Source organism: Physella acuta, unplaced genomic scaffold (genome assembly GCF_028476545.2).
Source record: "Physella acuta isolate Inbredline_101_S28 unplaced genomic scaffold, ASM2847654v3 ptg001210l, whole genome shotgun sequence".
In the NCBI taxonomy this organism is placed as follows: domain Eukaryota; kingdom Metazoa; phylum Mollusca; class Gastropoda; family Physidae; genus Physella; species Physella acuta.
In genome coordinates, this window is record NW_026732727.1 from 145,401 (window position 1) to 217,489 (window position 72,089).

Below are 72,089 nucleotides of genomic sequence, written 5' to 3' on the forward strand. Positions count from 1 at the left end.
CACCAATTGTCCATGTATATTTAGAAATGACAAATGCTACAAAAACTTCCTGGGACGATGATCAAGTAACTAGACTCTTTTATTATGTATTCATTTCATCTTGAAGTTCAAGTCATTCAATAAATTAGCCAGCCATGTGTGGACGAGTTATGTTAACTTTTTTTCAGGGGAGATCATTCGTTTTTGTTCATGACCTTAATCCTTATTTAGAAAAATAGAACTATCTAAATAAAAAATAAGCACCCTTGAAAACTCTGCTAATCAAATGTTCTAATATTTGAGTATAATATTAATCATATTTTTTTCTATTATTTTGTCTAATATTTTCTCTTTGCTATTAAATAGATTCTGGGTTTTGGGTTAAGTTTATGTTTTACTAGCCGTCCCGGCCAGGCTGTGCCCTGGCCAGGTAAAAAGAAAACAACCTGTAAGTAAAGAGGAAGGTGACTACTGTATGCATCGAGGTTAATTGTAGAATTTTTTCAAGAAGTCACATTGACAAAATCTTATGAAAAAACATTTATTTACGTTCAACAATCAGTAAATAATTTGCATTCAGTTTGCAAAAGGAAAGATTTGTATACAATTAATTTACATGAAAAGCATTTACAATTTACTTAAATTTTTAAATATTAATATATAAGATATTTATTATCAATTTTTTTAATCAATAAAATGTTAATCCAGAGATTTTATGACAAAAATTGATGTAATTAAATTAATATTTAACTACAATAAAACAGCTAATATTATAACCTATATATATATATATATATATATATATATATATATATATATATATATATATATATATATATATATATTAGTACATTTAAAAATTCATTTTACAATATATTTATTAATAAAAAATGTAAATGCTGGCCAAATTAACCATATTATGTATTACCTTAGTTATAGTTAACTTTGATTTTCAAAAATGCGTAGCTATGAATGCGTCCTAGTTTAATCAACGCTAATAAGATTAATAGTGAGTGTTTTTCCGAATTTGAATAATTTCTACGTTAGATCTAATGTGTTTTTTTTTTAGGCTATTTTACACAGTCTTTATTTATTACAGATGATACGCCGCAAGTCTCTTTTTATTTTTAAAGTCCAACATATTTTCGATTTAAATACTTTTATTTTTCTACAAAGATTACATTTTATAACCATAGAAAAAATACAGATCTGTTTGATTGTTTAAAATAGGTACAAAGCATTTGTGTTTAATTATAAGACACGTAGCATTATGTATAAGTAGCAATTTAAATAATTTTTGTAGTAACATAACCATACGCATTACAACCAGATCGCTTTTGGTCCATTTGATGTGATAACTCAAATATAAAGTGCTTTTTTAATTAAAGCATCACAATACAAAATAATAGTAAAATATATAAGGAATATACATAAATAGTTATGATTTTAGTTAAGCGCTAGAGGTAAGTTACTTATCGTTTAATAACATTGCCATAGATAATACTTACTATCCCGTAACGATACATTCCCGTAACCCAATCCTCACACATTGTGGGAACATGGTGAGGGGTGGAAGCAGGCGTTGTAACTGAAATAGCAATGTAAACAGAAAGTGATATTTCAACGCCAAGGGTAGACAAAGGTACAGAATATAGTCCAAGTAAAGACAGAACAGCCAGAACCCAACGGAATCCGAACCTACCATTCCACACGGCACCAAATCGCCTCGCCCTCCATGCATCAAGTCAGACGTGTAACCGATTCAGCCAATCAGCTTTACAAAAATAAAGTTGTTGCTAGTGCTCGGCCATGAAAGTTACAACGCCTAAATGGTATATCTTCTTGTAGTTTGATGCAGGTGTATATAAAAGAGCTTTCTGGTGCGACCGACAAAAACAGTTTCCCCTTAGTGCGGGAAAAAAGACAGGCAAAATCGAATGCGCTAAAAAAAAGACCAAAATAAATAACCTGCGGGAATTCCCGTTCCTGAATAAAAATGTCTTTTGTTACTTCAATTGTCTTTGATTAAAAATAATAATAAGAAAACAGTAAGTTCAGTGTATAAAATAAACAAAGGGCAGTTTTAAAATACCTACCACATTTCACTTGATTAATCCACGCTAATTAAGTAATTTTTTTTCCCAACACCAAAACAAAATAATAAAAGGTACATTTTTTCCTCTCGATGGAATGTTTTTTTTTTTTAAATAAAGGGAAGTAATTGTGTTTTCCTAATTTATCAAGTGACGTAAGGAGTGCTAAAGAACTAAATGTAAATAATTAGAGTTTTTGTGAAAGGTGATACATTTTAAAAAAATGTTTGATGGACATGCCAACAAGTATCAAGTTAAGTTTGGAAAAATGAAAATTGTTTTACAACACCAACAATATTAATTTTTTAAATCCTGAATTTAGACTATGAGCACTCTAGACTTTGGAATCCGCTGTCCGTCCGCCCACCAATGAATTGAACTTTATATATTACACGAGCTGACCTGCGCCGTACGCATACGCCGCTGTTTAGTTGTTTTATTTTCTACTTTTCAGTAATTCATAATTCACTACCAATGCTGCGACTGAAAGTATTTTGCTTTAAACACTATCAGTAGCTGGTAAAGACGATTATCCTCACCTTCCCTCACTACCCCCACCCCTCCCGCGAACTCCATGAAAGCAGCCGTCGGTCTCCTTTAGTAGAGAATTAAGGGGTGGGGGGGGGGATGTTAAAGGGGCTGCAGTCAGGTACCCGATTTTTAGGGGTCACCAAATTTACTGCTTAATTGTTGATTTTCTATATGAAAATGTAAGTTTCAATGTTTGAATTATAAGCTTTTTTTCTTTTCAAAATATCTAATTCGTGTCTTTTAGAGTTGAGTGACTTGGTAGGTTTTAAAGGACATATTTACTTTATCAGACGACAGCAATAATTATGCAAAAGGTGAATTACACAAATTAAAATTATCCACATTAAGTGTAACAAAAAATATTTTGTGTACTTTTATGTAAAGTAAAAAAAAAGATGATTGTTTTCTTTGAGGAAAGAAAAATAATATTTTGTTATTTAAATAACATTTACCATTGTAAATATTGTAAACAGTCTAAAATTACAGTTAAGTAGGTATTTAAAACTCTCTACTCGGTAATTTGATTCTCAAAATATAGATTAGAACTGCCCCTTAGCCATAGCTCTGTAATGTTACGTCTGTTTGGTTGACCACAATTATTTTTTTGTATGAGTTATCTCCATGAAACCTGAAACTTTGTAGGACCTTATCTGATGTTAAATCTTACAACACTTAAAAAGTATTAAAAAAATAAAAAATTCATAAAAATGTTGCTTAAAAGTAGAGAAATGAGAGACAACTACGAATGTATGACGAGTCTTTGAGTAATGCAAGATGACTTTAAAGTACTATAATGGTGGGTATTTTAAAAGCCTTTGATGAATTGGAAAAGCGTTAAAAAAATAAATATAAATAAATAAGACTTTTGGTGTGATTTTATATTACTTTCAGTTGTATGTGTGTATGTGTTTGTATGTGTGTGTGTGAGTGTGTAAGTGTGTGTCTCAAAGAAGGTGAAGAATGTTATCACTAGTAAAACTTAAAACTTAGGGATAACAACATAGTCTCACGTATATAAATAAATAAACATGGATGAATCCAACAAGCACGTAAAAAATATAAAAATTCTTCTAATATAATATATGAAGTACAAATGGTTTTACTACAAATAGTGTAACTAACACTTGGTGTCAGGCCCATCATCGACCCACTCAACGATGGTCGCAAAGTTAGTTAAAGATATAATGAGCTAGCTGACCACATAAAGAACAGATTGCGCGTTTCGCCCCCACCCCCCAGTTAATTAGGGCGGCCATATACGAGCCCGGCTCTGTTAATTACTTGTATTGATTTTAATAACAGCTAAAGTTAAACACAAAAAGTTAACACAAAAGGGTGTCACGATGTCACGTGTCCGTCTCCCTCTCCCCACCCCCGTTTGGGGAAACGCTCCCTCATGTTTTTTATCTCTTCAATAATATTTCACAAAGTTTTAAAATATAAAATTTAAATTGATAAAAATAAACCGGGAGTGATCTCCCCTAAACTTTCTCGAATATTCTTATATAAAAAGAACAGGGGCTGGGAACTCGGGATATAGACATGAATTTTAATCCATTTTAAATACTTAAACTTTTTAAATTAGAATAAAATCTCGTAGAAACAAGAATTGCACACCAAGTGAACGTCAAATGAAATGTGCATACTAGTGCGCAATATTATTAGTATTTTATAAATTTACATGCGTTTTTTTTTTGAGAAATTGAAAATAGCGTAAATTACTTAAAATTTGACAGAAGGTAGAGAATTAGATCTTTTACTTACATGTGAAATTTCATTTATCTATCTGAAATAGTACTCATGTAATAGGCTTTTGAAAAATTCAAAGTAAAAAAGTACCACTTCCGGTTATCGGAAATCGCTCAAAAGTTGATATGGATCTACGATTTTGATAAAATACTTATATATGAAATTTCATTAACCTAGCTGTAATGGTACTCAAGTTATCGTGTTTACACACACAAACACACACACATAAACACACACACACAGACATACGGACAAGATTGCAAAATTATGTTTTTCCGACTCAGGGAGGTGTAAAACGTCGACATTTGCAAAAATCTCGAATTTGTTTTGCACGATTACAAGACTTTCTCTATACTTCGTATATACGAGAAAGTAAAAATTCGATAATATTTCACAGTTTTAAAATATAAAATTTAAATTGATAAAAAAAAACGTGATAATATTTCACAAAATTTTAAAATACAAAATTTAAAACGCTGTTGTTAAAGTTTTGTTATAATAAAAAAAATTTAAAAAAAAAATATATACATATTTTTAAAACAAACAACTAAATAAACCAGAGAAAAAATAATAAACAAAATAATAAAAAACAAGCGAAAAATAAACCTTCACCCTAACCCTCCACCTCACCCTCACCCTTACCCTCACCCTCCTAACCCACCTCCACCTTCACCTCGCCCTCCCCCACCTGGCGTATTTTATTATATGTCATTACTAACCCTCCCACACCTCCAGCTGGGTGAATGATAATCAAATGTGACATAATATACTTAATTATATTACATTAGGCTAGCTTACTTTGTCAGATCTGAAAAATGCATAGTTCACTGATTACAGATACTAAAATAATATAGTGACATAGCTATTACTGTATTCGTATTGTGCCTTCCATTTGATCTATACAAGCAGCACTTTCACTTTAACATAGCTCTCAAGGTATAGCCCTGGTTACCAAATCGTACCCTACCGGGGCGTTGACGGACGCGCCTGTTTCAGTTTAGTGATCGCCTATAATGCCCAATTGTATCGATGGTGTATTTTACTGTTCAGAACAAACGTGCTAGCCTGGTTAGGGGGGTAGGCTCCAGAAAAAAAACGGGGAAAAAACTTTTTAATTAATAAGCCTTTTTTTTTAAATTTATGTGTGTATGTATAATTTAGGGTACTTAAGGGAACATATTTGCATGTATCAGGGACTCTTCTGAAAATAAGGTTGCCATGGAAACGGCGGCCATCTTGGAAAAAACTACCTTTTGTGGAATTCTAAAATTAATCGCCCATATAATCATTGATCCTTCTTGTACTAACACCAATAGAGTCAGCTGGAAAGTTTTTGTAACAGAAATCACTCTAGAAATATTTTTTTTTCAAATTTGCAAAAATATTTTATGGTGAAATTCCATTGAATTTAACATTAATTTCAATGGAATTTCGTAAAACCAAATTTTGAAAATTAAAAAAATATATTTCCAGAGTGATTTCTGTAACAAAAACTAGCCAGCTTTAAATTGTTGGTTTGAGAAATCTACATCTTTCATCAGCTTTTAAAAAACTCTTATGGGAACGAACGTATAGATATTTGAAAAGGTGTTAGTTTTCACACCTTTTCGTGTATTTTATGACAACCAGTACTGCTATAGGCGGCTATATATTATTTTTAAATATAGTTTATAAATAAATAAATGTGTTAAATAAAAAAAAATATCGGTGGTGGCCAGTGGGTCCATTGACTCCGATTTCAGCCTGCTTTTCTTTTTGGATTTGCTTCCATAGCCTTTGTCCAAACAAGAACAAATTACAATCTTTTTTAAATTGTAAATAGTTATCTACATACTAGAAGAAAATCACATATGTTTCATATAGCTTAACGCACCGCTATTTAAATACATTAAAAATAATTCATTAAATCTATCGAACCATTGGGCAGATAAAGTAGAGTTTTTTATTTTTCTTGACCTCGGCATATAAAGGGATACTGTGGTCAAGACTATGCCCAGCCACTTTTAATTTCCCCTTTCGTAAGTTAAATATTCATCAGAGCTGGTTGGACTCAGAGACGTTCGACTGACTTCAAACCGGTTTCGAACTCGGAACTTTCCATTTAGCGGTCACAATCTAGTACTTTCACTAAAATGTACTCAGCGACCCACAAATATAGACAGATCTATTCAGGTAAACTTAAAGAAATGCTTGTGACACCAAAAAACCTATGCCGAAATTAGCAGTGCACGCAAACTCAAGCAAATCGTTCACCACCCTAAAGAGAAATATTCAGTAGTTCATCTATACCACTAATTGAGATCTTTCTTGTGTAGGATAGTGTTAGGAATAACTTGAGCCCGTTCAATCACCATATTATGAAAAAAACAACAACTAAAAAACAACACAAAACTATTTTTTATTCAAAAATGTAATAAATGTTCTGTGTAATTAATGGTTATACTGACCTGCTACAGAAGAAAGTTTGATAAACATTTAGTTGAGATAACTATGTAGAATCATGTTCAATCACGTCGGTCTACATTTAAAACAAAAAAAAAAATACAATGCACACACTGATAATTTACTTAACCATTAACCACCTAATTACATAGTCACTCTATTATAGGAGAAGCTTCTGGAAAGTTAACTACTTACATCGAGATGACTACAAGTTAAAAAAAAAACTATATTATACATAATGTCTTTTAGTTTATAATTATTTCATGCAGTAGCTACTCACGTTCCATACTTGCATACAAATGGCTTTTGTTAATTAAGGCAATTACAAAAGGAAGCCTAATGACAATGGGCGGAAACATTTTTTTCTACTGATTTGTATTAGGCCTATGGTTTTAAAGAATGAAAAAGTAAATGGATATCAAACCTTCGTTAATGTATTTATGAACAGATTTTTTTTGATATTTCGAAAGTAATAATTAAGTTATAAATAAATTTAAAAAAAATCATTTTTTTTATTATTTTAAAACCCAGCCTAATTTTAAAACAGATTTTAAGTTCATACACGCATCATATTTCTGTGGACAAATACACACACCATTTTTATACAAGATATCATTTGAAATACTTGCCTTTAAAACATTAGATTAATTTGTTTAGGTTCTCAGTTTTTATAGTTAGGACATAGATATAAATATTCCTTTAAAATTTAAAATAAATATCATTATAAACCATCAAAATAAAGATCAAAATATAAGAATTCGGTGTGCTTTGGACTGCAACAAGAATAAAGTAAACATGAATATCTCGGCGGTTGGAGTTAACAAATTTGATATCGCAAGCGATGAGGCAATAGAAATAGTTGACGATGTGATCAACTGTGTGTTGTTAAATTGTGTGGCCATTTTGGGTATCATTGGCAACGTTTTGAATGTGGTTGTGCTGGCCACTCAAGGAATGAAAGATACCACCAATGTGATTTTAATGTCGTTATCCTGCGTGGATTTGGTCTACGTCGTGCTGATCCCCATAAGAAGAGGCCGCTGCATTGTCTCTTGGCTCAAACTTACGACGCCATTTTGAATGTCTATCTGGTCGTCCCTGTGCGTCTTGAGAGTTTCGTCTCTTCTGGTCACGTGGTGTTGATCTCCATCGAGAGGATGATAGCTGTGTATTTCCCATTTCAAGTCGGCCATTTTTTACAGTTAAAATAACTACAGGCTATCTCGCTGCTATTTATATCTTTTGGACATTATTAATCGGACCATTTTTTAACATGTTTGCTTTAGTTTGGGTTAAGGATTCAAACAATAACTCACTCGCACTCCCTGTATTCTCAGAACCGTTTTATGAATATAAGGAGATATTTACTTTTATTAATGTTTACATTGTCGCTAACTTGCGTGGTTCCGTGTCTCTAGCTATCATTATTTTAGCGTCCATGGCAACGGGAATCAAACTCCACATAACGTCTAGAAAAAGACTTGAATTGACCTCTTCACGTGCTAAACCAAAACTAGACCTGAAGGCCGCTAAAATGCTGCTGATGGTCTGTGTTGTATACCTGGTGCTGACCATTCCCACCGCGATCCCAACGACCATGTACTTCCTGGACGAGACGTTCGTTGTTTACCAAGGGCAGATAACTAACGTTTACTTCGCCTCGGAGATTCTCGTCGACTTCCTGTACGTCGTGAACTCATCCGTGAATTTTTTAATCTACGTCACAATGTCCAGAAAGTTCTCGAAAACCTACGCTAAGCTAACCAAACAGCGATTAACACAGTTCCATTTTAAATACAGAATGGGATTTCAAACGAGAGAAAAAGAATTTTATGCTAACTAAAAATAATGCATTCAAATTTGTTGGATTAGCTTCAGCGATATCATCTGGATTCATTTTAAAATTTTAAAGACGTGCCCCATTCTGGTAATTATCTTAACCCTTTGAGACACAAGGGACATATGTGTCCCAAATTTTCAAATTATCACCAAACAAAATTGAAATAACATAGAGTTGTTGAAATATACGTGACGTTTTACTACTAAATGCGTGCACATAGATTTGAAATTATGCGTGCAATCCTTGTGGTCCTGAAAGGGTTAAAGGAAGTAGAGTCTGTTACTTTACAAAATGTGTAGGGCCTACATCAAACAAAGAAAATATAACTGTTAAATGTTAATCGTAATGCTACTAATAAAACGTAACTTCAAGTTTGGCTTTCCTATGACAAATTTCATGTTTGCTTGACTTGTGTGTGCTACGTGTATTGAAAACAAACTGTTAATTACATCTTACGCTTTGTATAGATAGGTATTGATCATACCAACACATTCTTTACGTCTGGTGCTAATCAGTACTGAGTGGACAGTGACGTCATGAATCGATCAGTACTGGGTAGATGGTGACGTCAGAGACCCATCCACCAGTGCTTGGTGGACAGTGACGTCTTAGCCAGGTACACTGTCAGCACTATCCTTAAAGCAATTGACTCCCCCCTCCCCACCTTCCCTCAAGCGTTACGTTACGTTACGTTTGCCTGTCGTCCCTACTGGGACATAGGCCGCTGACAAGAGCTTTCCAGACGTCTCTGTCCAGGGCTAGTCTCTCCAACTGTCCCCAGGTGTATCCAATCTTCTTGGTGTCTTCTTCCAGGTCTTTCTTGGTCTGCCTCTCCTCCTCCTTCCTTGTGGATTCCAGGTAAGGGCCTGTCTTGTTATGCTGGATACAGGCTTCCTGAGTGTGTGGCCAATCCATTTCCATTTTATCTGGAGGATCTCTACTTCAACTTCCCTCAAGCGTGCGTCAATTAAAAGAAGCATTCTTTACAGTCACACACATAATAGAAAAATAGCACGAAAAGTGTTTTATAGATCAAAGTGTTAGCCAGGCTTTTACTACGTTTTTTTTTTTTAAATCTGTTCAATCTTCGTAAACTGTCAAAGTAAAAATAAAATTAGTATTATCTTTAGAGTCAAATTGTTTAGCAAAATTTTCTCTAAACTGCTTGTACATAGCTGTTCCACCCTTGTCGATACACAGCATGGATCTTCAGCCTAATAAGTAGCATACATTTAAACAAAACTTTACTGTAGCTAGCAGCGTCACAAAGTTTAAAGATCAGCAATTTTACAATACAACACGGAGACAAAATTAGGACGATAAGGGAATGCATATACAGGACGTAGCCCTTAAAACTATCGATGAAATCGATCATTGATTATATCTTCTGCCGAGGCACTAATTAACATTCTAGGCTTCGTATCACTGAAAGGGTTTCTTTCAAACATTTTTTTCCGATGGCGGAGGGACTTGAAACTTCCGGGGCGGGTAAGAATTTTTTTTTTCCGGGGTGGGAAAGACAATGGTTAAAGCACATACATTCTACACACATTAAATATTGTTTCTGTTTTTTTTTTCTTACGGGAGATGCGACGAAGGGGAGTTGCGAAAGACGAATTGGTGGTTTGGGGGGGGGGGGAGTTGCGATGGACGAACTCGGTTGTTGGAGGGGGAGGGGGGGGGTCAACACTGCTTCTCGAAAGATGCCTGAAAGAAACACCGATCACAAAAACGCACTGTTTTTTTTTCATTGATCAGTCACCGACGTCGGATGGATTCGCGACTCCACGTTCCTGGTCTTGAAGAATGAAAAGACCCAGGCGCCGACCCTGATCACGTCAAAGAACACGAGCAGGAACACGACCACAGACAAGACGATGATACCGAGACCTCCGAACGCCCTAGAAGACGGACGATTGTCTTCCATGGATATTTTTGTTATTTTGTATGCCGTCACGTTGCGTTTGTCGACCAACAGACCTTTTTTGATACCTTCAACAAGGACGTTGATATCAATGAGCACAGAGGAAGTTGTCGTGGTGTTGGGTGGTTGCGGCGTCGTGGTTACGGTGTCTGTGGTGACGTCATAGGAAGAGGGTGTTGGCGCAGCGGAAGTTGTTGTCTTAGAGGATGTTGTGACGTGGCTGTTGTTCGGGTTGATGTTTGTTGTAGTGAGAGCGTCTTTGGTTGTTGTAGCGGCGTTGGCTGTTGTGCTGCGTGTACTGATGGTGGTGGTTGTGGTGACGTCACACGTTGTAGAGTCAGTAAGATAAGACTGGAGAACCTGGTCCCAGTACACGCTTGGGTCGTACAGCTGATTAGGTAAAAAGTGACAGGATGGCTACATTTTAATACTTTACATGTAATTTAATGCACATCTAATTTTTAGGCGATATCCAATAATTTTTTAAAATAAAATTAGTACTAAATTTCATTTAAAGTATAATAATTGAATACTATCTAAAAATGATATATTGCGTTTTTGCCGCATTTTTACCTGATATCCATCGTAAAACGCCACAAAACAACAACAACACCAGACTCCCCCCACAAACGCCCATCCCCCTCACAAAAATGACATCACATTTTAGCCAGGACAACATTTCTTACACAAATAATTATTGAACTGTTTCTCTTCACTAAATGGGAATAGTCAAGCCAGGTAGGTTTTATCGATCGAATGTGGGGGGTCGTCCATAAATGACGTCACACTCGTAGGGGGGGTGGGGGTAACATAATTTTGTGAAGGTGTGTGATGAGGGGGAAGGGGGTTTCAGATGGTGTGACGTCACACTTTTGCATTATAAAAAAGCAATGTTAAAAAACGAATTTGATTAAAAAACTATGCTGACAGAGTTCAGACAAGGTTTTGGAAAAAAATAGTAATTTAACTGCTATTTTTAGGGGGGGAGGGGTTGTAGACTGAGGTGTGACGTCATTTTAGGAAGGAGTCTGGCTTTCTGTGAGGATGTGTGACGGAGGGGAGGGGGAAGGTAAAAATTGTCAAAAAAGCGTGACGTTATTTATGGATAACCCCTGTATTGCTAATCAATATTTAACACTGAAAGTTAAAGCAAGTCCGGATCTATATTTGAGCCATCGAATAATCAATTGCCGATATAATTTACAAAACAAAATCTTATGAAAATGTGACGTCTAGGCCTACATTGGTAATTCTTTGAAGTAGAAGTTTAGTATGGTGGTAAATATACAATGTTGGTTACATTTTTTTTTGCGAGGGTGGGGTGTTTGATAATATATGAGGGGGAGGGGTTATATGTGGGGGTGTGATATTTAAGGGCGGGGTGGCGTTGTGGGAGAGGTAATTTCAGCTTAATGTTCTTCAGTGTTTCTTCCAGACTCCGGGGTGGGGGGGGGGAGGGGGTGGCACTTTATATTTTTGGGAGGGGGTGGGCGGACTAAATTTTCTGGCGAGGCGGACACTGTCGCAAACTTACATCTGTAGGTTTGGGTTTATCCGTGACCCCTAGTGGATGACATAGGGAAGAATTCTGATTGGTTGCAAACAGATAGGCGCCAAATCTGGCCAGTTTGTTGTGGATCTGTATGTGGTAAAAGCCGGTGATGTTCGGGATTTGGAATACACAGCCCGCCATACTTGTTCCTGCGGGAAAAGTAGGGCGTTTAAAAATAGATTAGCCTAAAACGAAAATTGTAACTACAGCACAAGTTAAGTATTGACGGAAGTGCACCCGAAAAAGTAAGGAAACATAATGTAAAGAGTAAAATGTTTTAATTGTGCCGCTTTGTTATTCTAAAGGAGGTCTATTGTCGTTTGCTTCATCTACTAGTTATATGTACAAAATCAACATTTCAAATGTTCAAAGTATACGCTTCTTTCTGCTAATTCCACTTGTTCTTTGACTCTACCTGGATTTTGTCCAAAGTTCACAAGTATCCTAAACTTATCCGTGATATTTTGACAATCATTCTTAGCTTACTTCTGATATTTTTACCATCATTTTAAACTTACCTGTGATATTCTGACAAGTATATTTAACTTACCCATGATATTTTGAAAATCATAAAACTTACCTGTGATATTCTGACAATCATCCTAAACTTACCCGTGATATTCTGACAATCATCCTAAACTTACCTGTGATATTCTGACAATCATCCTAAACTTACCTGTGATATTCTGACAATCATCCTAAACTTACCTGTGATATTCTGACAATCATCCTAAACTTACCTGTGATATTCTGACAATCATCCTAAACTTACCTGTGATATTCTGACTATCATCCTAAACTTACCTGTGATATTCTGACAATCATCCTAAACTTACCTGTGATATTCTGACAATCATCCTAAACTTACCTGTGATATTCTGACTATCATCGATATTCTGACAATCATCCTAAACTTACCTGTGATATTCTGACAATCATCCTAAACTTACCTGTGATATTCTGACAATCATCCTAAACTTACCCATGATATTCTGACAATCATCCTAAACTTACCTGAGATATTTTGACAATCATCCTTAACATACCTGTGATATTCTGACTATCATCGATATTCTGACAATCATCCTAAACTTACCCGTGATATTCTGACACTGCAGTTTATCCGTACGGTTCGAGTTGATCTCGAGATCCTGAACAAACTGGACCTCAACGACCAGCATGAGATAGACCTGGTACCTGGTCAGTTCGGGGCTGACCTCGGTCTGGTACTGGTATTCCCACAGGTTGCTGGGCAGGATGGTTGTCAGACAGGTGCTGTAGTGGTTGGCGTCCTCTGGGAGGGTTGGTGTTACGGGTCAGTAGTAGGTTAGATTAGAATAGGTTAGAATGGTCTAGAACGTAGGGGAGTGTGCGTATGTGAGTTCAGTTTACCACGGGTGTGTTTATGTATTGTATCCCAAGGTCGAGTGCGGGTGTAAAAGCTGGAGTGAACGATTGTGAAGGGGGTTGTTAGTAGTGGCTAGGGTCGAGGGCTTGTGGTGTAATGGTTGGTAAAGATGAGAAGTTAAATAAAGCATTGAACAGTGCCTTGAATAGTTTTTGGAGTTAAATGAATGTTCGGTCGTAACATTTGGAACGCGTTACAAATACAGAGAAACCTATTTAATTTTATAAACTTCGATAGATTGAGGTGAAAGATGGTTAACCATTAACAATTACGTTAATCTAGAAGCGGGGATTAACTTTTTAGTTTGGCACAAATGCTATGATTAATGACATAAAATACATACAAAACTTTTTGGTGTGAATATTTATTTACAAATACAAGAACAATTTAAAATTAATTAATTATCCTAACGAGTGCATGCACCGTTACACGTGCGACTCACCTTGTTGTTCCACGTGACTTTTGTACAGGTGAAAACTTGCATTTCCTCTCACGTAATAAAATTTGTCTCTGGGCAAGGTCAAGGTTGGACGCTGCCCGGCATAAAGATAGATTTTCGAATAGCTTAATTCGTCGGATAAATAAACCTAGAACAAATGTATTTTCAAATTATAATCCCTTAACAAGATGCTTTGTTGGATAGATAAACCTTAAACAAATTTATTTTCAAATTATAATCCATAAACAAGATGCTTTGTTCAGAAAACATACGGTAACCCTTGTTTTTGCGTCAAGGGTGATGAGCTTGAATGTGTCAGTACTCGTTTTGGAAGCAGAGTATGACGGGAAGGTGATGTATTCCAAGGACGCTAACTCTGTCGGGAGACTTTGGTCTAGAGTTACGTCAGAAGTGAAACATGGTGTATTCTGGGATATTAAAAAAGTGGATGAAAGTGAAGTCATAATTTGTCAGGAAAATATCCCCTACCTTTCTAGACGCAAAACTTACCACAAAATCATATGTTATTATAGATCCGCAGCTTACCATAGACCAACAACCTACCTCACCCACAACATACTAATACCCACAACTTACCATAGACCCTCAACTTACCATAGACCCACAACTTACAATAGACCCTCAACTTACAATACACCCACAACTTACCATAGACCCACAACTTACCCTAGACCCACAACTTACCATAGACCCTCAACTTACCATAGACCCACAACTTACCTTAGACCCACAACTTACCATAGACCCACAACTTACCATAGACCCACAACTTACCATAGACCCTCAACTTACCATAGACCCACAACTTACAATAGACCAACAACTTACAATAGACCCTCAACTTACAATAGACCCACAACTTACAATAGACCCACAACTTACAATAGACCCACAACTTACAATAGACCCTCAACTTACCATAGACCCACAACCTACTATAGACCCACAACTTACCATAGACCCACAACTTACCATAGACCCACAACTTACCATAGACCCACAACTTACCATCCTCCCACTGACAAACATAGACAAAGGTTCAGTTGAGTTGACCGAAAGAAAATCAGGAAAATGTTTGATGGTCATTGACGAATTCCTTGCGAGCAGAATATCCACTGAACTATTAGGTTTGCTGTTAAAATAAATTCCGTATGAAAAAAAAAAATTATCCACATCTTTTGCCACAGTAAAAATATGTAAAACAACCATCCACATTGCAATTGACGTTTCAATGAATTAAATCGTTTAAAATTAGAAATGGCCTAATTTGTTGTCGATTAATTAACCTCTCGGCCGCTAACCCTGAAGTCTTGAGTTCGGTTTCCGGGATTGCGACAGTAGGAACACCCGGCTTTGATGGCTATCTACTTCACCTTATGAAAAGTAACGGCAGCTTAATCATAACAGATAACCAGCATTTTCTTCAGGCATTTCTCCTTCTACCCCGCCCCACACAAAGCAAGTCTACCCCCCCCCAACAACATACAATTTATATAGAAAACTACAGAAAACGTACTTCTACCTGTGTCTCTCCTCCCCCCCCCCCCCCCCCCGCTGAAATTTTCACAAGTGTCATTCCCGTTCCGGATAAAAAAGCCTTGAAGAAACACTGCGTATCCCTAGAGATTTCGAAGTCACAGAAACGTGTGAACTCTACTTCACCTGTGGTACTGAATGTCAGGTCTGAAATGCAAACGTGACTACAAGCTGGTATACAATCTTATATTCAATTAAGTTTGTATACAATCTTACATTCAATCCAGCTGTAATACAATCTTACATTCAATCAAGCTGGTATACAATCTTACATTCAATCAAGTGGGAATACAATCTTAAATTCAATCAAGCTGGTATACAATCTTATTTTCAATCAAGTGGGAATACAATCTTACATTCAATCAAGCTGGAATAAATCTTACATTCAATCAAATTGGTATATAATCTTGCAATCAATCAAGTTGGTATACAATCTTACAATCAATCAAGCTGGTATACAATCTTACATCCAATCAAGCTGGAATACAATCTTTTTATCAAAGTGACTGCAAGCTAGAATACAATCTTACATTCAATCTACAAATCAAGTTTTCAGTTTACCTGTTCGAATTTTTGGACCACACGACTGACAACACTCGACTGACAACACTCGACTGACAACACTCGACTGACAACACTCGACTGACATTTGACATGGCTATAACACTGACAGATGACACTGAGGAATACAAGAGTGACATTTACTTTATATGTACAGCTTATGCCCATTTTGTTTCTCTGAAGTAGAGCTAATAAATCATAGTGTCATTCTATAGTGAGCTAATATGCCATAGTAGTATTCTGTTGTTGAGATAATATGTATGGTGTCATTCTAATGTAGAGCTAATATGTCACAGTGTCATTTAAATTGTATAGCTAAGATACAGGTACAAATCTAATGACTAATTCATACCTGCACTGACATTCATTGATACAGGTATGTAAAACTTGGAAGAGTTCCAGGTAAAAAAATGGACGGGCAACACTAGACTGGACATGGAGAGGCCGCTTTGTTGGTCAGTGATGTACAGGACCACAGTGACCGGCTGGGTCGACTCTACTTCAACTGTAGAGTCAAATTATTTCATGAGCACAAATAATTAAATACATCTCATATATATATATATATATATATATATATATATATATATATATATATATATATATATATATATATATATATATATATAAAACGTATGTTGGAATAACATATCAAATAAAATGATTATTGTATGATTAGTTTATATAGTTGGATTATCGTAGTTTCTTTTTTTTTTATTTATGATAACTGTTAAATACAGCCCGTTAGACGTATTTAAACTATACATAACATTTTATTTATCCAGAGCGGAGCAAAATTTGTAGTCTGTCTCTGTCGTTGTAATTATTCGTTTTTTTTTTCGAAAGGGGGGGGGGGGGGAGGAAACTGAATCCCCCCCCCCTCCAAAGAGATGCATGAAAGAAACTCTGGAGGTCGCAACAGAAAGGTATCTAACAGTGTAAGCTGACTGGCAGAATGTTTAATATTTCTCTAGGGCTATACTTTACATCAGGCTGGGCAGAGTGCTGACCACACCTTCCCTTCATATGCCGAGGTCAAGAAACATATGAACTCTACCTCATCTGCCCAATGGATCGCTAGATGCAAATATGAATCTTAACTTTTTTTTTACTTTACTTCCGGCTAACTTACTCTGTATCTACTTGCTCATATCTCTAACCTAACCCTCGCGAAGGCTCTAGCTCTAACCCTAACCCCACCCCTTTACCTTCCCGTAATCAAGACCATAATCAAGACTTCATCCTTACCCTAATCTAAAACCAAATTTCCCAAGCTGAATATTTAGCCATACAAAATATAAAAACATTCCCAGTGAACAAGCAAAGATAACTCTGTCACAAATCTCACCATGTCGAACCTCTTGTATCACATTGACGTAGAAGTTTTCTGCTCGGCCCGGGGGTAGCGCCCTGTTCACCACCTCACTTCCCCCCTGCGGGTGCTGGACAGTCAGCCTCAGGTACAGGGTGAAGGTGTGGTAGCGTGACGTCACTTGCACCAGAACCGTTGCCGTGGTTGTGACGTCAGTGTGGTCAAGCGCGGCCAGGTAACGCCGGTGATTGGGTTGTATCGCCGCTGGAGGATGAGACACGAACAGGTAACTCGTAGCATTAAAATGAAGTGACTACTTGGAAAAAAAGATGTTTCGGCAGAAAATACGAAACTCAATAGTTCTGCGGTTGCGCAGTGACCTTAATAGCCGCGCTAGGGTTAGGGTTAGGGTTAGGGTTAAGGTTAGGGTTAGGGTTAGGGTTAGGGTTAGGGTTAGGGATAAGGATAAGGATAAGGATGAGGATGAGGATGAGGATGAGGATGAGGATGAGGATGAGGATGAGGATGAGGATGAGGATGAGGTTGAGGATGAGGATGAGGATGAGGATGAGGATGAGGATGAGGATGAGGATGAGGATGAGGATGAGGATGAGGATGAGGATGAGGATGAGGATGAGGATGAGGATGAGGATGAGGATGAGGATGAGGATGAGGATGAGGATGAGGATGAGGATGAGGATGAGGATGAGGATGAGGATGAGGATAAGGATAAGGATAAGGATAAGGATAAGGATAAGGATAAGGATAAGGATAAGGATAAGGATAAGGATGAGGATCATATAAGCCAATTAAACAGTAGTCTAGATATTCTACTATCTTGGGGGTCCTTTAAACTTTATTTAATTTTTTTTTAAACCGTAGTGGAGGTCGAATTATTTTACCCTACAGTTATAAACATGAGATTGCGTGGCCAAAACGGTACATCGCTAGGCTGCTAACCCGTTAGTCTCGAGTTCGAATCCAGGTTCAAGTAGTAGAAAGTCTCCGAGTCCACCCAGCTCTAATAGGTACCTAACTCTTGTAAAGGAAAAGTAAAGGCGGCTGGGCAAAGTGCTTACCACAACCTCATACGCCGAGACCAAGAAACATGTGAACTCTACTTCACCTCCTCATTGTATCGCTTTGTCTAAAGAGGATTCTTTTTTCTATTACAGATATAAACACACCCTTTTTGCTGACAAACTTAAAATAAAAAAATTGGCAATGACTTTAAATATATCGAAAACAAATGGGGCTTTATCAAGTTTAAATCCAAGCAAGTATATTTGCCAATATGTACGCTTAATTACTACCGAGGTCCGCGGCCATTAAGGAGTAAAAACACATACCAGTCTCACCCTTATTACAATGACTAGCTTGTCTAAAAATTTATAGCAAAAGCTGAAATTAATAAACACTTATATCTATCACATTTCTAACAGCGGTATAGTTGTAAATAAAAGATCATATATTTAAAAAAAAAACAGTATTTGACAACCGTTATATTAACAAGCTTTGAAATCAACTTTTTTTTTTAAATTTTCGAAATTTTAAAACTTTGGTTTCTTTCAATACAAATTTAAAATAAGGGAAATAACTTACTACTCTGTTTCCAAAAGTAGTTAAGTTGAGTGAAAGTCAGTAGTTTAACCAAATTAAAATGTGAATTATTGATTATTATTCAACTTAATGTATTTATTTAAATTTATTCATGACATTGCAACAATTTATATTTTTGAAAAGGAATACATTTTTAAAAGATATTAGTTAAAAAGCAAAACAGTTTACCGTATGACAAAACATAATGTGTACAGAAACGAATTTGTTTTATCGACGATACTATTTTGCCCCGATCCTCGGTCTAAACTTTGATTTAGTACAATCAACAGTCTATCACACAATTATATTTTCAGGTTTAAACTTTAAAGTTCAAATTACATGTATTGCATTATGTATAAAGTAAACCATCCTCAATGAATTAAAGTACATGTCAGAAAGACGGATTACTATTTTAAATCTGAATCAGTTCTCATAAGCTGATGATGAAAACTAATACTAAGGGGAACAGGGCTAGGCAAACAGACGCTGTAAATTACTATAGCAATATATATATATATATATATATATATATATATATATATATATATATATATATATATATATATATATATATATATATATATATATATATATATATATACACTATATATTTATAGTATCCATGTAACTTGAGGTTGTTTATATATATATATATATATATATATATATATATATATATATATATATATATATATATATATATATATATATATGGGGTGAAGGTGCGGTGGTACTTATAAACGCAGGCACGATGACTAAATATTTAAAACCTCTGCGCTACGCGAGTATTACCGCCCTTTACTGGCGATTGTCTCTGTACCACACCCAGCTACCCCGGGTGATTAAGTGACTGCTACTACCCAGTTATCTCCCTTTAGTTACTGAGTCGCATTATCTTTACCTTAAATTTTAATGTCTATTTAAATATCTAATTGGATTTAAAGTTAGACATTATTGCGTTGTCATCGGGAAGAAATCGTCGGATTTGAAACAAAAAAAAATGTAAAAATACTTTTTTATTACTCACCAGTTTGGCACACAAAGCCGTGTTTTTCTGATGCACGAGCTGGGACAACAGAGAGCGAGAGTGAGCTGCTTGATGCCGTGTACAACACAGGTCCAGCTGTTGTACTGGTCAGTAGTTGACTCACCTCATTACCCGCCTGCCAACGAAGGTCAGCACTGATGGAACCGAGCCAGGCTAAACGATACGAAACAAGAGTTTTCATTGGCGGATTAATTTCTTTGTGGTTCGTTATATATATATATATATATATATATATATATATATATATATATATATATATATATATATATATATATGCATATGTATATTTGGTATATATATATACTAATACACACACACATATAATATATATATATATATATATATATATATATATATATATATATATATATATATATATATATATATATATATATATATGTATGTATATATATATGTTACGGTCAAAGCCCGAAGTCGGCCAATGCTAGGATTGGCCGGCCAATCCGCGCATTGGCCAATATCGCCTCCCTTAGGTCGGTCAAAGTCCGAAACTTTGCTTGATTTCGGCCTTTGGCCGGCCAATCCGCAGACTGGCCACGGTGGACCGGCCAAAGTCTGAAATAGCTCTTGGTTTCGGCCTTTGGCCGGCCAGTCCGCGGACTGGCCATGGTGGACCGGCCAAAGTCTTAATTAGAAGATCATCTGGCTAGGGACGACCGGCCAAAGTCCGAATTAGAAGATCATGAGCAGATTTTGTTTTTTTTTATGCCGTAAGGATCATGAAATTAAGTCTTTATTGATTATTAATTATAGTAAATGACAGAAACATTCAAATCTTTTATTGTACTATAGTCTCAATCAATCAATATTATCATTTGTTACAACAAGTTGAACTTTTATGGCATTTAGAATTACATAGCAGCTTGTTATTTTTACACTTGCAGCGATTTGTTGTGCACTTAGTTGTGCAATTGCAGCGAGTGTAGCCTTGGCCCCCAGTCAATGATTGTGAAGATGCGATGGTTTGTAGTGAATTTTCCTTAGTGCCAACTGACGACAATAAGAGCAGTTTTTCGTGAAGAATTGAAAACTCACTTCTAGCATACAGTTGTTTTAGAACACCATTTTCCGTTCCTAATTTTTAGAAACCTCTCGACGCTCATGACAACTGCAATCACGCATCGGGGATCACCGTGACCTCTGTCAACATCTGGAAAACGGATGCTTACATTGTCACCCACTTCACCATCTTTAAATTTTGTATTTGATGTTTTAAGCATCTTAGCACCTTGAGTTTGCAAGCCAGTATGAGCTGCTGATCTGTGTTCCATGATATCTTGTTTGTTGTGACACAATCTGCAGGTAATGTTCCCTCCGTACCCTTCTTCTGCTTCATTGGGTATTCCACAAATAGCATGGACATCGTTGCCACAGGATCCAAAAGAATGGGCTGCACTACAATGTTTTTCACAAACTATACAGAATCTGTTGGCCACATTATTGCCACGTAACAGGTCTGGGCGTTCCGCCACGGCAGTAGATGTGTTAGCTGAGGATGTCGTTGCATTTATGGCAACCTCCATTTCTTGTTCAATGTTCTCAAGATCTTCCTCAGTAACTATTTTATCGAGAGCCCATATATGGAAACTAACATGGATTTACATTTTTTTCTTTTGACAGCCATCTGCTATGTCTGTCTTATGGTCTGACGGCCCTTTTGATCCATGTCGCCTTGCATATAGAATGCTATACAAACAAGAGCTAAACAATACGTTACTCTCAATGAAACGCACCCAGAATAATGAAAATGCGATCACAACTTAGTCTAGATAGAACATTGGCCAGGACATCCCGGCCAGTGCGCGCATTGGCCGGCCAATGTACAAAATACGCTGTCAAGTTTAAGCGCTTCGGACTTTGGCCAGTACGTCCCGGCCAGTGCGCGCATTGGCCGGCCAATGTACGAAATACGATCTTAGTGCTGAGTTCTTCGGGCTTTGGCCAAGAGAGCCGGCCAATGCGCGGATTGGCCGGCCAATCCGCGCTTTGGCCGCACTTCGGGCTTTGACCGTAACATATATATATATATATATATATATATATATATATATATATATATATATATATATATATATATATATATATATATATATATATATATATGCATATGTATATTTGGTATATATATATACTAATACACTCACACATATATATATATATATATATATATATATATATATATATATATATATATATATATATATATATATATATATGCATATGTATATTTGGTATATATATATACTAATACACTCACACATATAATATATATATATATATATATATATATATATATATATATATATATATATATATATATATATATGCATATGTATATGTATATTTGGTATATATATATACTAATACACTCACACATATAATATATATATATATATATATATATATATATATATATATATATATATATTATATATATATATATATATATATATATATATATATATATATATATATATATATATATATATATATATATATATATATATATGCATACGTATATTTGGTATTTTTCCTGCCTGAATTTGATATTAGACCGTATCTCTCCCACCTTTCAGCATACTGTAGCCGATACACCTGCATCACCAATATTAGACGATCGCTATGTAACTATTGAGGTAACCAGAGCGACACACAGGGCTTACCGTCTTGGACATTGGTCAGATAATTATTGAGCTGGTCCAAGCTGATCTGTGTGGTAGGCTCGGCTAGATGAGCTTTGTTCTCGAGACAAAACTCCTTGAAGAAACAAAACAACATCTCGCTGTTAGTAGCACACCACACCGTGTCCTTAATTGTTAAATATCAACCTATCTACACCGATATTTGTTTTATATGTAGTTAATTGGAAAGATGTATTTTGCGCTAATGTTTATAAATAAACCGGGAGTAATCTCCCCTAAACTTTCTCGAATATTCTTATATAAAAAAAACAGGGGATGGAAACTCGGGATATAGACATGAATTTTAATCCATTTTAAATACACTTTTTTTGCACGATTACAAGACTTTCTCTATACTTCGTATATACGAGAAAGTAAAAAGCATTCACATTGATATAGTCAGAGGCCGATATCTGAAACAAACTTTCATCTTTTTGAGTAAGATCTATACGAACTAGTTCTCCCCCCTTTTGTTATTGAGCAAGATAGCATTTACTGAATGATCTCCCCTCTTATTTATGCTCAAGATTTGTATAGCCCAGTTCACTCTCCTTTTGTTACCATTTATAACCCTGTTTGGTGTTGAAAATAATAACAATCGAATTGAATTATAAAACGGGTCAAAAGTAATTTTAAAAGATTTAACCGACAACAGTCATTACGACTTAAGACAATGCTTGTAATAAATAATTAACATAATTAATCTGTAAGATGATAAAAATACAACAACTCACCTGTGCTTCTGCCCATGTCATGCCCAGGTCAAAATATTTATAACATAATTTGTTGTAGGAAGTTTGAGAGCCAGGTAGTACAGTCTCACAGTCGTTAAGATCTGAACAGGTATGTGTAAGGTTAGAGTTCATGTTGGTGAGGGGGGGGGGGGGGTAAATAAACTATAGTCTCACAGTCGTTAAGATCTGAAGGTTAGAGTTCAAGTTGGTGTGGGGAGGGGCGGGGGTGTAAATAAACTATAGACTCACAGTCGTTAAGATCTGAAGGTTAGAGTTCAAGTTGGTGGTGGGGGGGGGGGGGGGGGGGTAAATAAACTATAGTCTCACAGTCGTTAAGATCTGAACAGAGTAGGCGCAATGTTAGAGTTCATGTTGGTGAGGGGGGGGGGGGTAAATAAACTATAGTCTCACAGTCGTTAAGATCTGAAGGTTAGAGTTCAAGTTGGTGGTGGGGGGGGGGGGTAAATAAACTATAGTCTCACAGTCGTTAAGATCTGAAGGTTAGAGTTCAAGTTGGTGGTGGGGGGGGGGGGGGGGGTAAATAAACTATAGTCTCACAGTCGTTAAGATCTGAACAGAGTAGGCGCAATGTTAGAGTTCATGTTGGTGGGGGGTGGGGGGGGGGTAAATAAACTATAGATTCACAGTCGTTAAGATCTGAACAGAGTAGGCGCAATGTTAGAGTTCATGTTGGTGGGGGGTGGGGGGGGGGGGTAAATAAACTATAGTCTCACAGTCGTTAAGATCTGAATAGGTATGTGTAAGGTTAGAGTTCATGTTGGTGAGGGGGGGGGGGTAAATAAACTCTAGTCTCACAGTCGTTAAGATCTGAAGGTTAGAGTTCAAGTTGGTGTGGGGAGGGGCGGGGGTGTAAATAAACTATAGACTCACAGTCGTTAAGATCTGAAGGTTAGAGTTCAAGTTGGTGGTGGGGGGGGGGGGGTAAATAAACTATCGTCTCACAGTCGTTAAAATCTGAACAGAGTATATTGTGTAAGGTTAGAGTACATGTTGGTGAGTCTGGGGGGTAAATAAACTATAGACTCACAGTCGTTAAGATATGAACAGAGTATATTGTGTAAGGTTAGAGTACATGTTGGTGAGTCTGGGGGGTAAATAAACTATGGTTATATGTATTTTTAAGAATGTAAATACAGCTCTGTAATTTAATAAACCATTGGATGATTGCACATTGGAATTCATATCACAAAGCCCGTGACTTAGGTTAAGAATAGCCAGATGTTGCCCGTGTATCAGACCCCCTCTCTCAAAGAGCCAGATGTTGCCCATGTATCAGACCCCCTCTCTCCCAGATGTTGCCCGTGTATCAGACCCCCTCTCTCCCAGATGTTGCCCATGTATCAGACCCCCTCTCTCCCAGATGTTGCCCATGTATCAGACCCCCTCTCTCCCAGATGTTGCCCATGTATCAGACTCCCTCTCTCCCAGATGTTGCCCATGTATCAGACCCCCTCTCTCCCAGACGTTGCCCATGTATCAGACCCCCTCTCTCCCAGATGTTGCCCATGTATCAGACTCCCTCTCTCCCAGATGTTGCCCATGTATCAGACCCCCTCTCTCCCAGATGTTGCCCATGTATCAGACTCCCTCTCTCCCAGATGTTGCTCATGTATCAGACCCCCTCTTTCCAAACAGCTGATGGACCCAAGGGACAGGACGTTACCTGCACAGGTTAGAATCAGCAGTGTCGCAGGAGATGTCGAAAGGAAACTAGAGTTAGTAACCCTACCGCCTAAGAGGCATCACTCCTGTCGGATTTAGGAGTTGTTTTTTCTTAAATGGGTTGCTGTTCCTTTGCTAACGAGGCTCATCTACTCGAGGGTTCGAACTCGGGACTTTTGGGTTAGCAGCCTTATGCTTACCCACCAGACCAAAGCTAAATTGCTGATGACGTTTTAGAGTATGGAATTGTAAACACGAAGCGACACAACTACAACATCGACAATAACTCTAACTTAACGTCAGACACATTTCATTTAAGAGTCCATGCAGTAGGGGGAGGGGGAGAGGGAATGGGGGGGGGGGGAGTTTAAACCATCTAATAACTTACTTAAACCTCTGCCACTGTATGTAAAAATAAACATTTCGTTTAAATCCTGGGACATTATTTTAACGATTTAATGTACGTCTACTGAACAATTCAAACACCCACCTAGTTGGCACAGTGAAGGCTTGATATCGCCACATCTGTTACTGTAGAGCAGGTAGCTAACGGGGTGGAAGGACACGCACATCTCCGCCACGCTGCTGACCACTGGGTGACCATCAGCCCACCAGTTGAACCGTATGCTGGCATTGTCAGATTTCCAGTAGAACCTGTCCCCATCGCGTCTGCCGTTCAACCAAACTGGTGGTGGTGACGCAAGTCAAATAGTTTTTTTTATTTAGTTGTTGTGTATAAATATTCTACTTTTCGTTTCTCTCTCATTAAATTATATACACACATATATATACACAGAGACACACACACACACACACACGCACACATGCACATGCTCACGCACACGCACTTACACACACATGCACGCAAGCACATACACATACATATTCCCAATTGTTTACAAAACAGAATGGTTAGATGGTAAGGCCTTCGACTGCTAACCCGAAAGTCTACAGTTTGGATCCCGGGCTCGAGTCCGTAAGAACATCCCTGATTCCACCCAGCTCTGATGGGTACCTGACTCACGTTAAGAAAAGTACAGGCGGTTGGTCATAGTGCTGACCACACTCTCCCTTCATAATATGCCAAAGTCAATGACACAGATGAACTTTACTACACCATCTCCCATCGACCTTTGAGGTTCGAATGGGTTCTTTTTTCACGCCATTTGTTTTCATAGCTGTCCATTTATGTCTGCTTATATGTGGTAGGTACATACGTAAACTCACACAGATGTTAAGAAGAAAGAAAAAACCCCACTCACATGGCGTTTTGTAAGGCACTTGGGCTGTGAGGTTCAGCTCTGAGATGGTTCGTGGCTCAACCAAACTTCCACCAGCGTTTATGCAATATCTCTGGAATTTTTTAAATGTATGTATGTGGACATGTTTTATTTACTGTACATGTGCTTTCTTTTCTAGATGTGTTATAATCATGTAGGCATATTGTAAAGATACCTTTCCTTTTTATAGCATAAACCTATAAATAAACACATACATATATATGTATGTATTTACATATGTATAAATGTATCCAGACGTTTTTAGACATATACATCATATATAGGCCTACCCAGATACCTTCATACATTCCTACATACATGCATGAATCCATCCACAAATATAGCATAACTAATATATATATATATATATATATATATATATATATATATATATATATATATATATATATATATATATATATATATAAATATATTTATATATATATATATATATATATATATATATATATATATATATATATATATATATATATATATATATATATATATATATATACGTATCAGTGACTCACCTCTGCATTTATAAGACTCATGCTCTTTATAGATTTCCAATAACACGCACCATTGAGATATTTACCATAGGCACACATCATATCCCTGTCTTGGTAAAGAAATACAAGTTTAGCTGGTTATTAATTTCACTTGTTTTCCGTTAATTTTTTTTCAACCACCCAGGGAAAACTTTCTTTTCAGACAGCTCTGATTGGATTGTGCGCCGACCCGGTCAGAACAATTTTTCGTGTCAGTTTTAAGTCACTCAATGGCATTAGTTACTTTTGTTATAAGTACAGTTCTTCTTAAGACCTAGTGATCCCTTAGACTAGGGGTCTCCAAACTTTTCAGTCCGAGGGCCGCATTAACTATCAAATTTCAGTTCGGGGGCCTGTTTCTTCCAGGCATGTCTTTGATTTTCTGGGAAAAGTTCCTAAGCCATCACCAACTAACGATTTTTCCTTGGACAAAAAGATCTCCGCGGGCCGGATGCGAGGAATTCGCGGGCCGCATCCGGCCTGCAGTTTGGAGAACCTTGCCTTAGACAGATGAAGATGAGTACATATGTTTTAATGACCTGGGCTTAGGAGGGGATAATGTGGTCAGCACTATGCCCAACCGTCTTTACTTTCCTTAACATGAATTGGGTACCCATCAGAGCTGGGTAAACTCGGGGACATTCTACTGACTTAAACCTGGATTCGAACACAAGATGTCACGCCTACCAAAGGAAAAAAACCTTTGAACTAAATTTTAACAAAATGAGTAAAACAATTATCATTAATGCCCAGGAATTTTAAATAGTCGATTTTAAATACTTACCATTTACGCAAACGACTGTCAGGTTATCGAATGAACAATCGTAGACGTCAATCCTAGCCTTGCTTAAGTTCTCAAACAAACACGCCGAGGTCAGTAGTGATTGGTTCGTTTGAACCCAGAGGTTGGCCGTGATTGGTGGCTTTAAATAGTTCACCCAGATGTAGTTGCCTTCTCTTGTCTCATCACGGCCGTTGATCCAAACTAAAATGTAACACGAAAACATGGGGGTCTCACCAAATTATAACGTTAATGAAAACTGGCAGATAAACATAAAAACAGGAATGCAGATTTGCAAATGTCCTATGTGGTTTCACCTCAATCCACTTCGGTGGACATTGCTTTTTTTTTTTTTTTTTACATTTTTACCTCCCCCACTACAGTACGTCACACTTCGTCACATAAATCCAAACACTCCCCCCACTATAAAAGACGACACGCCTCAGCCTACAACTCCCCTCTAATGTGCAGTTTAGTTGTGTTTTTTTTAAGGCATTGATTGTTGTGCAAAAGATTGACTGAGATCGGCCAAAATTGAGTAAATTCATCAATTTCTATTACAATTTACAAAAAACATGTAAAAAAAACCCCGAAATGACGGCTAAATATTAAAAGTTTGACGCTATACTATCTCTCACATTCCTCCTCAACATCTCCCATACCAATGTAACGTGATTGATGGACAAGCCCTTAAGACTGTTTTAAACATATCTATTGCCTAGCTGCCGGCATTAAAAAAAACACACATACAAAATTACTAAAGGAAAATAGAAGACCAATATTTGAAGAGAAATAGTATGTTTAAATAGACTTGAATATATGTGAATTATTTTTTTAAAAAGAATTTACAAAGGGCAGTAAACGATAAAGGAAGGCCTGCGTACAAGGAGTAGAGAATAATCCCTTGGCGATTTCCTCGACGTCTTTTTTATCGTCTGCTGTTATCGTCTCGGCTAGCCTTGCACCTGGCATCCAGTTCTGGCACTGTGACTGGAATTATAGAAGACATCAGTGCGGTTTTTAAATAGGGTTATATTGTAATGACTTGTGGGTCATATTGAAATGACTTGTGGGTCATATTGTAATGACTGGTGGGTCATATTGTAATGACTCGTGGGTCATATTGTAATGACTCGTGGGTCATATTGTGGGTCATATTGTAATGACTTGTGGGTCATATTGTTAATATATATATATATATATATATATATATATATATATATATATATATATATATATATATATATATATATATATATATATATATATATATATATATATAAAACTATAAATATATGTGTGTTTGTGTGTGTTTATGAGTAATTGAAGTGTGAGAAAAGACAAACACAATAATCTCAACGCAAACAGTGTACATTTGACTTATGTTGATACCGATTAGCGTTTCTGAATGGCGTTAAAGCGCATGCACCAAGAGACTATTATAGCTGTTTTATGAAAAAAAAAGGAAGTGATCTCCCCTAAGCTTTCTCGAATATTCTTATATGAAACAACAGAGGATGGCAACTCGGGATAAAGACATGGTTTTTAATCAATTTTAAATACTTAAACTTTTTAAAATAGAATAAAATATCGTAGAAAAAAGAATTGCACACCAGGTGAACGCCAAATTAATGTGCATAATAGTGCGGAATATTACTAGTACTTTATAAATTCTCATGCGTTTTTTTGAGAAATCGAAAATAGCGTAAATTAATACTTCCGCTCAACGGAAATTACTCAAAATTTGACAGGAGGCAGAGAATTAGATCTTTCACTTACATGTGAAATTGTATTTATCTATCTGAAAAAGTACTCAAGTTATAGGCTTTTGAAAAATTCAAAATAGAAAAAGTTTCACTTCCGGTTATCGGAAATCGCTCAAAAGTTGATACGGATCTACGATTTTGATATAATACTTATATATGAAATTTCATCAACCTCGCTGTAACGGTACTCAAGTTATAGTGTTTACACACACACACACACACACACATACACACATACACACACAGACATACGGACAAGATTGTAAAACTATGTTTTTCCGACTCAGGGAGCTGTAAAACGTCGAGATTTGCAAAAATCTCAATTTTTTTTGGCACGATTGCAAGACTTTCTCTATACTTCGTATATACGAGAAAGTAAAAAACCCAATAATTTCAGTTCTTTCTTACTGTCAGGATTGTTACGTTAAAATAATAAAGAAAGGAATGTACAAGTGCTATGAATAATAAAATGTGTTTTGCGTCGTGCGTATTTTTGAAATAGTTTGAACAAAATTATCTTTGATCAGTCTGACCGAATGCCTCCGTTTGTCCTGGAAAAAAACCATCAAGGTCACATACGTGTCGGTACTCACGCCCTTAATTTTACAAGAGCCGCACCTCCACGGGGGTGGGGGGGGGGCGAGGGGCGGACTAATACTAGGGAAGACGCCGGACGTTTAACAAAAGTGTGAAAAAAACAATAAAAACGTAAGAACATAAAATACACACAAATCAATACATGTTTGTATTGTAGTATGTATTTTTTTTCAGTATTTTTTTAAATTAAAATTTGAATGATTACTGTGGCGTGTGCTACAGTTTAAAGTTAAAATCGATTGCAGTGAGTTCGATCCCAAGAAGAAGTCACACACATGAGCTTAAAATAATAACACATAATCTTAACCCAAAACCCAGAATCTATTTAATAGCAAAACGAAAATATTAAGAAAAAATAATAGAAAAAAAATATTAATATTGTACTCAGATAGTACAACATTTGATTAACAGAGTTTTCTATTTTTTATTTTTTTAGATAATTCAATTTCTAACAAAGCCTTAAGGTAATGAACACACAGAGGCGTAGCTAGGGGGGTGGGGGGAGGTACGTATGTCCCCGGGCGCCGACCCTAGGGGGTGCCAAAATGGGTTGGAAAAACAAAATAAAATCTCATTTTAACTGCAGTTTTGTATTATAAATATAAAAAAAATATAGGGGGGTGCAAATTGAAAGTTTGGGGGGGGGGGTGCAAATTGAAAGTTTGAATTTTGAGAGGGTAGGGGTGCAAATTGAAAATTGAAAGGTTGCTCCCTAGGGGGGCGCCAAATTGAAAGTTTGTCCCCGGGCGCCGGGAAGGGTCGCTACGCCTCTGTGAACACAACCGAATGATATCCCCTGAAAAAATGGTTAAAATAACTCGTCCATACATGGATGACTAAGTTATTGAGTGACGTGAACTTCAAGATGAAAGGAATGAATAGTAAATGAGTTACGTTACTTGAGCGTCGTCCCACGAGAGAGGTTTTGTGAAGTTTTTGTAGCATTTGTCGTTCTTGAGAATACCTGGGCAGTTGGTGAGGGCAGACGCTGAAAAAAGAGGCATAGTGTTATGTTAGTGGTGTGTGTGGTAGTGGGGTGTTAAAAGCGTTGTGAGGTAGTGGGATGTTAGTGGCATGTGCGGTAGTGGGGTGTTAGTTGCATTGTGATGTAGTGGGGTGTTAGTGGCATTATGATGTAGTGGGGTGTTAGTGGCATTATGATGTAGTGGGGTGTTAGTGGCATATGTGGTAGTGGGGTGTTAGTGGCATATCTAGTAGTGGGGTGTTAGTGGTATATGTAGTAGTGGGGTGTTAGTGGTATATGTAGTAGAGGGGTGTTAGTGGTATATGTAGTAGTGGGGTGTTAGTGGTATATGTAGTAGAGGGGTGTTAGTGGTATATGTAGTAGTGGGGTGTTAGTGGTATATGTAGTAGTGGGGTGTTAGTGGTATATGTAGTAGTGGGGTGTTAGTTGCATTGTGATGTAGTGGGGTGTTAGTGGCATTATGATGTAGTGGGGTGTTAGTGGCATTATGATGTAGTGGGGTGTTAGTGGCATATGTGGTAGTGGGGTGTTAGTGGCATATCTAGTAGTGGGGTGTTAGTGGTATATGTAGTAGTGGGGTGTTAGTGGTATATGTAGTAGAGGGGTGTTAGTGGTATATGTAGTAGTGGGGTGTTAGTGGTATATGTAGTAGTGGGGTGTTAGTGCTATTGTGAGGTAGTTGGGTGTTAGTGGCATATGTGGTAGTGGTGTGTTAGTGGCATATGTAGTAGTGGGGTGTTAATGGTATTGTGATGTAGTGGGGTGTTAGTGGGATGTGTGGTTGTGGGGTGTTAGTGGGATGAGTGGTAGTGGGGTGTTAGTGGGATGTGTATTAGTGGGGTGTTAATGGTATTGTGATGTAGTGGGGTGTTAGTGGGATGTGTGGTTGTGGGGTGTTAGTGGGATGAGTGGTAGTGGGGTGTTAGTGGGATGTGTGGTAGTGGGGTGTTAGTTGCACATTTGTAGTGGGCTATTAGAAGCATATTTGTAATGGTCTGTTAGTGGCATAATCGTAATGGGCTGTATGTAGCATATTTGTAGTTAGCTGTTAGTGGCATATTTCAAGTGGGATTTTAGTGGCATATTTTAGTGGTCTGTAAGTAACATATTTGTAGTGGTCTGTTAGTGGCATATTTGTATTGGTATATTAGTAGCATATTTGTAGTAGGCTGTAAGTTGCCTATTTATAATGTGATATTACTAGCACGTTTATAGTGGGCTGTTGTTGCATTTCAAGTCATAAAAGTGTTTTTTGAACGTACTCCCTCGTAAAATATAAAAAGTAAAAAAATACATTAAAATGTCCCTGTTTTAGTGATAAAACATTTATTTAAAAAAAGAGTCAACTCACCAAATGTACACAGTGAAATACACGACATCCACGTTAACACCTCCATTACGTTGACGCGAAAACGTGTACTCATATTTTGCCAGTAAACGCAAGTACATCATACGAAACTAAGTCTAGCAGAATTATGGTAGTCGTAGGTAAAGATGAAAAAACTACTCTAGCAAGCGAACATCCTTGAGAGTAGCGCCCCAACCCAGCAACTCGACAACATGGCGTTTACATCCTTTCTGAAAACAATCTAAAACTAACAGAAAGGAAAAACTCCATTAAATATGTAGACGTTGTTTTAACCAGCGATAACAGGGAATAATATCCACTGGAACTTGAAAACGAGGGGCCCTGAGAATTTTTCTGTATGGTAATATTAGAAAGGTACAGGCGTGAAGAGGTTGGGAATTCAATAAAAAATGCTAACGCGTGGTTGCTAAGCCGAAAGTCTTAAGGTTTCGATTACAGTTAGGATTAGAGAACTTAATGAATTTTATATTAGCGATAGTATCAGGGGTAGGAAAAGTTTTAAGTAGTGTTTTTAGTTACAGGGTTAGGGTAAGTCTTCAGATGTTAGCGTCAAGGGAATGAAAAATCTAAAGATCTGTTTTCTAGTTGTAAGGGTTAGGTTCAGTCTTGATATTTAATCCTTAGTAAGTGTCAAGGTTAGGGCAAGTTTTAAGCTTTATCTTTGGGTCTTTTTCTTCCTAGTTGTAATTTTCTTTGGGAGTGGGGTGGGGGGAGGTGGATTTACTCCAAAGCAATTAAGTTTTGCTTGTTAACAAATTATGCGCCATACGGCCCCAGCAATCGAGCCTCATCTGGATGTTCGAACTCATGACTTTTTGGTATAACTACCATAAGCTTTACCGACCCGACCATGCCAACTCTAATCTTCAGGGTCGAGGTAAGTCTTGAGATCTATCCTTGGTTATTGTCAATGTTAGGGTACGTTTTAAGCTCTACCTGTGATTACTTTCAGGGTTAGAGTAAGTCTTGAGATCTATCCTCGGTTAGTGTCAACGTTAGGGTAAGTTTTATGCTATATCTGTGGTTACCTTCAGGGTTAGGGTAAGTCTAGAGATCTTTCCTTGGTAAATGTCAAGGTTATGGAGAAAAAAAAAGAAAGTCCTGACGCAGTTGTTGGAGAGAATATTATGTCAACATAATCTATGTCTTGGCTACTATACCAAAAATATACCTTGAGATCTTTAGAAAAGAAAAAAAACTTAAGCAGATGAAACATTTAGACAACGGCAAGGCTAACGCCCACTTCAGCTTACTTATCCTTATCTACCCTGTCTATCGAAGTTCCAACCCATTGCACTAAACAATAACTACCTCAAGAACAACAACATAAAAAAAACAACGTGCAAGCGAGTATTACAAAACTTAAAAACTAGTCAAACATCAATTCATAATGTGTATTTTTTGTTTAGATTCAATAATTCGAAACTAGATATGGTTTTTATCTGGTGCGTGTTATGAATTAGTAAGTCCATGGATCTAGCTTTATGTTGTGTTAACTTTGTGGCAACTATTACACAAACGCAAAGCAATTTGTAGCAGTAAAATTATACTTAGCCTGTATATCTTCCTCTGTTAAATATAGAGTCAATAAAAATAGACCTTTCACTAATAATATTTTGATGCAGTGCAGCTAAGTGTATCTTTATTTATTTTAAAACTGCGATTTTAATTTAAAATTAGCCTCCAACAAGCAAATAAGACCAGCTAGATGTCTAGTAATGTCCACGTACCTTCATTGACCAGCTAAATGTCATGTCTATATACCCTCCTAGACCAGCTAGTTGTTCAGTCATGTCCACGTACCTTCATTGACCAGCTAAATGTCATGTCTATATACCCTCCTAGACCAGCTAGTTGTTCAGTCATGTCCACGTACCTTCATTGACCAGCTAAATGTCATGTCTATATACCCTCCTAGACCAGCTAGTTGTCATAACCATGTACCCTGAATGACCAGTTAGTTGTCCAGTCATGTCCATATACCTTCTTAGACCAGCTAGTTGTCCAGTCATGTCCATGTACCTATCTACACCCGCTAGTTGTCATGTCCATGTACCCTCCTAATCCAGTTAGTTTTCATGTCCATATATGCTCCTAGACCAGCTAGTTGTCATGTCCATGTACCCTCCTAGACCAGCGAGTTGTCCAGTCATGTCCATATATGCTCCTAGACCAGCTAGTTGTCATGTCCATGTACCCTCCTAGACCAGCTAGTTGTCCAGTCATGTCCATGTACTCTCCTAAACCAGCTAGTTTTCATGTCCATATATCCTCCTATACCAGCTAGTTGGCCAGTCATGTCCATATACCCTCCTAGACCTGCTAGTTGTCCAGTAATGTCCATGTATCCTCCTGCATCAGCTAGTTGTCCAGTCATGCCCATGAACACTCCTACCGCAGCTAGTTGTCCAGTCATGTCCATATACCCTCCTAGACCAGTTAGTTGTCATGTCCATGTACCCTCCTAGACCAATTAGTTGTCATGTCCATGTACCCTCCTAGACCAGCTAGTTGTCCAGTCATGTCCATGTACCCTCCTAGACCAGCTAGTTGTCCAGTCATTTTCATGTACCCTCCTAGACCAGCTAGTTGTCATGTCCAAGTGCCCTCCTACACCAGATAGTTTTCATGTCCATGTACCCTCCTAGACCAGCTAGTTGTCATGTCCATATACCCTCCTAGACCAGCTAGTTGTCATGTCCATGTACCCTCCTAGACCAGCTAGTTGTCATGTCCTAGACCAGCTAGTTGTCCAGTCAGTCCATGTACCCTCCTAGACCAGCTAGTTTTCATGTCCATATATCCTCCTATACCAGCTAGTTGGCCAGTAATGTCCATGTATCCTCCTGCATCAGCTAGTTGTCCAGTCATGCCCATGAACACTCCTATCGCAGCTAGTTGTTTAGTCATGTCCATATACCCTCCTAGACCAGTTAGTTGTCATGTCCATGTACCCTCCTACCCCAGCTAGTTGTCCAGTCATGCCCATGAACACTCCTACCCCAGCTAGTTGGCCAGTCATGTCCATATACCCTCCTAGACCAGTTAGTTGTCATGTCCATGTACCCTCCTACCCCAGCTAGTTGTCCAGTCATGCCCATGAACACTCCTACCCCAGCTAGTTGTCCAGTCATGTCCATATACCCTCCTAGACCAGTTAGTTGTCATGTCCATGTACCCTCCTACCCCAGCTAGTTGTCCAGTCATGCCCATGAACACTCCTACCCCAGCTAGTTGTCCAGTCATGTCCATATACCCTCCTACACCAGCTAGTTGGCCAGTCATGTCCATATACCCTCCTAGACCAGCTAGTTGTCCAGTAATGTCCATGTACCCTCCTACCCCAGCTAGTTGGCCAGTCATGTCCATATACCCTCCTAGACCAGCTAGTTGGCCAGTCATGTCCATATACCCTCCTAGACCAGCTAGTTGGCCAGTCATGTCCATATACCCTCCTAATCCAGCTAGTTTTCATGTCCATGTACCCTCCTAGACCAATTAGTTGTCATGTCCATGTACCCTCCTAGACCAGCTAGTTGTCCAGTCATGTCCATGTACCCTCCTAGACCAGCTAGTTGTCCAGTCATGTCCATGTACCCTCCTAATCCAGCTAGTTTTCATGTCCATGTACCCTCCTAGACCAATTAGTTGTCATGTCCATGTACCCTCCTAGACCAGCTAGTTGTCCAGTCATGTCCATGTACCCTCCTAGACCAGCTAGTTGTCCAGTCATGTCCATGTACCCTCCTAGACCAGCTAGTTGTCATGTCCATGTACCCTCCTAGACCAGCTAGTTGTCCAGTCATGTCCATGTACCCTCCTAGACCAGCTAGTTTTCATGTCCATGTACCCTCCTAGACCAATTAGTTGTCATGTCCATGTACCCTCCTAGACCAGCTAGTTGTCCAGTCATGTCCATGTACCCTCCTAGACCAGCTAGTTGTCCAGTCATGTCCATGTACCCTCCTAGACCAGCTAGTTGTCATGTCCATGTACCCTCCTAGACCAGCTAGTTGTCCAGTCATGTCCATGTACCCTCCTAGACCAGCTAGTTGTCCAGTCATTTTCATGTACCCTCCTAGACCAGGTAGTTGTCATGTCCAAGTGCCCTCCTACACCAGCTAGTTTTCATGTCCATGTACCCTCCTAGACCAGCTAGTTGTCATGTCCATATACCCTCCTAGACCAGCTAGTTGTCATGTCCATGTACTTTCCTAGACCAGCTAGTTATCATGTCCATGTACCCCCATAGACCAGCTAGTTGTCATGTCCACATACCCTCCTAGACCAGCGAGTTGTCCAGTCATGTCCATGTACCCTCCTAGACCAGCTAGTTGTCATGTCCATGTACCCTTTTACACCATCTAGTTGTCATGTCCATATACCTTTTTAGACCAGCCAATACCTACTTAGTTAACGTTTTCATAAACGTTACTTACAACCTAATAGACTATTTGTGTCGTTTTCACCAAAGCATATAAAAGACCTACATATTTGACTAATTTCAAACGCCTTTTCTCTAAGCCTAGAAAGTAACTTTGCAACCTATTCTATCCAGACCTATATGACCCCAAAGGTCTAAAGATCACTGAAGTAGGCTTCACACATTTTCAGTCGATACAAAACTGACTGTCAGCGACTACATCGTGATGTAGACGATGACTACCCGCTACGTTTGTTCTTCAAAGCCTATTTTTTTTTTACGATACCAGAATTCGATTTTTACATAAAAAAAACAATTCTGCGTTAAAAGTGTTAAGTATTCTACACCATTTTATAACTTTATTGATGGTATAAACCAAAATGTTTAAGAAATCATATTAATTCAATATGTGAATACAAAATCCATGTGAAATAATATTTTAGTCATACAAAATAAAATTTGAAGTAAAAGTTGTTTTCTTTCAATCAATATTTTTCGGTATTTACTATTTTTGTCCTGCCGTAGTAACCATAATTTTTTTTCTGTGACTTAAGAAAACACTTCTTAAAAAAAATAATACTACCCAAAGATATATTAAAACTAACCATAATGTGATCATAAACGTTATTAACTTTTACTGTTCACTATTAAAATCATGAGTCATACGTTTTTAGCGTTTCTTGTCAATAGAAATAAAATCACGTCTTTGTTAAAACCTTGGTCAACGTTTGTAAATGGGATGACATTAAAAAACACATTATCGTGGTCATAAACGCGAAAATAAATTTGGTATTTTAAAATATAAACAGTTACGGACTAACTTTGATTACTGGTATAGCACATAAAAATAATATTTTATGAAAAAATATATTTGAAAGCTATTAAAATTTAGCGATAACCTTTTTATTACTTCAATTTTTTTATTGGGGGACGGCGTAGATGTTAAACACGATTTAAAAAATCTAATACTTAAAGTGGAACCACTAAAACATAATGCTCGAATTATTTTTATTCTATCGCTCATAAAATATTTTTAGAGAAATAAGCGAGAAACAAATTTTCTCCCATTTCAAAAAAAAAAGTTTAAAAAATCGTTCAATATTTTACATTAAAGCCACACATAAAGCCAATAAAGGTGACTCACACGATACATCAAAATAAAGATAGTGGCTTGGCCAAAACACTTTATCTTCAGATACAGAGAAGTATATCCATATGTATGTCTACCAGTAATAGCTGTTTGCTAAATCTAATATATATGCATATAATTCTTTAAATGTATATATACATACAAACATATATTAAATATGTACAGTAACGTGACAGACGCACATATAAAGGTCTGGAGAGCATTACTTCTGTAAACAAGAGGAGTAGTTATTTCCCTTGATTTACCTCAGAAGGCACATCCCAGTTTAGCGAACGATAATCCCGTGGTCATTCAAACCAAGAGTTTGTTCCCATTTGTTTACAGTTAAAAATACGTTAGAAAACAATACGCCCGTCAATGGAGTGGTTAAATGAAGCAGATGTTAAAAATAAAAGCGATTTGTGGCACGATGAGGATTTCATTTTCTCGGGTGTTTGGTCGAACTACCTGCTATCGGAGAAGGTGCAAAACTATCTCCATCTGGTGCTGATGACGTTCGTGTGTGTGTTTGGCGTTCTGGGAAACTGCATGACCTTGCTGGACATGGCGAACCGAAAAATCAAAGATTCCACAAATGTTATTATTGCTTCTCTTTCTGTGACGTATCTGTTGTTTTCCATCACGGGATTTCTGAACAATATTTTACTTTTTTGTTCTCAACATTGCTATGCCTCTAATTATAGTTTGAGAATCGAGTACCTCAATATCGTCGTTTTTCTAAATCGATACGCGATTCTCGCGAGTTTTCATCAAGTGGCGTTGATCGCTTTGGAAAGATTTGTAGTTGTCTGTTTGCCGTTTAATTTATCGAGACTATTTACTTCAACACTTATGACCTTCCTTATTGTTTTAACTCAGATTTATGTAACTATTGTAGGTTTATTTGAAAACAAATTCACAAGTTATTACTTGAGCAAATTTATTTTCAATTTGAACGAAACAGAAGCTTTGAAAAATTTAGACACAGTTTCTAGCTACTTCGATTTGAATCGTTTTATTATTTGCTCATCTTTTCCTTTTGCTGTTGTTGTTATTTGCACGGTTATGATCTTGTTAAAATTATTTTTATCTCCAAGAAAAATTAACAAATTCAAATCTCCGAATGTAGTTGGGAATAAAATCAAAGATTTAAAAGTGATTCGGTTACTGGTAACAGTTTCCGTGTCGTATGTTGTGATACTGATTCCATCGAAGCTCTTACAGGAGTGCTACCTGCTACCCAAAACATTGAATCAAATCGATATAATGTTGTGTATGGTAACGTCCATACTTTTTCAGCTCAGCTCCTCTGTTAATTTCGTTATTTACTTCACGATGAAGTCAAAGTTCTTAAAACATTTCAGAATATGTCAATTTTCTAAAACAACAGAAAGTCCATGTACTTAAAATATTTTAGAAAGCCTAGCTTGTTAAAATGAATGAGAAAATACAATACAACTAGATTATATAAATGTCTTTATGTATGTACAAAAAGCTATGGCCTGTTCTCTTTGAGAAGCGATAAAATAGCAGTGCAGATTCCACCAGTTTATATATTTATATCATATCACATCTTTGGATAACCGTATCAAGCGGACAGTGGATCGTATTAAGAAAATTAGCTTTTTTCAAATCATTAAAAGGGTCATATGTTTTTACAAGAATGTATCAACCTTGATTAAACTCGCGTAATTAATGCTTCCTCTGTCATTAGTTGAAACTTAAAAACGAGAATTTACACCAAATACTATCGAACCGATTTGTTTCAAATATGAAACGGACAAGATTCAATAACAACGGAATGTGTCTTTAATATTGACGTGTTAAAAATTAATTTCAGATTACCTAACAAACGACTAATCTTTTTGAGTATTACAAGCACATTCGGTACTTTCTATTAATGCGCAGGTGTTTTTACAATTTGTCTCAGTCGGTCAGTCTTTGGAGTCGAAACGGGCGAGCGAAATCTCGACCACTTGAAACGGACTGATTCGTTTCAAACTTGGCACATGGGTCAAGAACCCAAGTTTGCAAGCCTTTATTTACGCGCTAAACATAAGGGAAAAAACCTAGATATAATAAAGCTGAGTCAGCTCCACTAAACTTTCAATTTTATGTAGCAGTGAGGCATTTTCGATGCAATCGGGTTAACATTAAACAAATTTTTGAAAAAAAAAACACCCTTAGAGACGAATAATTCGCAAAATATAATTTATGAAAATGTGATTTAAAAATATCAAATTCTGAGTAATAAAACATCAAAAATAAAAAAATAAAGTACTCCCTCGTAATTCGTAAAACATTTACTGAAGTGTTAGTACAAGAGCAAATACCTATACAGGAACTTTCTTCCTCCTAACTGATGCTGTACTCAAGTTTTAGTATACCAGTGTAACACTGCTTCAATGGGGATGCTTATCACCCACTGAGGTGTTGTGATTAAAAGGGCTGACCATGAGAGATAGCACACAAGAAAAGACTCTGTTGTTGTCAGTAATGGCTTTATTGACATTAGCATCCAAGCCAACCGGCTATGTAGAACAGCAGAAATATAGAAAACAGTAGAAACAGTAGCCCTTCATTAGGTCTACATGATCAACTTATCATAGGCAACGTCACCGTCCGTGTCCACAGCAGCCTTGGGTCTGACTGACACGGCCACAGGCACGAACTACCCAGAGTCCCAGAAGTCACATGACATGGAACACGGGAACGAGCATCGCTCACCGAAGAGCAATAAAACAACTACATTAACAGTTGCGGTCCCACAGGGGCCGCAACCCAATAAATTATAAATTACAATTTATCCCCCTTGACTGGTAACCATGATATGTGTTACATCAGAAATAGAGTAAAGTAACACGGCTATCAGAGGTCACCCAAAAAATTAAATGTAGTCTAAGTATAAGATCTTAGACTAAATTATATACAATTGTGTATGTTTAAGTAAAACAGTAGCTTAATCAAGTTATCGTTTTTCCACAAATGTGAAGTACAACTTCTTGTCACTAGTAATCGCTGAAATGTTGTACGAAACCTACGAATACAACCTCCTACTAAAATGTGAAATTAAGTCCACCTCAGTTAAATGGAATTCATGTCAATGGCTTTTGGCAAGCCAAAAATTGTGTAAATACCAATCGCTAACAAGAAAAGCTGAAAATTGAATAAAATATTTATGTAAATACCTGTACCTGTACCAATATGTAAATACCTGTGTATTTGTATATTAGTAGACAATTTTACTCGGTGTCGTACATTTTGTATATAATATGTGTATTTAAAGATGAGCCTTTCAACATCCACACATTTTCAATAAATCGAGCCTCGAATTTCTTTACAGATGTATTAAATGTTGTTGCAATATTTTGTTGAGAGAAATGAAAACTTCTCTTCTTTTTCGTGCATAAATAAAAGCTTGGCGCTATTAATGTATATACACAATTTTTTTTCACTAACATCTATGCATTTTTGTTTACATTTTAAATGTAGTTTATTAATGTAAATGCTGATAAAAAATATTTTTTTTAGTCTGATGGAATTATTTTCGTAACAGCTTAACGTGTTTAATTTTTTTTCTGGTTGCAATTTTAAATCAAATGCCACAATTAATCATAAACATGCTTAAAAATATATAACTCTGAGGAGATATGTTAACAGCTTCGTATGATTATGTTTTTCTTTCATTTTTATTTTTGTTATTACAGCAAAAGAACATATGCAGAGAAAAATGTGGAAGATAAATCATCATAGTTTAGATGTTGTAGCTACACCAGCAGTTAAAAATTTTAGTGCTGAGCCCAACTTCAACACAGACTTAAACAATGAACTGGTCGATCTTGTAGGCAATGTGCTGTACTACGCCGCGTTAACCTTCTACTACACAATCACCGCTCTTGGAGCGTTCGGAAACTTCCTCTCAATTTTAACCGTTTACAGTCATGGACTGAAGACGACAACCAACATGTTTCTCTTCTGTCTCTCCATCTCAGACTTGATATTTACACTGAGTAATTTTATCAGGCACATTAGTCGCACCTACTTCAATACTTTTGATATTGTTTTTATAAACCGCGAAGAATTTGAAATTTTCGACATAATTTATTTTCCTAGCCTGTTATCTTTAACATTCAGCTATCATCTGATTGCGTTAATATCAACTGAAAGACTCTTAGCTGTGTTTTTGCCTTTATATCTTCACAAACTTAACACACCTTATCGAATGAAAAGTATCATTATAATACTAGCTATGTACGTTATTATTATAAATTCATTCGATAATAGATACACAGCAAATTATCTGAATAAAATTCTAACAAACAACGAGATGTCATTCAACAGCTTGGCAAGTGCCACAACACTCCGTTTGGTATTCGACGTGTATAGGGTCACTTTAGTGTCAGCAGTCCCCTTGACCATTGTCATCCTATGCACGTCGCTAACTATACTAAAACTGTCCCTGTCTTCGAGAAAACTAAAACACTCAATCCTCACTTACCAGACAGTAAAATGTGATAAAGAATTTAGAGTGATCAAAATGTTGGTCACCATCTGTGTGATTTTTATTATAATGGTGATACCTGCCACCGTAATACAGTTGTTTATAAACATTACCTTTAGCGTAAATTCTAACTTCACGTTTGTATGTTCAATCTTACACCAAATGACGGCATCAGTGAATTTTATCATTTACGTTAAAATGAGTCCTAAATTTTCTAAAGCTTTTCACTGCCCTAGGCTGGGCTGAGTGACGTAAGTTTATTTTAAGCACTTGATACTTTTTTATTTAAGCAGATAAGACTATAAGTTCATTTTTAAAACATAATATATCGAAAAGTCTGTTATTTACAAATTTTATATTTTAACGTTTAGAATACAAGAGTTTACTATGCTTATGTGAGATAAATTCGTTGGACAGAAAAATAATAGTAGGACTATTGGACAATGAAGATTTGTCATCAAACAATACAATTTTTGTCAGGCAAGGAATATTTATTGATGCAATGAGTTCTTGAAATTTATTTTAAATCTGCTTAGACTTGCAGTTAAAATATTATGTCTAGCAGTCTGAACATGAATTATTTGAGTGGCTAGATAAATGTGTTCAGTTAAACAAAGTTATTTTTGTCAGACAATAAATGCGCTGGTTCAGAAAATGAAAATATTTAATCAGACAATAAAATCGTTGTTTCAGACAATAAAGCATTTTAGCCAACCAAGAAATGTGTTGGGTCAGAAAATGAAAAATTTAGTAAGACAATAAATATTTTGGACCAGACAGTAAAAAGTAGTAGTTGGAATATAGAAAAAGAAAACACAAACCGGCGATAACACCTACAACTAATTGTTTAAGCACATTGTTAATGCAGCTTGGAAAAAAAACCATTAATTATTTATCAGTTTTCTAAATTTGAAAACATATTCATTATATTCATTGTATTATGATTATAATGTATAAGCCTATATTTGTTGACAATGATAAAAAATGTTTATGGCAATTGTGTTTTTAGTGTTCTTAAAAAATTTAACCTGAATTTTTTTTACCTATACTTTAAAAATTAACTAGCTGTACCGGCCAGGCCCTGCACTGGCCTGTGTAAAAACATATCTTAAAGGACCATGACATGTGTGTTTAGTAATCGGCATATACCAGTCATTGCCCACACTAACCACATTAAACAAAAACCAAAACACTAAAAAGCGCAAAATTAACACAAACACAAAAACAAACATAAACGAAAACACAAAAACAAACGCAAACACAAACCCAACCACAAATACAGATACAAAAAAAAACACAAACACAAACGCAAACAACAAAGCCAACGAAAACAAACCCAAATCCAAGCGCGAACACAAACCAAACAACAAACGCTAACCCAAACTCAAACACAAAGAAAACACAAACGCAAACATAAACGCAAAGTGCTCAAAGTCTTAACTGATATCGATTTAAAAAATAATTAGTAAACAGTACGTTCAGTGAAAAATTAAAAAAGGCAGTTTTTAAAATACTTACATCATTGCACATGATCAATCCCCGCTAATTATGTAATTATGCTTTTCCCAACACCAAAACAATGTAATAAAAAGTAAATTTTTCCCCGATGTAATGTTTTTTATTAATGGGAAGTAATTGTGTTTTCCTAAATTATCAAGGGATGTAATGAGTGCTAAAGGACCAAATGTAAATAATTTTCAGATATAATTAGAGTTTTTGTGAAAGGCGATAAATTTTTATAAAAATTTGTTCGATGAACATGCCGACAATTATCACTCTAAGTTTGAAAAATGAAAATTGTTTTACAAAACCTTCAATACTTTTTTTTAAAATCATTAATTAAGACAATGAGCACTTTAGACGTATAACAGTATGACGATGAACTCTATTTTCTTTTTTGCTATCCGGGTCCGCGGTCTCGTACAGAATTGATCTTTGTACATTATATTAATGTAGTGAAATTTGCAAAAGCTGTGAGCATATTTTTTTTTCTATTTAGGTTACATTGTTATTTACTTATATCAACATAGTTTTATAGCCACTACAATTTTCCGTTTAAATAGTGTAGCAGTACCAATAAACGTACTTTAATTATTTTTCATTGATGCTTCTAATGATGTTTTTTAGAAAAATAATTTTAACGAGAGATTCTACAACATTTTATTCATTTGTATCATGCACCATCAACAGAACACAGAAATATATAAAATTTGAAAAAAAGAATAAAAAACGTTTCAATAACAAGCTTTCATGTAATAGTGCACTAAAATGTGAAAATAAATTTTCTTCAAATAATATTCAACTATTTAAATAACTATAAAAAAATTCGCACAATTAAGGCTTTTCAAATATTTTCAATGGGGAAAATTACTCTGAGATTTGAGCCGTTTGACGTACAAGCAAGGCTTTATATCTAACTAGATTCGCATCTCAAGGCGTGATTGATTTCTTTTTATAGATACCAAATAAAAAAATATTGAACGAATTAAATGTACTTCCAACAATGAAGATATACATCTTTAAACATTTTTAAGGCATTGAATTTACATCACGTCGAATATCTTTTAGAACATTGACTTTACTATAAAGCGGTGACCAGAAAAAAGCGCAAACAGAAAAATGCGCAACCAGAAAAACGCAACCAGAAAAAACCCACACAAAGAATAAAGCTCAAGCAGAAAAATGTGCAACCAGAAAAAGCGCACACAGAAAAGTGCGCACACCGAAAAATGCGCAAATAGAAATTTTAGCACAAAGACTTATATGGACTACATGGCAACATTCTGGGTGACATCAAACCAAAAATGACAAAAATGTACTGACTTTTCTCTAGTTAAAATAATAAAATGGGAGCAGTGTGCGGCAGGGTGTGAAACCAATGTATAAGTGCTAATATATAGGTGTAACTTAGCCACTGCATCCTTAAACCTCAGTAGAAAATTGTTTTTGCTAAATCACCATACTGCTGAAGGATATTGTCTTTTCTAAATCTCGATACCTTTATATAGGACCTTCTCTTTGCTAATTCTCTAAACCTCTGTGTATGGCCTCGTCCTTACTACTTCTCTAAACCTCCATATAGGGCCTTTCTTTGCTACTTCTCTAAACATCTATATGGGGTTTTGTCTTAGCTAAATATCTAAATCTCTACAGAGCATTGTCTTTTTTTAGTTCCCAAGAACTTTATAAAACATTCTCTTAAATACTTCCTAATAATTAAAAAAGACATGGTGTTTACTATATTTCTAAACCACTTTAGGACTTTTCTTTACTTCACATCTTCAACTTTGTATGGCCTAGACCTTTTACTTTATCACAATACAATAGTTCATTGATTTCCCTTCATTATTTGTCTTATCAAGAGACTTACTACATAAAATCTATCCCCTCTGTTTAATATCTACAAAAACACAATGTCTAGATACTACTGTCTCTTTAGCGTAGAGTCTTGAATGCCCACAAAGCTGAACAACAACGATCTTTCAAACCCTGTAGGATTTTAAGCCTATATTTCCATTCTCCACAAAGTATGAAGTACTGTATCCTTCTACATCTGTATGACATAAACACGACTTGAAAAAGCATATTACTTCCATAATTCATGTAGGACATTGTTAGCACCTCATCTTTCCAAAGCTAAAAGACATTAAATTTTGACTATATTTTACATTGCTTTGGACATTGTCTTAATTACGTCTTTACACTTATTTAAAGCAGATCCCTCATTTGATATCCACTTCTCTGTGTGACTTGAACCTTAACTATTTTTCCAAAGTGTCATTACTTATTCACACAAACAAGCTAGAATTGATGTCCTACAATGTATGTCAATTCGCAACTGTTGCTGCTTATTTAGTTTCATAAATGAAATGTTTTTCATTTCTTTCACGAGCCCTATTGAGACTTCAAAGCTGGTTTCTCTCCATTTTTATTTGACGGCTTCTTCTCGGTGATTGTCAAGCAAATTCTGTCAGGCCGTCGCTTTCTAGAGTTGAGGGGGAAAGTAAAATAATCAAAAACTGATTTTATATAGTAAAAAAACATTAAGATAATGCAAATATAATAGCCATTTGCTTAGATACGTATTCTTTGGAATACGCTAACTAGGTAGAGGGACGCAAAATATTCACATAAATTAACCGTCGTTATGAACGAAAGTATTGAACTATACATTACAAAACTAAAATCATAAAAACTCATGTTGTCTGTGGGCCATCATCATCTTTTCCCGTTAGTACCCAATGCAAAGTGGGCAGAAAAAAAAGAGTGCATCTGTTTCACTGACCACGGCTTACAGGGGAATTGTGTGGTCAATATTTTACCCAGCCGCTTTTGTTTCCCTAACGCGAGTTTGGAAATCGTTAATGCTGTATGTACACATAAATGTCCCTCAGATTCAAACTCGGGACTTTCGAGTTAGCATTCGCGAGCTCTACTATTTCACCACCCTGAAATGTCGTTTGCAATGTATGAATGGTCAGATGTTTTAAATGTTATAAAGTGTTTCACAAGTATTGGACCATGGACAACACACACTTTCTAAGACTAGCCCTGTAACGGCTGCCGTAATACTTTAACAATAACTGTTGCAGTAAAAATAATGTTCAGTTGAATTAGAGTAGGTAGTAGACATATCTCGTACTTCAGTTTTCGCTTTCCGAGACTAGCGAGGTGACAAAAAGTGTGTAAATCGCGTAGTTACGCAGCGAGAAAAGCAAATATTCAACTGATCAGTCTTCTTAGTAAACCTAGGTATGTATAGCTGATCGACCAAGTCCATCCTAGCAAAGCAGTCACGTATATTGTTGATCAACCAAGTCTGCTTTTTTAAGCTAACAAGAATACATTTGATGAGCCGTGCTCATTTTAGTAAAGCAGGTACCGATCTAGTTGGCCAGTCATGTCCATCTTCTCTTCTTTACCAAGCCAGTTCCTATACTATAGTTGTAGCGTGACTATTCTGCAACACCTAGAGAATGCTTAGATTCGCGTCAACAAGCACCTCGCTGATCAGTTGGAATAAAAATTGTCTCACTCTCCCTTCCGCTTGCTTCACATCGATTCTAGGTTTAAACAATGACGGTGGCTTTTCGACACTTTGCATTACTATACACACACAAAAAAATTCGATTTTTCCATTAAAAAAGTGTGCGGTTGTAAACTGTTGGTTGGAGGAGGATGGTTTACGCCATTTAAAAAATTCTTGTTTCTAAAATATACAAAGAAAAGCACATTCGAAGCAATTTTATATTTTATAAAACTTTTTATAGTTTAAACTCTAGAAAATATAAAAAAGTAAATTAAATATACCGTACAAAGAATATTTCGGGTCTTTAAAAAAAAAGACTCATGTTTAAACGTATCGTCTTCTTTGTCACATTCAGAGGATAATAACAATAAAGATTCCAGTTAAAACAACCATTAACTCGGTTGAAGTTACCGTGATTTCAATAAAAACAGTCTCTTCGTAGTCATTTAAACGACAATAACTAGATCTTAAAATGTGTTCGCTTTTGATGTAGTCCAATAAAACTTACAATAAAATTAACTTTTATTTTAAAGAACAGAAAACTTAACAGTAAAAATTAATTGTTGTTTGCCAAAATAAAAAAAAATATAGTTGGTAGTTTAAAAAAAAAAACAGTTTTAAACAATAAAATAAACCTTTGAAACTTAAACAATAAAAATTACAATTAAGGTGACTCAGCCGCTTAGAAAGACACTAGATTCCAATAGAAAATTCAAATAAAACAGCACTGAACAGCGAGAATTCTTTTATTTAAAACTACAAGCTACAAATTATTAAGAAATTTTACAATCTGGTAGGGTTCTAAATAAATCAAACATTTTATCGTTTTAGTTATGTATTATATATATATATATATATATATATATATATATATATATATATATATATATATATATATATATATATATATATGTATATATGTATGTTTGTATACAGATATATTCTTTTGAGACTATAGTTATTACTTTTTAATGACAACTGACAAAGCTCAATGAGCTAAAAAATTCCGTTGTCGCAGAATTCAAGAGTTTGTCCCCTTTGCTGCGCTTACCTAGCTGTATAACAAAAAAGATCTCCATATGGCGGAGTGGTTTAAAGAGATTGCTGGAGAAAATAGCAGCGATGTGATAGATGGTGATACAGGGATGACGTTCTCTAAAATGGTGCCGATGTACTCAGTGATAGAGGACATGCTCTATTACTTACATTTGGTGCTGATGAGCTTCCTGTGTGTGATTGGAATTCTGGGAAACTGTATGACCTTGCTGGACATGGCGACTCGAAAAATCAAAGATTCAACAAATGTTATTATTGCTTCTCTTTCTGTGACGTATCTGTTGTTTTCCATTACGGGATTTCTGAACAATATTTTACTTTTTTGTTCTCAACATTGCTATGACTCCAATTATAATATTAGAATCGAGTTCCTCAATATCGTCGTTTTTCTAAATCGATACGCGATTCTTGCGAGTTTTCATCAAATAGCATTGATCGCTTTTGAAAGATTTTCAGTTCATTGTTTGCCTTTTAATTTTTCAAGACTACTTTCTCCTAATTGTATGACCATTCTTATTGTTTTGACACAGATCTATGTAACTATTGTAGGTTTATTTGAAAACAAATTCACAAGTTATTACTTGAGCAAATTTATTTTCAATTTGAACGAAACAGATGCTGTGAAAAATTTAGACACAGTTTCTAGCTACTTTGATTTAAATCGTTTTATTATTTGCTCATCTTTTCCTTTTGCTGTTGTTGTCATTTGCACTATAATGATCTTGTTAAAATTATTTTTATCTCCTAGGAAAATTAACAAATTGAAATCTCCGAATTTAGTTGGGAATAAAATCAAAGATTTAAAAGTGATTCGGTTGCTGGTGACAGTTTGTCTGTCGTATGTTGTGATACTGGTTCCATCGAAGCTCTTACAGGAGTGCTACCTGCTACCCAAGACATTGAATCAAATAGATATAATGTTGTGTATGGCAACGTCCATACTTTTTCAGCTAAGCTCCTCCGTTAATTTTGTTATTTACTTCACAATGAAGTCTAAATTATTAAAACATGTTAGAATCTGTTGACTTTCAATCCAGCGAATAACATTTTAGACTTAGTATTATTTGATTTTCTGTCGAAGAGAAAATGTTTCTATACTTGGTCATTTTTTCTCTTTAGTATTCTAAAGAATATCTTGGCAATGTGCGATAATTATGCTTAAGCAACTTAGTTAAGGGGGTGTGCTAAAAAAACACAACTTCTTAATCAAAACGTTTTATTGATTTATTTTTGTACGTCTAAGTTAAGGTAAAATATTTGCAAGCACCTGGGACTCTTTTGAAAATATGGTTGCCATGGCAACGGCGGCCATGTTAAAAAAATTGTGGAGTTCTAAAATTTCATAAACTAACCTATATATCGAGGGACTGAGTGGTCTAGCGGTAGAGAGATGGACTGCTAACCCATAAGTCTCGAGTTCAAATCTGTGGTCCATGAGTCCACCCAACTCTGATGGGTACCTTACTCATGTTAGGGCATAGTACTGACCACACTATCTCTTCAAATGCCGAGGTCAGGTTTGAAAAGGGAACTTTACTTTAACATATTATATATCGGCTATACAACCATTTATCCTTCTTTTACTAATAACAAATAGAGTCAGCAGGCTAGATTTTGCAACAGAAAACACTCAGGAATTATTTTTTTTTTGAATTTTCAAAATTTGGTACGGCGAAATTCCATTGAAATTAATGCTAAGTTTAATGGTATTTCACCATAAAAAAACTTTGAAAATTTGAAAAAAAAGACATTTCTAGCGATTTTTTTTGTTATTAAAACTAGCCAGCTGACTTTATTAGTGTAGGTACAAGAAAGATCAATGATTATATGGGCGGTTTATATGTTACTTTATGAAATTTTAGAACTCCAAAAAAGGTTTTTTCCCAGGATGACCGCCGTTGCCATGGCAAACATAGTTTTAGAAGAGTCCCTAGTACATGCAAGAATCATCCCTATAGTACCCTAATTTATACATACACAAATAAATAAATAAAGACTTATTAATAAAAGATTTTTTTTCCGGAGTCCACCTCCTTAAAACAATTAATTAATGCATTACTCATCCACTCTCATTTAAAGCTTTTGTGAAAATTTGAATAATGACCTGGATCTTTAGAATTAAAACTAAATAAATTTTATTTTAAAAAACTAAATTTAAATGACACAAATATTAAGTTTCTTTTAATATCATAACTGTAGTTTTAAAAAAAATTAAAAATCAAAATGTCGGATGATTTTATGGTTTCTATGAGAGCCAAAATTATGTTCAGAATATGTTTTTAAGTTAAGTATTTATTTGTATAAACTAAATAAGACTTAATTTTTTCTCAAAATAGCAACATTAGTTTTAAAAATCGAAAAAAAATGTATTCCTTTTATTCGACCACTGCAAAACTTTTGCGAATGAAATGTCACCCTTTCTACTTACTAATTTGTTTATAAATTGAAAACGTCTATAAATTACAACATTTTTTGAGTCTCAAACCAGAGATTTTCATTGTCCCAATGTTTGCTTCCAAATAAAATTACTTTTCATATATTATGTAAATGTGTTTTTTTTTTAATCCAAATTTTAGGAGGCGGTGTCGACTTACATTCAATTAAAGCCATTTGATTTTAAGCAATAATTCGAAGGGGAAAAAAGCAAAATAAGATTAAACTTCATTCCTTTAAATAAATTGTTATAGATTTTTAATAGTAATTCTAATAGTTTCAAGAGTAACATTTAAATCTTGATTTTACTATCATAATATATAACGCCTGAAGCCGATAAATTAAGTACCGTTTAAGTTAAGTGGACGAAAATTAAAATATAATTGACAAATTTTATGAGCATGTTTCTGTCCACTATTGCACTATTTCCGGTAACCGGATGTGGTAATTTACTTTATTTACGCGTGAACAGTAAAACTTGAGTATTGTTTAAGTTAAATAGAAGAACTTTCTTACATGAGTAACAAATCTTATGATTAGATTAATTCTAAATTTTTATGGATATCTGATAAACGGAAGTAGTTTGTATACTGTTTTCCGTTTCCAAAATACCGATAACAAGAGTTTTAATTTTTTATTAAGTGCATGAAATTTCATTCTTAGATATAAGTTCTTATGCAAAGAATTCTGGCGAATTCTCGTGAACTCCAGTCACCGTAAGTTATTTCTATTGAAAAATATAACAATTTGATAATTATATATCATATTTTCGAAAGCAGTATTCTCAAAGAATGTTATCCTCTATGTGTTATCAAGAAAAGCAAGCGTTTTTCCCCCACAAAATTCTATATTTTTATAGCACGTTTGAACTAATTGTGCCATCTGAACCTTTAATGTTATATACGACTAAACGAGAAAGTTTAGGTGAGATTACTCCCGGTTTGTTTCATTTGTCTTTGTTTTGCTGTGCAGTGTTTTTAATATCTTTCCTTGTTTTTGTTTTTTGTGTTTGTCTAGTTTTGTTTGCCCTGATGTGTTTGTCGTGTTATATTTAATTTGTGATTTTATTAATGTGTCTGTTTCTTGGGTCTGGGGAAATGGGAGTTTTTAATGCACTAGAAATAATTGGTCTGTGATCAGTAATACAACGAGCATTAGCTTGTTCATGTTTCGTATTACTTTTACTACTGGTAACCATAGCACACATGCATATGTGTACAGCTAAACGATTCGTTTTACTTATCAAATTGCGATATTTTAATTAGTACATCTTTCTATACAGTTATAAAATATATATTGGATATTATACACACATTATTTATCTTTCCTTACACAAGTCTATGTCAATTTTTTAAACTTTGTAATAAAGTGAATTTAATCTACTTTACGCTATCGTTTGACATTCAGTTTTAAATAAGAATATAAGCTCTTTAATTACTAGAAAGTAATACTTATTTTTAGAAATAAAAGTATGTATGATGATGCTGTAGTTCTACAACAATTAAATATAGAATTTTAGAAGTGCTTTATCTTTTTAAATATTTTTATTAATTGCAAGACTGATGATGTAACTTTCTATTGTGTTTGTATTATGCATGTAGCAAAATGTATTAAGTATGGTAGAAGTATATTAAATTACATTAAATTAAATATAAATTGAGATGAATTTATTTTTCAATATTTTTTCTCTTTTACATTTCAGTAAAAAAAAAAAACGTTACTGTTAGAGGAAAACAAAACAAAAACAAAACAAAATGTGGATGGTAAACTCTAGCAGTGTAGGTATCGTTAATGGAAGTCAGGTAGAAATGTTGCCTGCTGTGTCGAGCTCCTACACAAACTTGAATGATCAACTTATGCTCAGTGTGTTGCACTACGCCGCGTTACTCTTTTACTTCACAATCGCCGCTCTTGGGGCATTCGGGAACTTCCTCTCAATTTTAACCGTTTACCGGCATGGACTAAAAACGACAACCAACATGTTTCTCTTCTGTCTCTCCATCTCAGACTTGATATTTACACTGAGTAATTTCGCAAATCACGTCAGTTGGAACTACTTCTCAAACTGTAAATTCCTTTTTTTAAAACCCCAACATTTTGAAATCTGTGATGTGTTAACACGAATCGCATTTTTATCATTAACATTCAGCTATCATCTGATTGCGTTAATATCCACTGAAAGACTCTTAGCTGTGTTTTTGCCTTTATATCTTCACAAACTTAACACACCTTATCGAATGAAAAGTATCATTGTAATACTGGCTATGTACGTTTTTATTATCAATACATTTGATAATAAATATATTTCATTTTACCTGAACAAAATTCTGACCAACAACGATATGTCTGTGATCGGCTTAGCTTGTGCCGTAACACTTCGTGTGGTATTCGACATGTATAGGCTAGCCTTAGTCTCCGTGGTTCCATTAACCATTGTTAGTCTATGTACGTCTCTGACTGTACTAAAACTATCCCTTTCCTCCCGAAAACGAAAACAAATTATTAGCACCAGCAGAAATTCCAATACGGTTAAAGAGCTGAAGGTGATCAAAATGCTGGTCACCATTTGTGTGACTTTTATTGTACTGGTGATACCTGTCACTGCACTGCACCTTTACGTAAACATTACTTTCCAAATTATTGATGACGTTGTGTTTGTATGTTCTATCCTGCACCAAATGACGGCATCGGTGAATTTCATCATTTATGTTAAAATGAGTTCTAAATTTTCTAAAGCTTTTCAGTGCCCTGGTCAATTTAAGGTGGCAAAATTTTATTCCAAATTGTTTTTACCTCTCACTTTTAAGCGCACATGACTTCAGTTCATTGTTAAAAGTATTGAGAAATTGAGATTATAACGTTTGGAATACAATACTTCATTAGAAGTTTATTAGGCCCATATTTATTCGGAAATATCATGGTAACAATGTTATGAAATTTTCAAATGAAGAGAACTTGAAAATATTTCATTACATTGAAGACTAAATTTATACAGACCCCGCAATTCAACCTAACCTTTAAAAATTCTTATAATTGCAGCTCATACTCAAACTGCTACAGATTGTATCATGTTTTTATATTTGATGAAAAGCCCCCTATTATTATTTTTGTCATGGAGGAAAAAAGTGTTTTTGTCAATTTTATCTTCCGAGCGACCGTAAAATAAAAAATTAAAAAAAAAAAATCTAAGGAAAAAGACCTGAAATTTTAATATATTCAAATAAACGTTATGAAATTTCTTGAAAATATTTCTTTTTAATTTAAGGCTTTATTTATATGAATCCTGCATTTCAAACTAGAGTTTCAATTGAGTAAGGATAAAGTATCTTTACAATTAGTCAGTCTCAATCACGTTTTTTTACTCAAAACTTTTCCTGTGAATATTTTTTAAAATTTAAATTTATATGAAAATGTATACATTATTAAACAGAAAAATAAAATAATGAAATAATTTACTTTCAAAACAATGTTTAATTTACAAAAAATAGTAATTAAATGCTTCTTAGTGTCGCTGCTAACTTTAGGGGATATGTTCCGTTAAAAAAGTCACACAATTTCTGGGTTTTCGTCATGATGGATTTTTTGCAGTTTTAGATACATGGTCCATTTTTTGTATTAAGAAAATAATAACTTTAATGAGAAAAAATGAGTTTAAAATGCCATTTTTATGACCCTATTAATTAAAAATTAATCAATTTTTTCCAATCTACGAAAAGTTTTATATCCATGTGACCTACTTAGGTCTGATTTTTTAAATATAATTTAGTTTTTTGGTTTATGTAATCGACCTTGAAAGGGTTGTATACAATCACTAGTACTTTTCCGTCACGTCATGTGATGAAATTTAATTGGTTATTTCGAACCTTAGTAAATCCACAACCAATGGTCTTACTCTTACGGCTTTGGAGTGACCTCCCCTGGTTCGGAGGTGATTTAAAAGAGCCTGAAGGCAGAGGCTCGAGGCAGCCTTTTATGAGACATCTTGAGAGAGTGCCATGTGTGTGACGCCATTTTGTGTTACATAGTTTGTAGCGGCAGTTTTTTCCCCTATTTTTGGTATTTCTAGTGCCATTCAGTGTTTCCAATATTTGATAATCTTAATTTCCATTATCTCGTAAACACCCAAAGCTTACAATCAGCTGTGCAGTTTACACAGATATGGTATTTTTGTGACCTACGTTTCGTAACTTTTGGCTATTTTTCTCAGTTCGCAGGTTTTTAACACTAAAAAGCCAACACATTTTTTATTTATTAGCAATGCACACTATATTTTCAGTAATTGTTCGTCGTGCAAAAATAAAACTTTTTTCCACCATGGAATTGTAATGTCTTTTATAGAAAAAAAGTATATGGTAAATATTGCAAATTTTGAAACTTTTGAATACTAAAAAGGGTAAATTTTTTAGACCTTGTACAATTTTTTACTATTAACTATTTCTAAAATTGTCGTGACGTCAGTTTTAATATAAACGGAAATATAAGCAGTTTGAATTTGATTGCTATACGTGTATAAATTTAAAAAAAAAAAGCCTTAGCAATTTTAAAAAATACCGAAAAATTAAAAATGGCGAAGGTTTTTTGAGTTTCCAAGACAACCAAAATTGTTTCCAACCCTTTTTTTGCTGTTTAATACTTACTTTCTTGTGCCAAACATGGTAAAAGTATTCAAAGGCTTTAGTTAGATCATAAATTGTAAAAAAAAAATAGAATAAAACGGAACATATTTCCTTAACTTCTAAACCACTGCAAGACAGTTGGTAAATCTCTAAAACTCTGTAGGACATGGTCTTTGCTGTTTCTTCCCTAAACCTCTAGAGGGCATTGTTTTGATACTTCCCTAAAACTCCATAGAGCATTATTTTATTAGATTTTTTAACTGCATGACTTTTTCATCTCAAACTTTATTTCCGCCATGAAGCTTTTATGTCATTAAACTACAATAGTTCATTGCTTTCCTTTCATTATCCATTTTCTCAAGAAACGTACCACATAATTCTATCCCGCGTATCTACAAAAACACAATGTCCATATACAACTGTCTTTATTACATCCCTTCCATGATCTTTAGCGTAGAGTCTTCAACGTCCGCCAATGTGGAACAACAACTTCATGATCTGTCATACTCTGTAGAATTTGGAGCAAATTTACCACATCTTTCTACCTTTGCAGTATTATACTGTTCATCTTTAAAAGTTATTATTTCATCTCTCATTTATCAACCATGAGCTTTTTGCCGACTCGACCACGCCTCCAACACAATTAAGCGTTACGTGTCAACTGGTTATGCGCCATTGAGGCCATTGACTCCGATTTACGCCTGCTTTTCTTTTTGGATTTTCTTCCATAGCCTTTGTCCAGTTGTTTAATTTTGGAGTTGTCTCTCCTAGAAGAGTGGCTGTTCCAGCTAACGAGCCTCATCTGCCCGGGGGTTCGAACTCGCGACTTTTCGGTTTAGCAATCATGAGCTATACCGACTCGACCACGCCGACCCGGCAAAAAGCTCATGGTTAATAAATTTGAACAAAGTATCGTACTGGCAGATAATTCTCGATCCCCTTCAACACTAATAATTAAGAACGAAGAAGAAGAAGAAAAGATCTCTCATTTATATTGAGTAGGAAAACTTTAATTGTTGGTTTTATATCCGTGACTGTTGCTGCTCATCAATCTAATAAAACGCAATATTTTCTAAGTTCATTCAAAAGTTATCTTGAAACGTCGAAGCTAGTTCCCTCCACTGTTCTTCTAACGCATCTTCTCAACTATTCTGAACTATTGTCTTGGTAATTCTGATTACCCTTCGCTAATTAGAGTTGAGGGTGGAAGAAAATAAAAACTAATTAGTAACATTTTTAATAAATTTATAATTTAAAAAACGAAGATAATGCAAATATATGAGCCTATTGGTGACTCAATGACCATCAAGTTTTTGGCTTAGAGACCATTCATTTACAGCCAGCACTCTTCAGCCATCCTATAAAAAATATGAAGCCACGATTAACTCGAGTAGAATTTCGTTGTTATCATAAAATATTTGTTTTTTTTTCTTTAATGAGATGATCAGAATCTTCAGAGTTGTCATCCTCTTGTCACTTCTATAATCTGGTAGTTGAAAAGTCTATTCTATATCTAATGTCTACACAGCTCTGGTATGCCTACGTTCTCAATATATCTAATGTCTACACAATTCTGGTAGGTCTACGTTCTCAGTACATCTAGTGTCTATAGAGCTCTGGTATGCCTATGTTATCAGTACATCTAACGTCTACAACATTCTGGTATGCCTACGTTTCAGTACATCCAATATCTACACAACTCTGGTATGCCTACTTTTTCAATATATCTAATGTCTACACACCTCTGTTATGCCTACGTATACAGCTGAGGTAGGTCTACAATCAAGGCACATCTAATGTATGTACATAGTTGACATCTGATGTCAAAGCCCTGTACTTAGCAAAGCTAGCGCCAACAGAGTTGATCAGATTTGCTAGCAGTTGACAAACTGGTAGATGCGTCCTCCATGGTAGCAAGCGATAGTGAGATTAGCACCTGATTTCTGATTGTAGAGTCCTAGCAAAATTATGTATTAGATCAGCCAAATTCATAAAACAAGATCCAAGTTAGTTGATTACTCATGTTCATCTTCCCTTCTCAGCACATACAGTTGAAACTTAACTATGCTTGCTGACAACCAGAGTATGTCTAGAATCAAGGTATTTGATTAGATGTTATCAAAATTTTCTTACTGTTTCTACCGCTTGCTTCATTGATCTTAAGTTTTCTACACTTTTTAAAAATTTCAAATACAAAATTCTTTTTTTTTTCTCAAAAATTTTGTTGGGCAGAAAGTTGTTGATTTAATTTAGTGAACAATTATAATACCCCAAGCTTATCCGCAAACGGAAAGATGTAAACATGGAGTGCATTTAAGAGATGGCTTCTTAACTGTTATCGATTTAAAAAATAATTAGTAAACAGTACGTTCAGTAAATAAAAAAAAATAAAAAAATAGTATTTAAAATACCTACAACATTGCACTTGATCAATCCCCGCTAATTAGCCTATGTATTATTTTTTCCCAACACCAAAATCTATATATATAATTCTCTTCTGGGAGCCTTTAGAAAACAAGCTGCAAGCGCGCCTTACAGTCCCATCTCTTCCTCTCTATCGCTACCACCCCCCCACCCCCCCCCCCCCCACATGGCCTGGTGAGCTGTGGTTCACGCTGTTTACATTTTACAATCATAGAGATGATTTTGGTGACGGCTATTAGGGGCAGATAATTTAGTTTGAAACGATTTTAAACTTAGAGGAGGTAACTAAGAGGAGGCTGCTTTCACGTGGGGGGGTGAGGGGGGTTTAGTGTTTTTAAGCAAATTTTTTCAGTGGCAGCATTGGTACTGTCGAATTCACAAATTATAAATTACTGAAAAGTAGAAAAAAACAACTAAATAGCGGCGTATGATAGGCAGCGGGTCGGCTCGTTAAGTAATAAAAAGTAAAATTTTCCCCGATGTAATGTTTTGTTTAAAGGGAAGTAATTGTGTTTTCCTAATTTATCAAGGGACGTTATGAGTGCTAAAGGACTAAATGTAACTGATTTTCAGACATAATTAGAGTTTTTGTGAAAGGCGATACATTTTTAAAAAAAAATTGTTTGATGGACATACCGACAATTATCACTATAAGTTTGAAAAATGAAAATCGTTTTACAACACCATCAATATTAATTTTTAAAATCATTAATTTAGACGATGAGCACTTTAGGGTCCTAGGACCTTTGACCACAGGTGCTTTGACCATAGGGGGTTTGACCATAGGGGGTTTGACCACAGCGGAGCTTTGACCATAGGGGCTTTAACCATAGGGGGTTTCACCACAGCGGGGCTTTGACCATAGCGGTGCTTTGACCATAGGCGGTTTGATCATAGGGGGTTTGACCATAGGGGGTTTGACCACAGGTGTTTTCTCAGCAGAGGGTCTTTGATCACAGGTGGTCTATCAACAGGTTATTAGAAATTAACATGTATTTTAAAAAAGCCAAGAACTATATTTTAGTCTCCACATAAAGGCTGGTGCTAGGCCTCATAGATTTATTTTCTTTAAAATTTGTGCTGAGCGTTATGTCGAAAATTTTAAATGTTTTAAACGTTATTTTTTTTTTAAACCGTAGTGGATGTCAAATTATTTTTACCCTACAGTTATAAACATGAGATTGCGTGGCCAAAACGGCACTAAAATGAGAAAATAAATTATTTTCTTTAAAAAATATTCAACTATTTAAATAACTATAAAAAAATTCGCACAATTATGGCGTTTCAAATATTTTCAATGGGGAAAATTACTCTGAGATTTGAGCCGTTTGACGTACAAGCAAGGCTTTAGATCTAACTAGATTCGCATCTCAAGGCATGATTGATTTCTTTTTATAGAAACCAAGCAAAAAAAATATTGAACGAATTAAATGTAGCCTACTTTCAATAATGAAGATATAGATCTTTAAACCTTTTAAGGCATTGCCTTTACATCACCTCGAAAATCTTTTAGAACATTACCTTTAATATAAACAATAGCTTTACAAATCGAGAGCAGGGTACTGTCAGCGGTGACCAGAAAGATGCGCAACAGAAAAAAGCGCAAAGGAAAAGAACGCAAAACAAAATGCGCAACTGAAAAAAGCACAAACAGAAAAAAGAGCAAACAGAAAAAAGCGCATACAGAAAAGTGCGCACACCGAAAAAAAGCACAAAGAGAAATTTTAGCACAAAGAACTATATGGACTAGAAGGCAACTATCATAGCGACATCATAAAAAATGACAATAATGTACTCTAGTTAAAATTTTAAAATGGGAGCAGTGTGCGGCAGGGTGTGAAACCAATATATAAGTGCTAATATATAGGTTTTTTCTCAGAAAATTGTTTTTGCTAAATCACCATACTGCTGAAGGATATTGTCTTTTCTAAATATCGATACCTTTATATAGGACCTTCTCTTTGCTAATTCTCTAAACCTCTGTATATGGTCTTGTCCTTGCTACTTCTCTAAACCCCTATAAGGGGCCATTCTTTGCTACTTCTCTAAACATCTATATGGGGCTTTGTCTTTGCTAAATATTAAATTCTCTACAGAGCATTGTCTTTTTTTAGTTCCCAAGAACTTTATAGAACATTCTCATAAATACTTCCCAATACCTCTAAAAGATATGTTGTTTACTATATTTCTAAATCACTTTAGGACTTTTCTTTACTTAACATCTTCAACTTCGTATGACCTAGACCTTTTACTTTATCACAATACAATAGTTCATTGATTTCCCTTCATTATCCGTCTCATCAAGTAACTTAATTCTACATAAATATATCCCCTCTGTTTAATATCTACAAAAACACAATGTCTATATACTACTGTCTCTTTAGCGTAGAGTTTTGAATGCCCACAAAGCTAAACAACAACGATCTTTCAAACCCTGTAGGATTTTAAGCCTATATTTCCATTCTCCACAAAATATAAAGTACTGTATCCTTCTACCTCTGCATGACATACACTCGACTTGAACAAGCATATTACTTCCATAATTAATGTTGGACATTATCAGCACCACATCTTTCCAAAGCTTAAAGACATTGAGCTTTTACTATATTTTAATTTGTTATGGACATTGTCTTAACGGCATCTTTACACGTCTTTAAAGCAGATCCCTCATTTAATATCTACTTCTCTGTTTGACTTGAACCTTGACTATTTTTCCAAAGTGTCATTACTTATTCACACAAACAAGCTAGAATTGATGTCATACAATGTATGTCAATTCGCAACTGTTGCTGCTTATTTAGTTTCATAAATGCAATATTTTTTTTCATTTCTTTCACGAGCTCTATTGAGATTTCAAAGCTGGTTTCTCTCCACTTGTATTTGATGGCTTCTTCCCGGTGATTGTCAAGCAAATTCTGTCTGGCCATCGCTTTCTAGAGTTGAGGGAAAAGTAAAATAAACAAAAACTGATTTTATATAGTAAAAGACATTAAGATAATGGAAATATAATAGCCATTTGCTTACATACGTATTCTTTGGAAAACGCTAACTAGGTAGAGGGACGCAAAATATTCACATAAAGTAACCGTCGTTATGAACGAAAGTATTGAACTATACATTAAAAAACTAAAATCATAAAAACTCATGTTGTCTGTGGACCATCATCATCGTTTCCCGTTAATGCCCAATGCAAAGGGGGCAGAAAAAATAGTTATTCTGTTTTACTGACCACAGCTTACAGGGGGATTGTGTGGTCAGCATTATAGCCAGCCGCTTTTGGTTCCCTAACGCGAGTCAACAAATAATCAGACCTTAGTGTACATAAGAACGTCCATCAGATTCGAACTCGAGACTTTCGAGTTAGCATTCGCGAGCTCTACTATTTCACCACCCTGAAATGTCGTTTGCAATGTATGAATAGTCAGATGTTTTAAATGTTATAAAGTGTTTCACAAGTATTGGATCATGGACAGCTCACACTCTCTAAGATTAGCCCTATAACGGTTGCCGTAATACTTTAACAATAACTGTTGCAGTAAAAATAATGTTCAGTGGGATTAGAGTAGGTAGTAGACATATCTCGTACTTTAATTCATGTTTTCCGAGACTAGCGAAACGACAAAAAGTTTGGAAATCGCGTAGTTACGAAGCTAGAAAAGTTTTAGAAAGCTAACAAGAATATATTTGATGAGTCGTGCACATTTTAGTAAAGCAGGTACCGATCTAGTTGGTCAGTCATGTCCATCTTCTCTTCTTTACCAAGCCAGTTCCTATACTATAGTTGTAGCTTGACTATTCTGCAACACCTACTGCTGGCATAGACACGTGTCAGCCAACACAACGCTGATCAGTTGGAATAAAAATTGTCTCACTCTCCCTTCCGCCTGCATCATATCGATCCTAAGTTTAACCAGTGACGGTGGCTTTTCAACACTTTGCATTACTATACAAAAAAAATCGATTTTTCCATTAAAAAAGTGTGCGGTTGGGAATTGTTGGTTGGGGGAGGATGGTTTACGCCATTTAAAAAATGGTTGTTGCTAAAATATACAAAGAAGAGCACAATCGAAGAAATTTTATATTTTATAAAACTTGTTATAGTTTAAACTCTAGAAAATAGAAAAGTAAATTAAATATACCGTACAAAGAATATTTCGGGTCTTTAAAAAAAGACTCATGTTTAAACGTATCGTCTTCTTTGTCACATTCAGAGGATAAAAACAATAAAGATTCCAGTTAAAACAACAACCATTAACTTGGTGGAAGTTACCGTGATTTCAATAAAAACAGTCATTCGTAGTCATTTAAACGACAATAACTAGATCTTAAAATGTGTTCGCTTTTGATGTAGTCTAATAAAACTTACAATAAAATTAAATATTATTTTAAAGGAGAGAAAATTTAACAGTAAAAATTAATTGTTGTATTGCCAAAATCATACAAAATATTGTTGGTAGTTTTTTTTTTTTTTTTTTTTTTTTTTAAACCAGTTTTAAACAATAACGACAAAAACCCATTATTAATTTTATCTCTGAAAATAAACTTTTGAAACTTAAACAATAAAAATTACAATTAAAGTGACTCAGCCGCCTAGAAAGACACTAGATTCAAACTGCAAATTCAAATAAAACAACACTGATCAGCGAGAACAATTTTATTTAAAACTACAAGCTACAAATTATTAAGAAATTTTACAATCTGGTAGGGTTCTAAATAAATCAAGCGACATTTTATCTTTTTACTTCTATATTATATATATATATATATATATATATATATATATATATATATATATATATATATATATATATATATATATATATATATATATATATATATATATATATTTGTATATATATATATATATATGTATATATATATATTCTTTTGAGACTCTAGTTACTACTTTTTAAAGACAACTGACAAAGCTCAATGAGCTAACAAAATTTTCCGTGGTCACAGAATCCAAGATTTTGTCCCCTTTGCTACGCTTACCTAGCTGTATAACCGAAAAGATCTCCATATGGAGTGGTTTAAAAAGATTCCTGGAGAAAATGGCAGCGATGTGATAGATGGTGATACAGTGATGACGCTGTCTAAAATGGTGCCGAGGTACTCGCTGCTAGAGGACATGCTCTATTACTTACATTTGGCGCTGATGAGCTTCCTGTGTGTGGTTGGAATTCTGGGAAACTGCATGACCTTGCTGGACATGGCTACTCGAAAAATCAAAGATTCAACAAATGTTATTATTGCTTCTCTTTCTGTGACGTATCTACTGTTTTCCATTACGGGATTCCTGAACAATATTTTACTTTTTTGTTCTCAACATTGCTATGCCTCGAATTATAATATTAGAATCGAGTACCTCAACGTCGTCGTTTTTCTAAATCGATACGCGATTCTCGCGAGTTTTCATCAAATAGCATTGATCGCTTTTGAAAGATTTTCAGTTCACTGTTTGCCTTTTAATTTTTCAAGACTACTTTCTCCCAATTGTATGACCATTCTTATTGTTTTGACACAGATCTATGTAACAATTGCAAGTTTATTTGAAAACAGATTTACAAGTTATTATTTAAGCAAAGTTATTTTCAACTTTGAAGAGGTAAACGCTTTGAAAGATTTAAATACAATCTCTAGTTATTTTGATTTGAATCGATTTATTGTTGTCTCGTCTTTTCCTTTTACTGTCGTCATTATTTGCACGGTAATGATCTTGTTAAAATTATTTTTATCTCCTAGAAAAATTAACAAATTCAAATATCCGAATTTAGTTGGGAATAAAATCAAAGATTTAAAAGTTATTCGGTTGCTAGTGACGGTTTGTCTGTCGTATGTTGTGATACTGGTTCCATCGAAGCTCTTACAGGAGTGCTACCTGCTACCCAAGACATTGAATCAAATCGATATAATGTTGTGTATGGCAACGTCCATACTTTTTCAGCTAAGCTTCTCCGTTAATTTTGTTATTTACTTCACAATGAAGTCTAAATTATTAAAACATGCTAGAATTTGTTGATTTTCAATCCAGCGAATAACATTATAGACTTAGTATTATTTTATTTTCTGTCGAAGAGAAAATGTTTCTATACTTGGTCAGTTTTTCTCTTTAGTATTCTAAAGAATATCTTGGCAATGTGCGATAATTATGAATACGCAACTTAGTTAAGGGGGTATGCTAAAAACACAACTTCTTAATCAAAACGTTTTATTGATTTATTTTTGCACATCTAAGTTAGGGTAAAATATTTGCAAGCACTTGGGACTCTTTTAAAAATATGGTTGCCATGGCAACGACGGCCATCTTAAAAAAAGTTGTGGAGTTCTAAAATTTCATAAACTAACCTATATATCGAGTGACGGAGTTGTCTAGCGGTAGAGAGATGGACTGCTAACCAATAAGTCTCGAGTTCAAATCTGGGGTCAAGTAAGTAGACCGTCCATGAGTCCACCCAACTCTGATGGGTACCTAACTCATGTTAGGGCATAGTACTGACCACACTATCTCTTCAAATGCAAAGGGCAGGTTTGAAAAGGGAACTTTACTTTAACATATATATCGGCTATACAACCATTTATCCTTCTTTTACTAACAACAAATAAAGTCAGCAGGATAGATTTTGCAATAGAAAACACTCTAGATTATTTTTTTTAATTTTCAAAATTTGGTACGGCGAAATTCCATTGAAATTAATGCTAAGTTTAATGGTATTTCACCATAAAAAAAACTTTGAACATTTGAAAAAAGACATTTCTAGCGATTTTTTATTATTAAAACTAGCCAGCTGACTTTATTAGTGTTAGTACAAGAAAGATCAATGATTATATGGGCGGTTTATATGTTACTTTATGAAATTTTAGAACTCCAAAAAAAGGTTTTTTTTCCAGGATGACCGCCGTTGCCATGGCAAACATATTTTCAGAAGAGTCCCTTGTACATGCAAGTATTGTCTCTAAAGTACCCTAATTTATACATACACAAATAAATTAAAAAAAGACTTATTAAAGATTTTTTTTCCGGAGCCCACCCCCTTAAAACAATTAATTAATGCATTACTCATCCACTCTCATTTAAAGCTTTTGTGAAAATTTGAATAATGACCTGGATCTTTAGAATCAAAACTAAATTTTAATATATTTTTTTTTAAATTGAATTTAAATGACTCAAATATTAAGTTCCTTTTAATATCATAACTATAGTTTTTAAAAAAATTAAAAATCAAAATGTCGGATGATTTTATGGTTTCTATGAGAACCAAAATTATGTTTAGAATATGTTTTTAAGTTAAGTATTTATTTGTATAAACTAAATAAGACTTAATTTTCTTTCAAAATAGCAACATTAGTTTTAAAAATCGAAAAAAATGTATTCCTTTTATTCCGCCACTGCTAAACTTTTGCGAATGAAATGTCACCCTTTGTACTTACTAAGTTGTTTTTAAATTTTGAGTCTCGAACCAGATATTTTCATTGTTCAAATGTTTGCTTCCAAATAAAATTACTGTTCATATATTATGTAAATGTGTTGTTTTTTTGGTTTTTTTTTGCATCCAAATTTTAGAAGGCGGTGTCGACTTACATTCATTTAAAGCCATTTGATCTTAAGCAAAAATTCGAAGGGTTAAATAAATTGTTATAGATTTTTTAAAGTAATTCTAAAAATTTCAAAAGTAACAATTAAATCTTGATATTACTATCATAATATATATATATCGTCTGAAGCCGATAAATTAAGGACCGTTTAAGTTAAGTGGACGAAAATTAAAATATAATGACAAATTTTATGAACATGTTTCTGTCCTTTATTGCACTATTTCCGGTAACCGGATGTGGTACTTTACTTTATTTACGCGTGAACAGTAAAACTTGAGTATTGTTTAAGTTAAGTAGAAGAACTTTCTTACATGAGTAACAAATCTTATGATTAGATTAATTCTAATTTTTTAGGGATCTCTGATAAACGGAAGTGGTATTTTATACTGTTTTCCGTTTCCGAAATACCGATAACAAGAGTTTTTATTTTTTATTAAGTGTATGAAATTTCAATCTTATATGTAAGTTCTTATGCAAAGAATTCTGGCGAATTCTCGTGAACTCCAGTCACTGTAGGTTATTTCTATTGAAAAATATAACAATTTGATAATTGTATATCATATTTTCGAAAGCAGTATTCTCAGAGAATGTTATCATCTATGTGTTATCAAGAAAAGCAAGCGTTTTTTTCCCCACAAAATTCTATATTTTTATAGCACGTTTGCACAAATTGTGCAATCTGAACCTTTAATGTTATATACGACTAAACGAGAAAGTTTAGGTGAGATTACTCCTGGTTTGTTTTGTTTGTCTTTGTATTGCTGTGAAGTGTTTTCAATGTCTTTTTTTGTTTTTGTTTTTTTGTTTGTCTAGTTTTTTTTTTGCCGTGGTTTGATTGTTGTGTTATATTTAAAATGTGCTTTTATTAAAGTGTCAGTTTCGTTGGTAGGCGTATTGGGAGCTTTTAATGCACCAGATATGATTGGTCTGCAATCAATATTACAACGAGAGCTAGCTTATTATTGTTTCGTATCACTCTTTTACCACTGGTAACCATTGCACACATGCATATGTGTACAGCTAAATGATTCGTTTTAACTTATCACTTTGTGATATTTTAATTAGTATATCTTTCTTTAAAGTTATAAAATAGATATTGGACATAGTATACACATTATTTATCTTTCCTTACACAAATCTATGTCAATTGTTTTTAAACTTTGTAATAAAGTGAATTTAATCTACTTTACGCTATCGTTTGACATACATCTTCAAATATGATTATAAGCTCTTTAATTGCTAGAAAGTAATACTTATTTTTAGAAATAAAAGAATGTATGATGATGTTGTAGTTCTACAACAATTAAATATAGAATTTTAGAAGTACTTTATCTTTTTAAACATTTTTATTCATTGCAAAACTGATGAGGTAACTTTCTATTGTATTAGTATTATACATGTAGCAAATTGTATTAAATATGGTAGAAGTATATTTAATAACATTAAATTAAATATAACTTGAGATGAATATATTTTTCAGTATTTTTTTCTTTTACATTTCAGTAAAAAAAACAATACTGTTAGAGGAAAACAAAACAAAATGTGGATGGTAAACTCTAGCAGTGTAGGAGGTATGGGTATCGTTAACGGAAGTCAGGTAGAAACTTTGCCTGCTGTGTCGAACTCCTACACAGACGTCAATGTTCAACTTATGCTCAGTGTGTTGCACTACGTCGCGTTACTCTTTTACTTCACAATCGCCGCTCTTGGGGCATTCGGGAACTTCCTCTCAATTTTAACCGTTTACAGTCATGGACTGAAGACGACAACCAACATGTTTCTCTTCTGTCTCTCCATCTCAGACTTGATATTTACACTGAGTAATTTCGCAAAACACGTCAGTTGGAACTACTTCTCAAACTGTAGAGTACTTTATTTAAAACCCCAACATTTTGAAATATGTGATGTGTTAACACGAATCACATTTTTATCATTAACATTCAGCTATCATCTGATTGCGTTAATATCAACTGAAAGACTCTTAGCTGTGTTTTTGCCTTTATATCTTCACAAACTTAACACACCTTATCGAATGAGAGGTATAATTGTAATACTGGCTATGTACGTTTTTATTATCAATACATTTGATAACAAATATATTTCATTTTACCTGAACAAAATTCTGACTAACAACGATATGTCTATGATCGGATTGGCTTGTGCCGTAACACTTCGTGTGGTATTCGACATGTATAGGCTAGCCTTAGTCTCCGTGGTTCCATTAACCATTGTTAGCCTATGTACGTCTCTGACTATACTAAAACTATCGCTTTCCTCCAGAAAACGAAAACAAATTATTAGCACCAGCAGAAATTCCAATACGGTTAAAGAGCTGAAGGTGATCAAAATGCTGGTCACCATTTGTGTGACTTTTATTGTACTGGTGATACCTGTCACTGCAGTGCACCTTTACGTAAACATTACTTTCCAAATTATTGATGACGTTGTGTTTGTATGTTCTATCTTGCACCAAATGACGGCATCAGTGAATTTCATCATTTACGTTAAAATGAGTTCTAAATTTTCAAAAGCTTTTCAGTGCTCTAGTCAGTGCTGGGTAACGAAAGTTCAATCCAAATTTGTTTTTCCCTCTCTTTTATAAGCACATATGACTCTAGCTCATTGTTAAAAGCAGTAAGAAAATTGAGATTATAACGTTTGGAATACAATATTTCATTAGAAGTTTATTATATTTTTCGGAAATATTATACAAAACAATGTTTAATCTACCAAAAAAAATTAAAATACTTCCTAGTGACGCTGTTAACTTAGTCCCTAAACCGCTGCAGGGCATTGGTAAATTTCTAAATCTCTGTAGGACATTATCTTTGTTGCTACTTCCCTAAGCCTCTAAAGAGCATTGTGTTTGATACTTCCCTAAAACTCTATAGAGCATTGGTTTTTTTTCTTCTAAATTTCTAAACTGCAGGACATTTTCATCTCAAACTTTGTTTGACATGGAGCGTTTACGTCATAAAACTACAATACATCATAGCTTTCCTATCATTATCCATCTCCTCAAGAAACGTACTACAGAGTTCTATCCTCAGATTATATACAAAAACACACTGTTTATAATTATACAACTGACTTTATTACATCATCTACATGTTCTTTAGCGTAAAGTCTTCAACGTCCGCCTATGTGGAACACCAACTTCACGATCTTTCATATTCTTTAGAATTTGGAGTCTCATATTTACAACATCCTATTAACAAAATAGAAGCCACGATTAACTCAAGCACAATTGCCTGTTACACAGCTCTAGTAGGTCGACGTTCTCAGTACATCTAATATCTAAATAACTCAGTATATCTAACGTCCACACAACTCTGATAGGCCTATGTTTTTATTACAACAAATGTCTACACAAATCTGGTGTGCCTACGTTCTCAGTACATTTAACGTCTACACAACTCTAGAAGTCTACGTTCTCAGTACATTTAACGTCTACACAACTCTAGAAGACTACGTTCTCAGTACATTTAACTTCTACACAACTCTAGTTGGCCTACGCCCCCAGTAAAGCTAATGTCCAAAGAACTCTGGTTGGTCAACTTTATCAGTACATCTAACGCCTACACAACTCTGGTAGACCTTCTTTGTCAGTCAGTACATCTAACGTCTACACAGCTCTGGTGTGCCTACGTTCTCAGTACATTTAATGTCTACACAACTTTGGTAGGCCTACGTTCTCAGTACATCTAATGTCTACACAACTTTGGTAGGCCTACGTTCTCAGTACATCTAATGTCTAAACTTGGAAACCACTGAGTAATGTACATTATCTTACTTAAAAACTGATCAGTCTTGTGAGTCTTAGCAAAAATATGTATTAGATCATCCAAGTTCATAAAACAAGAACCAAGTGTGTTGATTAGTCATGTTCATCTTCCCTTCTCAACACATACAGTTGAAACTTAACTATTCTGTCTGACACCCAGTGAATGTCTAGATTCACGTTAAGTATTTGATTAGATGTTATCAAAATTTTCTTACTGTTTCTACCGCTTGCTTCATCGATCTTAAGTTTTCTACATTTGTTTTTATTTCCAATACAAAATTAGTTTTTTTTTTCTCAAAATTCTTTTGGGGCAGAAAGTTGTTGATTGTTTTAAGAGAAAGGAATTGCTTCCTCTTAAACAAAGGTTAGAGATTTTGTAAAAATGTAAAATCGATAATTATTGTACTGACGAAACAGTTTTAAATTTTACAAATTAGTCAACTTTAAAATTTAGGGAATAAACCAGTAATATAAAATGTGTCGTAAACGGTAATGGCGTATCTTTAAAAATGAGAATCCGCTTAAATAAAATCGTCTTTTTGTCTATTTTCAGTGGATAATAATAATAAAATTGTCAGTTAAAATAGCCATAAGCTACGTCGAAGGTGACATGACAGCTGTTTGGGATTTCGATTATTTGCAATAAAAACATTGTAATTAAATATCATTATTTTTTTTAAAGTATACTTAAGTAAAATGAAAACTTAAATAGTACCGTCTTCGTATCTATATTCAGAGGATAATAATACTCAATCTGCCAGTTAAAACAGCCATTAGCTACGTCGAAGGTGACATGACGGCCGTTTCAGGAACATTAAATTGGTCATAAGCCGGTAGTAGAGGGTTTGAGATTTCGATGGCTTGCAATAAAACCATTGTAATAAAATATCATTATTTGGAAAAAAAATAATACTTAAATAAAATGAAAAATAAAAACTACGTGAGAATGACTACTTTCAATTCTTAATCTTCAAAAGATAATCGTAAAAATAAAAGTAAAAAAGATTTTATTTTCATTAACTAAATTATCATCATATAAAATATTTTTAGATGTTCCTATAGCAATACCCAAAACACATTTGAATTTCTTTATCGTGTTACAGCCATTAAATTTATTACTAATCGTTAGAATTAGTATTTTACGGGACAGCGGTCTAGTAAAATACTTGAACGAAATAATATTTATTCATTAGAACAACACGCAGCAATGAATGTAATCTCGTTTAAAACATCAAGGTTTTAGTTATAGAGAAAAATAGTAAACGGTAGGTCTCGTAACAAATACAACTATATATATATATATATATATATATATATATATATATATATATATATATATATATATATATATATATATATATATATATATATGTATTTATATAATATTCTTTTAAAATATATTTATTGTTTTTGAAGTCAACGCAAAGTGAGCTAAAAAAGCTCCGTGGTCACAGATTCCAAGAGTTTATCACATTTGTCACATTTGCTGCGGCTGTGTAAAAATTATACCTCTAATGGAGTGGTTCAAGAAGGTTGCTGGTGACAACAGCAGCGACGTGTTGGGCCGTGAGACCAGAATCATGTTCTCTAAAATGGTACCGAGGTACTCGCTGATAGAGGACATGCTCTATTACTTACATTTGGTGCTGATGAGTTTCCTATGTGTGATTGGCGTTCTGGGAAACGGCATGACCTTGCTGGATATGGCGACTCGAAAAATCAAAGATTCCACAAATGTTATTATTGCTTCTCTTTCTGTGACGTATCTGTTGTTTTCCATCACGGGATTTCTGAACAATATTTTACTTTTTTGTTCTCAACATTGCTATGCCTCGAATTATAATATTAGAATCGAGTACCTCAACGTCGTCGTTTTTCTAAATCGATACGCGATTCTCGCGAGTTTTCATCAAGTGGCGTTGATCGCTTTTGAGAGATTTGCAGTTCTCTGTTTGCCTTTTAGTTTTTCAAGACTACTCTCTCCCAATTGTATGACCGTTCTCATTGTTTTGACACAGATCTATGTAACAATTGCTAGTTTATTTGAAAACAGATTTACAAGTTTTTACTTAAGCAAAGTTATTTTCAACTTGGAAGATGTATCTGTTGTAAAGGATTTCAATACAATCTCTAGCTACTTTGATTTGAATAGATTTATTGTCTTTTCATCTTTACCTTTTGCTGTTGTCGTTGTTTGCACTATAATGATCATGCTAAGATTATTTTTATCTCCTAGAAAAATTAACAAATTCAAATCTCCGAATTTAGAAGTGAATAAAATCAAATATTTAAAAGTGATTCGATTGTTGGTGACAGTTTCCGTGTCGTATGTTGTGATACTGGTTCCATCGAAGCTCTTACAGGAGTGCTACCTGCTACCCAAGACATTGAATCAGATAGACGTCATGTTATGTATGGTAACGTCCATTATGTTCCAGCTCAGTTCCTCTGTTAATTTCGTTATTTACTTCACGATGAAGTCAAAGTTTTCAATTAATTTTAGAATCTGTTGATTTTCAAACCAGGAAATAACTTCTTAAAATATAACATCGTTTTCTGGAGGTTTTTTTTTTCTAAACTTCAATTTTTCTGTTTGCTGTTCTAAAGAATGTCGTG

General features: G+C 35.0%; 1 protein-coding gene across 1 annotated transcript; it reads right to left on the minus strand.

Annotated features, from left to right (window-relative positions):
- Window positions 1–35,203: 35,203 nt before the first annotated feature.
- LOC131957125 (spidroin-1-like) lies at window positions 35,204–35,923 on the minus strand. Its single transcript, XM_059321832.1, has 2 exons — window positions 35,557–35,923; window positions 35,204–35,406 (listed from the first exon to the last, which is right to left on the minus strand). The coding sequence occupies exons 1-2, from the start codon at window positions 35,921–35,923 to the stop codon at window positions 35,204–35,206; spliced, it is 570 nt and encodes a 189-aa protein (XP_059177815.1).
- Between the last annotated feature and the right edge of the window lie 36,166 nt (window positions 35,924–72,089).

Coding starts and splice junctions, on each gene's coding strand:
- LOC131957125 (XM_059321832.1), bottom strand. CDS start 35,923: ATGACTGGCCAACTAGCTGGTCTAGGAGGGTATATGGACATGACTGGC. Junction 35,407..35,556: donor TGACTGGACAACTAGCTGGG/GTAGGAGGGTAC, acceptor TAACTGGTCTAG/GAGGGTATATGGACATGACT.